The 71943-nt window shown below is 43.5% G+C and overlaps 2 protein-coding genes and 1 long non-coding RNA gene across 6 annotated transcripts; 1 reads left to right on the top strand and 2 right to left on the bottom strand.

The window, feature by feature from the left end:
* Positions 1–22518: 22518 nt before the first annotated feature.
* Positions 22519–28297, bottom strand: LOC307036876. The gene is made up of 3 exons (XR_013807506.1): positions 28089–28297; positions 25945–26013; positions 22519–24072 (listed from the first exon to the last, which is right to left on the bottom strand). It is a non-coding gene; the product is annotated as an uncharacterized lncRNA (long non-coding RNA).
* Positions 28298–35888: 7591 nt separating this feature from the next.
* LOC307037884 (C-type mannose receptor 2-like) lies at positions 35889–53364 on the bottom strand. Of its 2 annotated transcripts, XM_079679080.1 has the most exons (8): positions 53232–53364; positions 48197–48412; positions 39719–40749; positions 39238–39407; positions 38646–38862; positions 37725–38057; positions 37519–37619; positions 35889–37059 (listed from the first exon to the last, which is right to left on the bottom strand). In XM_079679080.1, the coding sequence occupies exons 3-8, from the start codon at positions 39753–39755 to the stop codon at positions 36943–36945; spliced, it is 975 nt and encodes a 324-aa protein (XP_079535206.1). In that variant the 5' UTR covers positions 39756–40749; positions 48197–48412; positions 53232–53364; the 3' UTR covers positions 35889–36942. The 2 variants fall into 2 exon arrangements, with proteins under 2 accessions (XP_079535206.1, XP_079535207.1); XM_079679081.1 differs by lacking the exon at positions 39719–40749.
* Positions 53365–53384: 20 nt separating this feature from the next.
* Positions 53385–71152, top strand: edem2 (ER degradation enhancer, mannosidase alpha-like 2). Of its 3 annotated transcripts, none has more exons than XM_079679079.1 (11): positions 53385–53514; positions 56508–56618; positions 58533–58572; positions 58732–58837; positions 59130–59255; positions 62491–62702; positions 64213–64354; positions 66330–66454; positions 66534–66678; positions 67451–67572; positions 69245–71152. In XM_079679079.1, exons 2-11 carry the CDS (start codon positions 56524–56526, stop codon positions 69719–69721), a joined length of 1590 nt encoding a protein of 529 aa, XP_079535205.1. In that variant the 5' UTR covers positions 53385–53514; positions 56508–56523; the 3' UTR covers positions 69722–71152. The 3 variants fall into 3 exon arrangements, with proteins under 3 accessions (XP_079535205.1, XP_079535203.1, XP_079535204.1); XM_079679077.1 differs by lacking the exon at positions 53385–53514 and adding an exon at positions 55343–55551; XM_079679078.1 differs by lacking the exon at positions 53385–53514 and adding an exon at positions 55466–55592.
* Positions 71153–71943: the final 791 nt, after the last annotated feature.

The following is a 71943-nucleotide window of genomic DNA, read 5'->3' as shown; positions in this document are numbered from 1 at the left end:
TAGAAGTGACGTTTCAGGAGGGATAGGGTCCGATTGATACCCGGGTGGAAGGCAAAGTCGGAAGAGTGGGCGAATACAGCGGTCAGGTACAACAGTTATCCGGACTGTTACCTGGATCTGGCTGGTCTCTCTATGTGTTCCTTACTGAGCTCTCAATCTCCCACATCACAGCGCCCACCACCCTGGCAGTGGGAATTATGGTGTCAGGAACTGTGGAGTCATGATCCACTGCAAACTGCCGGGACAGGGCGCCAGGTTTCTAGAATCGGAACGATAGGTAAAGGTAAAGTTGAATCTGCCAAAAATGAAAGCCCAGCAGTTTTGACAAGAGTTTAATCATTTGGCAGTTTTTATGTAGGCCAGGTTCCTATGGTGTGTGCACACAAGGAATGGATGGAATGGAATTTTATACCTAGGCCCTCTAATAATTTCACAACGATGTCATCACTATCACTGACATGAGCCATCACGAACTAACTTATGCTAATCATAAATCCATTGATCATTAATCTATCGATTAGATTTATGATTCGAAAATTATAAAAGTAGGGTAGACGTGTGGATATTATCCGGACTAATAGTCTATTATTTTGAAGAAAGAACCAAACGGACTTGGAGGAGATTGTCTCCTTTCTGCAGGAGGAAATGGCTGGTTCTGGCCGACTACAAGGCTATCGTTGGTTACATCTACGAGCTGTTCAAAGGGGATTTGTTGTTTCACAAGAAACGATGAGACTTGTAATCAAGGCTTTGGATCCAGAAGGAGTCGAACCATAGCCTTGTAGTGGAATCGAAATGAGCTCCCCATTGAAATCAGGACAGCAGAAAGCTTACACATCTTCCGGCGCAGACTGAAAATTCATCTCTTTCGACTCCACTTCGAGCGATAGAATTACTAACAAAGCACTTATATACTAATAAAGGACTGGCTTATCTAAAGCCAGTCCTTTTTTAGTATATAAGTGCTTTGTTAGTAATTCTTTGTTACTAATTCTTTGTTAGTAATTAACCTAATTAACATGACATGAATAATTTAGCAGACATGACGGGATGTTACAATTTCCTCCTGCAGAAAGGAGACAATCTCCTCCAAGTCCGCTTCTCAAGTCACTTATGAAACTACGACTTTATTCTCGTAACATTACGACTTTATTCTCGAAATCTCTCTGTTTTTTTTTTCTAAGTGTGGCCCTAATACTCCGTCGTAAAATACAATTAAATCAAGTTATTTTGGTAAAACTAATGAAAAATATAACTAAAAATATATTTAAAAAATATATATTTAAAAAGAAAAGTAAAAAAAAAAAAATTAAAATATAATTTTTTAGAATATCTCAGGCCCTCAGAGAGGGCCTAGAGGGCCCTGACGGCTCACCACTGCTCAAGTAAAAGTAGAAAAGTATTGGCATCAGAAAATACTTAAAGTACCAAAAGTAAAAGTACTCATTTGCAGATTGGCCCATTTCAGAAAAATATATATTATATGTTTTGATAATTTTTGATGCATTCAAGTGTTATCAAAGTTGATATTATATCTTACTGTAAGTACAGTACTTGAGCAAATATACTTAGTGACTTCCCACCTCTGTTTACACATTATAGTGTAAATATGGGAGTGACAGTGGTTAACAACTATCTTGTGTTGAGAAAAACAAACAAATATAATTGTAATTTGATCTCCAAATAGAGTTAAAAATTACAACAAATTGGGGTTAAAGTACCTACTCTGCAAAAAGAGTTAAATGTACTATGTGGTGTGGACCCATTGGCACAAAGTGTTGAAATCAAATCTGAGAGTGTTCATTTGGGTATGCTGATTTTGCTTTGATATAACATTCAAATTACTCTGTTTGCATAAAGTAAGAAAGGTCAAAGCAGCACAATGAAACAACCCAGAGGTTAAACCTGGAACAATACGTATGTTCTCTTTGGATGAGATCAACACTGTCAAAATACCACATTAAAAGTAAAATACCTGCATTATGTGATTATAATCAGGAACAGGTACTCAAAGTATCAAAATGAAAGGTAATCAATACTTGCTCCTTAAGTCTATATGTTATGATATAATTTGTATCACCCTGTAATAATTCATTTTGTATTCACAATTAACTGTTAACAGTTCTTTACTATAAAGATGTTTTACAGTAAAACAGCTTTACTTTTGGTTAGAGTTTAACACTGTAAGGATGGTATGATATGCATGCAAAACTAATCTCCATCACAAGACACAGCAGGGCAGGAAGGACACCAGAGCCGTTTCTCAGTCCTCCAATACAGAAATAAAAAGGGTTTTGTTTGAAGATCTGTTTAGCTCGCTAACGTCAGGAGCGTTGTGACTACTAGTGGAGCACGCGCGTGAACTGCGAGCGCTAGCCTCGCAGCGGCGAAACTGAGGCTCTGTGGTAAACTGTGATCAAATGACTCACTAAAAAGAGCCAGAATTCCCATCACTAACGTAAAGAGATAGTATCTATAAGGGATGGCTCAATTCAAAATTGAGTCACCCGAGACCCTAAATCATTAACAAGTTCCTCCCGCATGATTATCAAAACCCTAAGGGGCGAGATCTTGTGTGGAGCCCCAGACCGAGGGCCATTGATGCTCATTTTGTCTTTCTTCTATTCACGAATAATCGCACCAACAGTTGTCTCCTTCTCACCAAGCTGCTTTCTGATGGTCTTGTAGCCAATCCAAGCCTTGTGCAGGTCTACAATCTTGTCCCTGAGGTCCTTAGACAGCTCTTTGGTCTTGCCCATGGTGGAGAGGTTGGAATCTGATTGATTGATTCTGTGAACAGGTGTTTTTTGCACAGGTAACACGTTGATATTAGGAGTACATTCTTAAGGCTGGCGTCATACTGTCCCGAAATTGACACCAGATGGACACACAAATATGGAATTGTGAATTTCGCACGAAGATGGCCCCGAACTTGGTCAACAGCCAAGCAACAGCTAAAGCAAGTACGATGCCTACAGAAGGCCACACGATGACACCCGAACCACACACGAAAAGATGGTCGTAGACTTTACTGATGATTTAGAATGTATCCAGACTCAATGTAAGAGCTTGTGCCTCTTCAGGGGGTGCTAACATTTAAACATACACGTTATTCTTTACTTTCTCCGTCTTTATATTCGGAAGATATTACTTATCTTCGTCATGTTGTTTCCGTAGCAACAACAATTTCCTGTCAACAGCGTAAACTTGCCTTCAAAATAAAAGCATCTAAATAAAAAAGGAAGTTAAAGGTGGGGTATGTAATTTATTTCAGAAACACTTTTTGTTATATTCCATGGAATGCTCTTAACATCCCGATAGCAATGAATATATTAAATGCTTTGACAATAAATACATTTAAAAAATGCCATCTGTGGAAGCCGTCGCGCTGTAAAAAGCACGACCAGTCATTGTAGCCGGCCCGGCTAAAATAACTGGATGGCCTACCTGCCTATCAGCCTTCCATCTGTGCACAAACTTATCTTGTGTCCTCATTGGTCATGAGCGCATTCATGTGTGTTGGAGGAGGGGCTCTGTAAGGAAATTTGAAGGAAGAGGCAGATTTTTTCCTGTTGTGTACTTTCAAATTCTAGCACACTCGAGCTGGTTTCTCCAAAATTACATACCCCACCTTTAACATAAATTACATTTAAGATATACAACTGCAACGAAAGTAACAAAAACAATGTAATATCCTTTTCAGCTTTACAGAACACAAATTGGGTTATTTACATAATATGTTTACATGATTTGGTTGTGCAATAAAACAACCAGAGAAGCGATCTGCAAGGAAACGTAGCACATCTCATGCTCCTGTTTCACCTGCTTAATACAGGTATCATCACTGCTATTGACTTCGATAGAGCATTTGTGATTAATTGTGATTGAAGCTTTGGGAGTTACACACGCCTCTGCTCTTTAGAGTTGCTCACGACTGACTGAGGAAGATGCTCTGAGGCTGGCTTTTTATATGTCCACGTTACCATGACACATGGGAAACGCTTGAGCTACTCAAATTTGGCTGTTTTCGCCGATACCGTGGTCCCATCTCGATGTCATTGTACTTTAATACGATGACTACACGACGAGGGCTTCACGTAGTCGTGTTGCCTTCCTAAGACAATCGGGCAGCTTCTTGTTTCCTTCGTATTGTCTTCGTGAGGCGAAAAATGCCCGATGGCACGATGATCACACGAAGTAAACGACACGATTTGACAAGATGCCCTCATGATGGCCATACGAAAGGCAAAATGGACACACTAATTCAACACGAAAAGGAACCTTCGTAAGGTATTTTGGCAATTTTTTGGCATGCCAAAGATTTTGCCACCGCTCACGAAGTTGCTGCCGGAGCCTGAGAAACTCCACTGGCGGTCATACGATGGCTTAAGATGCCCTCACGAATGGCCCGATGTTGTTACGATCAGAGCCAAATTTGAACATTTCCTTTATCATGTGTCCAACTTATTTCCCACAACTTAATGCAAATTAATTGATATCTCTTATATGATGTACATTTCTGGATATCCTTTTTTATATTCTGTCTCTTGTTATTAAAATAAACGTACCATTAAAATGATAAACTCTTAATTTCTTTGTAAGTGGTTAAACTTACAAAATCGGCAAGGGATCAAATAATTATTTCCTCCGCTGTATTTGAGTCCGGACAATTGTCACAAACGAGCTGAGAACAAAAATGCAACACACGGGAAACCAGGGATAGTCGGTAACCAGCTTTATTGAAGGCAATAGGCTGGTAGGAGACAAAACGGCGGATAGTAGGCAAAGGGCTGGTCGGGGACAGGCGAGGGTTCCAGGAGAAAGCAAGACGGGAGTCGCAGGTATAAAACGGGTCAGGGAGCAGGCGAGGCAGGCTGGTCAGGGACAGGCGGGGTCGAAACAGGGAGAGCAATCTGGAGGGTAATGCGGGAAAGACTGGCATGCTGCCAAGTACGATCTGGCACTGTGGTGAAAGTGAAGTGGGCCTAAATACTAATGGGGCTGATGGATGTAACAGAGTGAGAGAGAGAGAGACAGGGTGTGACTACCAGGTGACTAAGGAATGTTAATGCAGAAAATAGGTGAGTGAGAAAGCAGACTGTGACAGAACCCCCCCCTTAATGGACGGCTACTTACGTCTAAGGAAATTCTAGCAGAAAAACAAAACAAAAAAAATTAAAGAAGAATCAACAAAAACTCTACAGACACAGGGTGGAAGGTGGGGGTATGGGAAAGATTAGTACTCATCTGAGAATGCTCTCTCGGCCTCTCCCTCCTGGAAATCCTCGTCCTCCTCGACTGATGACGCTTCCCCCTCCTCCTCGACAAAGCCTCTGGTCTGTAGCGGACGAGTGCCCCCTGGCTTAACGCCTGGTTGAGCGTGGGTCCTAGAAGGCTGCACCGGGTAACGCAGGTGGAACTCTCGGATGAGTTGAGGGTTGAGGATATGACGAGCAGGAATCCACTGCCTTTCCTCAGGACCATAGCCCTCCCAGTCCACCAAATATTGAAGCCCTCTTCCTCTGCGACGGGAACGGAGTAGACGACGAAGGGTGTAGGTAGGACCCCCATCGATCATTCTAGGGGGTGGTGGTGGAGGGGCGGCGGGAATCATAGGACTCTCCCGGACAGGTTTAATCCTAGAAATGTGGAAGGTGGGATGGATCTTCATGTTCCAGGACAAACTCAGTCGAACCGCTGCAGGGTTAATGACCTTGACAATCTCGAAGGGTCCAATAAACCTGGGCGCTAACTTCTTAGACTCCACCCGAAGGGGAAAGTTCTGAGTGGAAAGCCACACCCTCTGGCCTACCTGGTACACAGGTGCCTTGGTGCGTCGGCGGTTCGCTGATGTGGCGTACCGGTTAGCAGACTGAAGCAGAGTTGTTCGAGCCTGCCTCCAAGTCCTCCGACAACGTCTGATGAAAGCCTGGACAGACGGACAGGTAACTTCCTTCTCCAATGCAGAGAACAATGGGGGTTGAAAACCATATGCACACTGAAAAGGGGAAAGACCAGTAACGGAACTGATGAGGGTGTTGTGGGCATACTCCACCCACAGGAGTTGTTTTGACCAGGTCGTTGGATGATCGGAAGCCATGCAGCGGAGAGTGGTCTCCATCTCCTGATTCTTCCGTTCGGTCTGGCCATTGGCCTGTGGGTGGAAACCGGAGGTGAGACTGACCGTCGCCCCGAATAGTTCACAAAACTCCCTCCAAAACACAGAGGTGGACTGGGGCCCCAGGTCAGAAACCATATTAGTCGAAACCAAGGGCGACGTGGGACTGGTAATGGATGAAGGAGGCCAGCTGGCGCTTGGTGAGATGGTTTGTGCCGATTGCACACAGGACAGGCGTTCACAAACTCCCGGGTGTCAGCCTCCAGCGTGGCCCACCAGAACCGTTGCAGGACCATCCCTCTGGTACGCAAGCGAGGACGCCGATCACTCGAGGACGCCGATCACTCGAGGAGCAGGAAGAATAGTGTCCGGAATACCGCAGGTGTCTCCCTCCCTCCCGAACTTCCGGGACAGAGCGTCGGCCTTCACTTTGCGGGAGCCCGGGCGGTAGGAGAGGAAAAAATTAAACCGGGTGAAAAATAACGACCACCTGGCTTGCCGGGAATTCAGTCTTTGTACCGACCTGATGTATTACAGGTTCTTATGGTCGGTCCAAACCTGAAATGGTTGTTCTGTCCCCTCAAGCCATTGTCGCCACTCCTCCAACGTCAACTTGACTGCTAGAAGCTCCCGATTCCCCACGTCATAGTTTCTCTCCGCCGGACTCAATCTCCTCGAAAAGAAAGCACAGGGGTGGAGCTTCTGGTTCTCACCAGAACGTTGCGACAGGATGGCCCCCACCCCTACGTCAGAAGCATCCACCTCCACCACCAACTGACCAGCGGGGTCTGGTACTTGCAGGATAGGAGCCGACGTAAACCGGCCCTTGAGGTCCTGAAAAGGCTCCTCGGCTGCAGGGGACCATCGGAACGTGACCTTTGACGAGGCCAGGGCGGTGAGTGGGACGGCCACGGTGCTGTAGCCACGGATGAACCGTCTGTAAAAGTTGGCGAATCCCAGGAAACGCTGCAGCTCCTTCCGGGAATCAGGAACCCACCACGAGGTAACTGCTGAAACCTTAGAGGGATCCATCTCCACACTTCCTTGACCCACGATGTAGCCAAGAAAGGCAACCGAAGAAGTGTGAAACTCGCACTTCTCCGTCTTGACGAACAGCGAGTTCTCCAGAAGTCTCTGGAGGACTATCTGGACTTGGTGGGTGTGTTCTTTGAAAAAATCAAAATGTCGTCCAAATAAACAAAAACATAACGATCCAACATGTCCCGGAGTACGTCGTTCACCAACGCTTGGAAAACTGCAGGGGTGCTGGTAAGTCCAAATGGCATCACCAGGTACTCATAATGTCCCGAAGAGGGGTTGAAGGCGGTCTTCCATTCGTCCCCCTCACAGATTCGAACAAGGTGATAAGCGTTTCGTAGATCCGGCTTAGTGAAGATTGTAGCCCCCTGTAGTAATTTGAACGCTGAAGAGATGAGTGGCAGGGGATATCGATTCTTCACCATGACGTCGTTTAGACCCCGATAGTCAATGCAGGGTCTCAGGGTCTTGTCCTTCTTCGCCACAAAAAACCCCCTGCTCATGCGGGTGATGTGGAAGGACGAATAATTCCCGCAGCCAGAGAGTCATTGACGTAAGTCTCCATGGACTTCCTCTCCGGTGCAGAAAGCGAGTACAACCAGGCCTTGGGTGGGACTGCGCCTGGATGTAGCTCAATGGCGCAGTCATAGGGCCGATGTGACGGGAGAGATGTCGCCTTAGCCTTGCTAAAAAACCTCCTTAAAGTCCAAATATTCTGCCGGAACCCCTGTGACATCCGGAACCAGGTTCATATCCACAGATAGTTGAGGTGCGGCGGCCTGCTTGAGGCAAACCTGATGACAGGAGGAACTCCAACCTAGGATGGTCCCAGTTGCCCAGTCAATGTTCGGGTTGTGGCGGCGGAGCCACGGATAACCCAAAATCAGAGGAATTTGGGGGGACCGTAGCACATGAAACTGGATTGTCTCATGGTGGTTCCCCGACATGAGCATATGGACCGGTGTTGTCTGGTGTGTCACCATTCCCAGCAGGTGACCATCCAAAGCATTAGCCGGTACCGGCTGGAGCAGCCGAACCTGTTGGATGCCCAGCTGTAGTGCGAGCTCCTCGTCAATGATGATGACATCTGATCTGGAGTCGATAAAAACAGCCAGAGCCTGAGATTTGCCTGTCAGGAGGAGTCGAGCATGGCACAAGGGTCTTAGATTGGGGATCAACTCAGAGGTTTGGCCCACCAGTATACTCCCCATTACTGATGAGCTCTGCCTTTTACCGTTCAACGGGAAACCATATGTCCAGCCTGACCACAGTAAAGGCAAAGATTACCTCTTCGATGTAATTCCCCCTCCTCAGAGGTAAGACTGGTATGACCCACTTGCATGGGCTCGACCTCCACGTACCATGAGTCAGAGTAGGAATGGGAATTCTCCGCCGAAACCGGAAGTCGAAATCTCCCGGAAACCGGAAGTTGTTGGTTTCCGGGAGATTTCGTCTGTTGCTCTCCTCTCCGGGTCTGGATTCGTCTGTCAATCCGAGAGGTGAGCTCAATCAACCCATCCAAGGAAGCAGGGAGATCATAGGAAACCAGCTCATCTCTCATATAATCCGCTAATCCTCTCATAAATGCATCACACTGCGCCGGCTCGTTCCAGCTGCTGCGGCTGCTGCTGGTGCGGAAGTCAATAGCGTAATCCACCACCGTGCCGGAACCCCGGCTCAAACTCAGCAGACCTCCGGCAGCGTCGGGATCCAGACGAACGGAACCGAACACCTTCCGCATCTCCGCGGAAAATGCAGCAAAAGAGGCGCAGGCTGGAGTCTGCTGCTCCCACTCTGCAGTTCCCCATAAACGGGCTCTCCCCGTCAGATGATTAACGGTGAAATCTACACGAGCCGCCTCGGAGGCAAAGGTGTGTGGCTGCAGTGAAAACAATATGGAACAGTTTGTGAGAAAAGGACTGCATCCCTCAGGCTCACCAGCATAGCGTTCCGGCGTTCCCACACAAGGCTCCGGAGCGTATCCAGTCGGGCCAGGGGCTGGAGCGAACATCGGAGCTGCGGGCGGAAGGACGGTAGCAGCCATGGTAGCGGCTAGCTGTTGTACGGTGGCGGCCATCTGCTGCATCTGGGAGGTAAGGTAAGCCAGCGTTTGTCCCTGGGTTGAGGTTGCCTGGTGGGTCTCGGTAGCTAAGGTAGCTATCGTGACCTCCTGTCTTTGGATGGCATCCTCAACCCTCTCAAAGCGGTCTCTAGGAGACCCGGTGTTTGCTTGGTCCATTTCTGGCCAGATCGTTCTGTCACAAACGAGCTGAGAACCAAAATGCAATACACGGGAAACCGGGGATAGTCGGTAACCAGCTTTATTGAAGGCAATAGGCTGGTAGGAGACAAAACGGCAGATAGTAGGCAAAGGGCTAGTCGGGGACAGGCGAGGGTTCCAGGAGAAAGCAAGACGGGAGTCGCAGGTACAGAACGGGTCAGGGAGCAGGCGAGGCAGGCTGGTCAGGGACAGGCAGGGTCGAAACCGGGAGAGCAATCTGGAGGGTAATGTGAGAAAGACTGGCATGCTGCAAAGTACGATCTGGCACTGAGGTGAAAGTGAAGTGGGCCTAAATACTAATGGAGCTGGTGGGTGTAACAGAGTGAGAGAGAGAGACAGGGTGTGACTACCAGGTGACTAAGGAATGTTAATGCAGAAAATAGGTGAGTGAGAAAGCAGACTGTGACAACAAGAGAGGTGGAACAAAAGGCAGACTAACTTTTCCATCTCTAGATCCATGTCTCTGGCATGGCTTGATATTCAAGATTGAGAAATAGAAATTATGAGAAAAAAAAAAATTTGCTTCATTGTTCTTTATGTTTTTTTAGTCCAGGTCTAGTTTCATAAATAATGGCATGAGAATGAGCAGACAGCTTTCCACTATCATCCCGGTTCCCAAGAAAACAGGATCTCAGGATTAAACGACTATAGACCCGTCGCCCTGACCTCTGTGGTTATTAAGTCCTTTGAGCGCCTTGTCCTGTCCCACCTAAAATCCATCACAGACCCCCTCCTGGACCCCCTGCAGTTCACCTACAGAGCCAACAGGTCTGTGGACGACGCTGTCAACATGGCCCTTCACTTCCTCCTCCAGCACCTGGACACAGCAGGAACCTACGCCAGCATCCTGTTTGTGGACTTCAGCTCTGCCTTCAACACGATCATCCCGGCGCTGCTGCAGGACAAGCTCTCCCAGCTGCACGTGCCCTACTCCACCTGCAGGTGGATCACAGACTTCCTGTCTTCCTCCCTGATCAAAAAAGCCCAGCAGAGGATGTTGTTCCTGAGGCAGCTGAAGAAATTCAACCTGCCAAAGACAATGATGGTGAACTTCTACACCTCCATCATCAAGTCCATCCTCACCTCCTCCGTCACCATCTGGTACGCCGCAGCCACAGCCAAGGATAAGAGCAGGCTGCAGCGTGTCATCCGCTCTGCAGAGAAGGTGATCGGCTGTAATCTGCCATCCCTCCACGACCTGCCCGCCTCCAGAACCCTGAGACGGGCAGGGAAGATAGTGGCCGACCCAAACTGTTCACCCCCCTCCCCTCTGGCAGGAGGCTGCGCTCCATCAGGACCAAAACCTCTCGCCACCTGAACAGTTTCTTCCCCTCCGCTACCGGCCTCTTAAACAAGGCCCGGCCCCCCCACTGACACTTTACCTCAGTCATAATGCAGACTCTATACGCATTACATTAATGCACACAATGTTCAAATATTGTTCAAATATTGCTTACTGCACATATTTCGTATTTTATATTCTATGATTCACTGCATTCTATTTCGCTGTAAATTACTGCTTTATTTTATTGCTATCTATCCATATTGTTTTAAAGTGTTCTTAATATAGTTCTCTATCTGTGTAGTTTTAAAAAAGATTTTTTAAATATTTTATGACATCAAGTCAAATTCCTCGTACGTGTGACCCTGCAATAAACCCGTTTCTGATTCTGATGTTTGTTGCTTACAGATTTCAGATAAAACATTCAAATCAATCTGTGTTTGCATATAGTTAGTAAGGCTGAAGCAGCTCAACAATCGATCAACTCCGAGACTAAACGTGACAATACATCTGTTCTCCTTGGAGATCCACAATACTGTCAAAATACTGCATGAAATGAGTAAAACACCTCAATCAGGTGACAAAACAAACCTTAAACCGGTGCCATGGGGAGTCGGACAGCGACACCCTATGGCACACACAGTGAATAACACCCAATTGTGACAGCCCAAAACCCAAACATGAACTCTCATCTCCGGCCCCTAAGCGACAGGCTAAAGTAAAAGTTTATACAGTATGTTAATATGTTCACTTTTTGCTTTTTTTGTACTGTGTCTGTACCTATGTACCCCTGATGTGATGTCAAGGTTTTGTGTGTATATAATGTTTGATGTAAATATATATTTTCTTGAATAAAGGAGAACAAATATCTATATATCTACATTGAGAGTCAGTTGGCTAAAAAGTGTCTAAAATCAGGGAAACCAATAATCCAACATGTGAGAAATCATTGAATAAATCATTCAAAGAAATAACATCTCTTTATTGGATATAGTTTATTCTGCATCGTGATTATTTTTTAAAACAGAATATTAATTTCATGATGATACATGACAAAAAACAACATCAAATCTTATAATAGTTAAGAAACTGGAACCAGCGAATATTCAGCATTGTTGCCAGAAGGATGTTTGAGTAACGTAAAACGGTTCTAGATAATTTAAGGAAATTTGCTTCAAGTTTATATCCTTAATAAGGATGAAAATAATACAATTAATTATTTTCTATTTAAATTATTTGAAGATATTCTCACATTACATACATTACATTTTTTGTGGTCGCAATGCAACGAAAACTGATATTTAATTTGTTTGAACGTTAAAGGTAATCATTTTTATTTAATATCTTAATTTATAATCTAATATTATCTAATCTATCAAATGTCACACAAAAGAGTAAAATGCCTGTTATATATCCCACAGCCAGAGGGAATTAAAACCGAAGAGATTCAGTTTATGACCACGTAGCACAAAGAAAAGCATTACATCTAAATATTCTGGAAGCTGATTCACCAATTAGAGGAACATGTCTTAAAGTTTCATCCCTAAAGAAAAGGAGCAATAAACACAATGTTTAACTCATTTGAAGATATTAATAACAGTGAGTAATTGCAAACACATTTTTAGGATAAAATATAAGTTTCAAATGAATAATTAAGTTGTTGTATGAAAATGACTTTAAAGATGCATTAGAGGTCATCATGTTAATTGGTAATAAGATTTCCTGGAATTGCCCTCTATTAAATCTTATATTATTTTAAAATGTCTCATATTTTATCAGAAAAGAACATATAAAAAGTCACAAAATAGGAAAATAAATCCAGTTTTTCGCAGGTCAAGCAGATACATGAACAGTTAAAACCCCAAACATATTAACTTCAAAACCATATAGAACAAGAGTAAACATTAAAGCCCTTATCTTATCTCACTACTGATAGATTATTCAGATCATTGTTGCAGCTGTATTCTGTAACACGAGGACTTTGAGGAAAGAAACACACTTTTCTCTGATAAAAGCCGACACAGCAATTCAGCTTTAGAGCTCATCCCTCTCCTCCTCCTCCTCCTCCTCCTCCTCCAGGAAGACTTGTCCATCCGGCTGCTTCCTCCAGGCCAGTTGGACGTTGTCGTCCAATCCCTGGGCCCTCAGGTTCTTTTTCGCCTGAGACACAAAAACTCATGATTATTATCGTTCCAATAAAAACAGACGATGTATCTTTAGTTCACTCATCTGAAATGGTAGCTGTTCCCCTTATTTCTTCCAGTGTAAAGGCTTACCTCAGGTTATGGAATAGTATTTGTGCATGTTCCTAATGCATTTGGTGGCATGTGGCTAAGTTTCTGCTATTTACTTCTGCACATATTTACACGTCTTCTTTACTAAATGCTTGGGTCCTGTTATTTGTGGACAAAGTATTGAATGTATAATGGATATAGAATTTCATTCATGTTCCTCTTGGTCCATTTCATTCGTATTGAAATTCATTTACGTTCACTTTCGTTGAATTCATTATTCTTTAATAGATATTTATTTGTTTCCTTCCTCTTTCGTCTCTTGTTCTCATGTCATGTGAATTTCCTTTCTGGTGATGTTTTTGCATAAAAGTAGAAAACATGATTTACCTCCACCAACATCGCATCCAGAAAAGCTTTGTCGTTCAGATCCACACCGTTTGGTTTCTCCACCCTCACCTTTATTATCACTTGCATTGAAACAGGCACAACAGCTAGAAACACAAACAAACTTCATCAGTCACAACGTTTATGGTGTCTTCTTTTTCAACAGACTCAATATCATCACCTGCTTTGACGCAGCTGTGAATGTTACTCACTGTAGCAAATGAATGGTTTCTCCACTCCACAGTCCCAGTCCTCCCATTCTCCAGAGTTGTCGAAAGCTGCAGCAACACAAGCTTTGAGACCTACGTCGTTAGGTTCATTTACCTTCCAGTACTTGAAGGAGGAGTTGCTTCCATCTGACCACTTCCATGAGTCTCTGTGAAGGCCAATCCAAACCTTCCCTCCAGAAAACAGATCATCAATCTGCTGGTTGTCTGCCGGGTTTCTCACACTGGCCAGGTCTGTGTGGTGTTCTCTGCAGTAGCTCTGGGCATCAGTCCATGTCATTGAGATGTCAATCGGGACAAATGTTGCATTCGGCCCTGAAAATGGACCCCAGAGAAGCTGAGTAGAGGCACCACGACATACAGCCTGACATCAGTGCCACACCTCTGGTGGTATTGATGCCTTTATAATATAAAACATTACATTTAAATCCCACACATGTGTACTTTGTAATGTGTAGTTCTGTTTTTATTTTTTTTGTGGTGAATATTCAGATATTTTATTAAAAGCAGGAGTACGACAATGTGAAGACACTGTGTTACAGGTTAAAGCTTCATTCAAATTATATTGATTCTATATTGTTCTTATTGTCAAGGCTGGAGGGCAAGGTACACAAGACCCAAAAGCAGAATATCCAAATTCAAAAATACTTTTATTGCAAAAAACTAGCAACAAAGTAAAAATAAGGCAAGGCAAAAAACACAAACATCCCTCCGAACAAAGAACCTTCCAACAACATCAAATAATCCCACAAAGACCAACAGAAAAACCAGAACCTAAATACACACAAACTAATCAACTGAACAAGACACAGGTGAGAGGGGAGGAGACAACACCGGGCACCAGGTGCACACAATCAGCAGAAACAGACACGATGGGAGGGGAAACACAGAGATAGGAAACCAGACATGACAAAAACACAACACAGACAGATCGTAACACTTATTCTGTTTAGCACAGATCTATAAGATGTAAAACGTACCTAAAAAAAGTTTGCAAAAATCTGTATATACATAATTTCCTTTTACGATATCGTTTAAATTAAATCATGTGAGAATTTTAGTGAAAAGGGAAATGTTTTTAGTTGAACTGCTAACAAAAGAAAAAAAAGTCACAAAGAAAAAAGGTTGTGAACCGCTAGTCAGATAAAGACCAATGCATTGTATTTCAGAAGCTTAAAATATGATTTTAAATGTGTTATATTAATTTTAAGTTTATATTCTTACCTGTGACATCAAAGCACATCACCCAGAGGGGGTTATTACAATCATCATCAAACCATACTCCATTATAATCAAAAAATGTGCATTGTTCATTGTGCCCGTTGTTTGGTTGATTATTCCCCCATTGTCTGAACCCAGTCTCCCCCGGTCCGTAGAAGCTTGGGTCTGACATCGACCACTTCCAGGTGTCCCGGTCATCGTACAGCCCTATCCAGGCTAACTGAAAGCAAGAAATTATTATAATTATTACATCCTGTTGAAGCTTTTAAAGCTGCTGCTCAAGAAAATATGTATGTTTAATAAAGAGAAGGTTTGTTTTGCCTTCATGAGACCAGCCTTGGTACGTGGTGATCTAAAGGGAATCCCCTCAAGTCAACATTCATTTACAGCCTTGTTACTCTGAACCTCTTCCACTTTATTACAGGGTTTGATGCTATAGCTTTGGCTTAAAACATTTTCCACTCTGTTTTAATACTCAGGTTCCCATAGGACTTTAAAACAGGTTTAGCTTTCTGTAATAATCTCTCCTTTTTGAATTTGACTCTAAAATAAATGTAATTCATTTGAATCGAAAGACAGAGAAAAGTGACCTCACTTGGTTGTATTGGCCTGCCATGTTGTTCAGGAGCTCCACAACCTCCATGCTGTCTACAGTGGCCAGGTCTGTGTGTTTCTCTCTGCAGTATCTCTGGGCTTCAGGCATGGTCTTTGCTTCATAAACAAAATGGTACTGACGTTCAGCATGTGAGGAGACAGCGCTCAGCCCTGCAGAGACACAGACATTCATTTAGGCTATAACTTACATTTTACTGTAATATGGCGCGTCATTATAAATTTTGACTTCTACTTCAAACAATTCACAGTGAAATATGTAGCTTCCAGCTGAACTTCATTTAGTTGTTTTTAAGCAAGTACCTTTCAAACAATATAAAAGGTGTTAAGAATGCAAAACAAGTAATTGTCGAATAGAATCAGAAATGTCTTCTCTAGTTATTTATCTCCCCACCCCTCAGGTTCACATCAAATAATCAATAATGATATAAAAAGATATCCAAATAAATAAAACACTTGCCTGCAGCTGCCATGATCAGCAGCAGAACTACGTCCATCGTTTTTTGCTCTCTGATTGCAACTGTTGTTACAGCTGATAGTGTTTCACATGAATGTCTTTGAGTAAGCTATTGTCATCCGTCTTCATGCAAGGTCAGACGCAACAGATGTTTGCATAGGCAAATTGTTCCGGTTATATTAAATACAGGACCCTGTCGCAGAAAATGACTTGAGAATCAATAGTTTACACATATGAGGAATTTGCTTTGGTTTATGTGGTGCATACAAAGACGAAGAAAATATTTAAGTAAACTAAATAAAAATAGAAATGTTATAACAGCTATTTAAAAAAACGTTAAAAAAAAATAGAATTCTCTAAGAAACTGGGGACAGTCAAATGTAATAGAACATTAAAAATACTATTATATCCAAAGTGGAGAGCTGTGCTGATATAAAAGAGGTAGTGTGGAGATGTGTAGGATTCGCACGATTTGACTTAATGTAATACACAATGTTTTTCTGGGGTGGGTAGAAGTCAGTGTCCGAGGGGGTCCCGGGCCTTGTTGATCAGACCGGTAGCAGAGGGGAGGGAACTGTTCAGGTGGCGAGAGGTTTTGGTCCTGATGGAGCGCAGCCTCCTCCAGAGGGGAGAGGGGTAAACAGTTTGTGTCTGCAGAGCGGATGATACGCTGACACCTTCCTTTGTCCTTATCTGTAGCTGCAGCGTACCAGATGGTGATGGAGGAGGTGAGGATGGATTCGATGATGGTGGTGTAGAAACCATCATCGACTTTGGCAGGTAGAATTTCTTCAGCTGTAGCAGGAAAAACATCTGGTGCAGCTGGGAGAGCTTGTACCGAATGTCCCGCTGAGGGAATGAAGTAACAGATGTATTGTTTTATACTCAGGCAGATGATGAAGAAAGGGTAGTGGAAACCGGTGGCGGTTGGCGATGTGTCATGACCGATGGGAGCCTGGTGAAGACTTGCTACAGGCGCAGACAGAGCAGTTAAGCAAGAAAACTAGAGAGTCCGCCTCCATGGAAGTCCACTAGAAGTGACGTTAAAGGAAGGATAGGGTCCGATTGATACCCGGGTGGAAGGCAAAGTGGGAAGAATGGGCGAATAGGAGAACTTGTGAGCGGTCAGGTACAACAGTTATCCGGACTGTTACCTGGATCAGGCTGGTCTCTCTATGTGTTCCTCACTGAGCTCTCAATCTCCCACGTCACAGCGCCCACCACCCTGGCAGCGGGAATTATGGTGTCAGGAACTGTGGAGTCATGATCCACTGCAAACTGCCGGGACAGGGCGCCAGGTTTCTAGAATCGGAACGATAGGTAAAGGTAAAGTTGAATCTGCCAAAAATGAAAGCCCAGCAGTTTTGACAAGAGTTTAATCATTTGGCAGTTTTTATGTAGGCCAGGTTCCTATGGTGTGTGCACACAAGGAATGGATGTTTAGAGCCCTCCAGCCAGTGCCTCCATTCTTCCAGTGCAAGCTTCACAGCAAGCAGCTCCCTGTTGCCAACGTCATGGTTGCGCTCAGACGTCTTCAAGCATCTTCTCAACAATAAACTGTAGAGATGTGTCAGGCCTCAGGATGAGTAAGAATAGAGGCTGACAAGAAATGTCTCTTCAGCTCTGAGAAGGCAGGATCAGTCTGAGGAGTCCACAAGACATGGATTGCTGGGGAGGTGAGTTGGTTGAGAGGAATGGCCACATGACAGTCTCTGATAAATCGACAACAAAAATGTGTAAACCCCAAAAGATGCTGGAGCTGAATCCTGCTGGAAGGTTTGGGGCATTGTGCCACAGCTTGGTCCTTCTCTGGGTCTGCTTTCACCTGCTCTCGCTCGATGAGGTATCCTAGAAAAGACCACTGAATCCACAAGACATTTGCATTTTTCAGTTAACAGTTTGTTTTCCAGGAGCCTTTGTAGAACTTAACTAAAAGTAGAAGTACCAGAGTGTAGGAATACTCTGTTACAAGCAAAAGTCCTGGAATCAAAATGTTACTCAAGTACAGTGGCGAGCCGTGACTTTTATACCTAGGCCCTCTAATAATTTCACAGCGATGTCATCACTATCACTGACATGAGCCATCACGAACAAACTTATGCTAATCATAAATCCATTGATCATTAATCTATCGATTAGATTTATGATTCCAAAATTATAAAAGTAGGGTAGACATGAGGATATTATCCGGCTGAACAAAATGTGCATTTATCTAACAGGTTCATTCCACAGACCTTATTTCGAGCTATTTTCCAAAATCCTATGGAGAAATCCCAATTCTTTTGTGTCAAGGGAATCTGAGCGCGGGCGGAACTTGTCATAAAGTCTGCAAAAATAAAGCCAACCCATTTAAAGGGAAGATATGATTGGTCAATTGTACTCTCATTTGACATTACTCTCTTGTTGTGAGTTACTATAGCTGGCCCTCTGTGAATATACAGAGGGACCAACAAGCTCTCCCGTCTTCACATAACTCGCAGAGACGGCATTTAACCCGTCACATTCAACCAGAAACTGAACAGGCAGATTCGAAGGATTTATTTCTTTGGAAATGTTATTTGAAATACTACGACGGAGTATTAGGGCCACACTTAGAAAAAATAAACAGAGAGATTTTGAGAATAAAGTTGTAATATTACGCGAATAAAGTGGTAGTTTCATAAGTGACTTGAGAAGGAGACAACAGCAGCGTCCTGCAATAAAATGAGGAATGTGGAGCATCTTGTGAAGCAGTGCTTTAGTTTAGGTTACATGAGGTAAGGGGGAACAGGTGGAAACAATCAGCGGCGGGGCAGACGCTGACGATGGCGGGGAAACACACAAAGGGAGGAAGTAAGGGGACCTGAAATGAGAGACAAGAGGTAAGTACAAAAATAAAACAGGAAGTGCAATGACAGGACTAGACAGGTGAACAAAAAGACTTGACTAAACATAAATCTAACCTGGGCTATGAACTAAACGTGAAACAATAACATGAACCTGATTAACATGACATGAATAATTTAGCAGACTTGACGGGATGTTACAGTACCCCCCCCTCTAGGGACGGCTCCTGACGTCCCAGGAACTTCTGGGTGATCCCGATCAAAATCATTAATCATGGCCGGATCAACAATAAAACTCGCTGGGATCCATGCTCTCTCTTCTGGACCGTACCCATCCCAGTCCACAAGGAACTGTCTTCCTCGCCCTCGCTTACAAACTGCCAGCAGTCTCTTTACGGCGTAGACGGGGCCTCCTTCTACCATCTGGGGCGGTGGAGGGGGTTTAGAGGCGGTCACCAATGAGCTCTCCCTGACCGGCCTAATCTTGCCGACATGAAACGTTGGATGGACCTTTAATGACCTGGGTAGACGTAACTGCACAGACACTGGGTTTATCATCTCCGATATCGGGAATGGACCAACAAACCTTGGAGCTAGCTTTCTCGACATGACGTGGAGGGGTAAGTTCTTGGTAGCTAGCCAAACTCTTTGTCCAGGCCGATACGGTGGAGCAGGTCTCCGGCGTCGATCCACCACCTCCTTCATCCGGCTGGCACTGCGCAAGAGAGCCCGACGAGCACCGGCCCAGATCCGGCGGAACCGACGGACCATAGCGTGAGCTGATGGGACCGTGACCTCGGCCTCATTGGCAGGGAACAGAGGTGGTTGGTAGCCGTGCACACACTGGAACGGTGTGAGTCCTGTTGCGGAAGTGGGCAGCGTGTTGTGGGCGTACGCCACCCACATCAGGTGCTTGCTCCAGGATGCCTTGTTCTGGGAGACCAGGCAGCGCAAACAGGTCTCTAGTTCCTGGTTAATGCGCTCTGACTGGCCATTCCACTGGGGGTGATATCCTGAGGAAAGGCACATGGTGGCTCAAAGGAGATGGCAGAACTCCTTCCAGAAACAGGAAATGAACTGTGGGCCCCGGTCTGACACAATGTCCCTGGGAAAACCATGAATGCGAAAGACATGACATAACATGACCACTGCCGTTTCCTTGGCAGAGGGAAGCTTGGATAGTGCTATAAAATGTGCCATTTTACTAAATCTGTCCACCACCGTTACCTTCTGATATCGGTAGTCCGGTGACAAAGTCCATCGAGATGTGGGACCATGGCCGATGAGGAACAGGAAGTGGCTGCAGCAACCCCATCTGTGCTTCAGTGGAGGTCTTGTTCCTGGCACAGACAGTGCAGGCCGCAACATATTCTGCCACCTGCTTCCTCATAGCCGGCCACCAGAAATGTTGCTTGATCATGAAGGTTGTGCGTTTCACTCCAGGATGACAGGTAAGCATAGACGTGTGAGAGAACTTGCTGCATTTGAAGTGCCAGGTGATTTACTTGGTTGGTTACAGCTGATTGGAATTCAACCTGACTATCTGTGAGGCCAATCATTCCTTGGTTGATGGAAGACAGCTGTTCAGCATGGAGGGTTAGCTTAGCTTCCTGCGCTAACACATCGGCCTTGAAGGAACCGGAGTCGGCTGAGTCCATTTTTTGTGCAGTTCGTTCTGTTAGGAACCTTGACAGACACTTGGACTCAAACGCACGACTCAAAAGAAAGTTTGTTCATAAAAGTATTTACTTTGGAAAAGTATAAAGTTCAAACAAAAATCACTCCTGAGAGGCAAAACGTAGCAGAGCAAATTACAAACTAAATAAACTTGACTATGGTCACAAAGTACAATAATCTCTTGGCGAGACAAGCTGGCTCTCCAATGGCACAAGACGAACTGGCACAGGACAAAGGGAGACATGACTATTTATACATGAGGTAAGGGGGAACAGGTGGAAACAATCAGGGGCGGGGCAGATGCTGACGATGGCGGGAAAACACACAAAGGGAGGAAGTAAGGGGACCTGAAATGAGAGACAAGAGGTAAGTACAAAAATAAAACAGGAAGTGCAATGACAGGACTAGACAGGTGAACAAAAAGACTTGACTAAACATAAATCTAACCTGGGCTATGAACTAAACGTGAAACAATAACATGAACCTAATTAACATGACATGAACAATTTAGCAGACATGACTGGATGTTACAATTTCCTCCTGCAGAAAGGAGACAATCTCCTCCAAGTCCGTTTCTCAAGTCACTTATGAAATTGCGACTTTAATCTCGTAATTATTATTTTCAAGTGTTATCAAAGTTGGTATTATATCTTACTGTAAGTAGGAGTACTTGAGCAAATATACTTAGTGACTTCGCACCTCTGTTTACACATTATAGTGTAGATATGGGAGTGACAGTGGTTAACAATTATCTTGTGTTGAGAAAAAAATATATATATAATTTGTATTTGATCTCCAAATAGAGTTAAAAATTACAACAAATTGGGGTTAAAGTACCTACTCTGCAAAAAGAGTTAAATGTACACTATGTGGTGTGGACCCATTGACACAAAGTGTTGAAATCAAATCTGAGAGTGTTCATTTGGGTATGCTGATTTTGCTGTGATATAACATTCAAATCACTCTGTTTGCATAAAGTAAGAAAGGTCAAAGCAGCACAATGAAACAACCCAGAGGTTAAACCTGGAACAATACGTATGTTCTCTTTGGATGAGATCAACACTATCAAAATACCACATTAAAAGTAAAATACCTGCATTATGTGATTATAATCAGGAACAGGTACTCAAAGTATCAAAATGAAAGGTAATCAATACTTGCTCCTTAAGTCTATATGTTATGATATAATTTGTATCACCCTGTAATAATTCATTTTGTATTCACAATTAACTGTTAACAGTTCTTTACTATAAAGATGTTTTACAGTAAAACAGCTTTACTTTTGGTTAGAGTTTAACACTGTAAGGATGGTATGATATGCATGCAAAACTAATCTCCATCACAAGACACAGCAGGGCAGGAAGGACACCAGAGCCGTTTCTCAGTCCTCCAATACAGAAATAAAAAGGGTTTTGTTTGAAGATCTGTTTAGCTCGCTAACGTCAGGAGCGTTGTGACTACTAGTGGAGCAAGCGCGTGAACTCCGAGCGCCAGCCTCGAAACTGAGTCTCCGTGGTAAACTGTGATCAAATGACTCACTAAAAAGAGCCAGAATTCCCATCACTAACGTAAAGAGATAGTATCTATAAGAGACGGCTCGATTAAAAAATGAGCCGCCCGGAGACCCTAAATCATTAACAAGTTCCTCCCGCATGATTATCAAAACCCCAAGGGGCGAGATCTTGGAGCCCCAGACCGAGGGCCATTGATGCTCATTTTGTCTTTCTTCTATTCACGAATAATCGCACCAACAGTTGTCTCCTTTTCACCAAGCTGCTTTCTGATGGTCTTGTAGCCAATCCCAGCCTTGTGCAGGTCTACAATCTTGTCCCTGAGGTCCTTAGACAGCTCTTTGGTCTTGCCCATGGTGGAGAGGAGGTTGGAATCTGATTGATTGATTCTGTGAACAGGTGTCTTTTATTCAGGTAACAAGTTGATATTAGGAGTACATTCTTAAAGTAAGAGGACTTTTTTAACCGGTCTGTGATACGATGGCCTCGTAAGAACTCAGATGCTCAATTCCGTTGCTTGGTAATCTTCTTTATTGTTAAGAAAAGCAAAGCTATCAATAATGACTCCTAGGCTCTACTAGGATTCTCAATATAATCACTAGGTTCAACTAGGTAATGTAACATGAATCTCTGGTAAACAGGCATAGAGATAAAGACATCACAAGACGAACCGACACCAGACAAAGGGAGAGAAGGAATAAATGTACACATTAGGCAATGGGGCACAGGTGGACACAATCAGGGGTGGGAACAACAATCACTCTAGCAGGTGCCACACAGACAGGAAGTGCCGACACCTGGAGAGAGAGAGTAGAGTAATTAACATCAAAATACAGATATACAAAACACTAAAACACAACAGCTAACAGGATACTATCGCTAAAACCTTACAGTCTGTGGGAGCCAGAATTATTGTTGGTTGCAAATAAATACTTATTTCCCACAAATAAATGCACATTAATTGATATCTCTTATATGATGTACATTTCTGGATATCCTTTTTTATATTCTGCCTCTTATTAGTAAAATAACAGAACACATCACACACATTTCAAATAGAAATAAAAGCCAATGTAAAAAGATAGACATTCAGTAGTTTAGTTAGTAAAAGCTTCTACAGAGACTGCAGAGCGGATGTCTATAGGGAGAGAGCTCCACAGTGTTGGAGCTCCACCTGAAAGGCACGGTCACCTTTAGTTTTTAAACGAGACCGTGGGACAGCCAGTAGGCCCTGGTCTGAAGACCTGAGGGACCTATTGGCAATGTAAGGATGGAGAAGGTCACATATATACTCAGGTGCATTTCCACGCAGGGCTCTATATGTATAACCAGAACCTTAAAATCAATTCTCAAACGAGTGGGGGGGCCAATGTAAGGATTTTAAAATTTGTGTAATGTGTGTCATCCTGCTTGACCTGGTTAACTGGTCCGGCAGTGGCTCATTCAGTAGGGGCTTGGACTGGGAGCTGTAGGGTTGCCGGTTCAAGTCCCTGACCAGAACTAAAATATGCAGTTTGGACTGCTACTTGGAGAGGTCCCAGTTCACCTCCTGCCCTGCCCTGGTGCCCTTGAGCAAGGCACCAGACACCGCCCTTCCCCCCTCACTCCCATTGGTCCCCGGGCGTTGTACAATAGCTGCCCACTGCTCCTATTACTAGACTCCTGATACTAGGATGGGTTAAAAGCAGAGAACACATTTCACTGTGTGCTCTGCATGTTTGACCATTAAAAGAGGGTTTCATCCCTCCCAATTCTATTCGATTCTAACTGTCTTGCAGCAGCATTCTGGACCATTTGTAGGCGTTTTTTTCCGTCCAGGTCTAGTTTCATAAATAATGGCATGTGAATGAGCAGACTGCTGTCACGCATGTTTGGTGCCAACAGTTATCAGATAAAGTTCAAGTCATTATGTGTTTTTAGAATTTGGAAAATGCATATTCCAAGTTAACTGTTAACAGTCTCTTTACTCTAAATATGATGTTTTAAAGCCAAACAGCTCAGAAGAAGGAGCTATGTGGACACAGGGCCTTAAGTGGATTTAGCTTTTTCTGACTCCACATTCGTTGACCGGGCAGAGCAGCAGGGGATCGGTCGGGATACAGGAGTGAATACTGACGCTGGAAGTTGTCGGCGATGGCCAGCAGTCGGATCTGGTCGGGGGAGTTAACTCTGTAGGACTCTGGACACAGCTCGTCCACCTTCAGGCTGATGAAGGGCAGGTAATACATGACGTGTTTTACCCACCAGCACATACCTTGATGCAACAACATGCTTTCATTACATCTACCTATTACCTATCATCTTACTGGGTTTTATTTTCTAATACATTTTTTGTAAAGTAAGCTACATCTCTTGTCTGAAAAGTGCACTTTAAATAAAGTGTGTTACAATAACATACTTTCTCGTAAAAATGTAACCTAAAAACTACTTAAAATGCATAATCAAAAGCAAATTGTTTCAGCCATAAATATATAAATATATATAATATTGTTGAACTTTCCTGTCGGCTCCCAGACCGTAGTCGAGGAAACAGGGGGATGACTCTCTGTTGCCTCCCAGGGCAGAAGCAACAAGCTTCAGGTTCAATAACCCCCTTTACTGAAATGACTGGAGAGAGGCGAGCTCTTCTTGGGAGGCCGTTGCATTTATTTAGTTCTTCTTGGTACACACAACACTTGATAGGCCTATATCTTCTGCTGCCTCTTTTTCACTTCCAGAAAACACACGCTCACTCACTCTCGCTCTACCATACCCACATACACACATGCACGCGCCACACCCGTCTCTCTCTCTCTTAAAGGGATAGCGATCTCACTCTGCATGACCCTAATATCATAACAATAAGTAGGAGCTTTAGCCCGATACAAAAGCTTCCATGGTGGCTTAACTCCCGGGGATGAGTTGGCTGACGCGCTTTACTGTGTTTATAGATACCGGTTGTGTTGTTATTGTAATGGCTTGTAGGCTTGTTATCGGATGTGGAATAGACAAAGTACATTCCATTTATTGAGCAGGTTTTGAGCATCGTCAAAGTGAGGTCCATACAATTATCCATTCCATAACAAACATTCTTTATGGCACTCGTCGCGGTACAGCGGTCAAAAACCATTTGCCCTTCCAGGGTCAGACACACTCAATCAGATGACAAAACAAACCTTAAATACCTGTGCCACAGGGAATCGGACAGCGACACCTTATGGCACACACAGTGAATAACACCCAATTGTGACAGCCCGAAACCCAAACATGAGCTCTAATCTAAATGGCTCTTACACCGGCCCCTAATTGTAAGTGACAGGCTTTCAAGTTCCCCAAAAAAGAGAGCCATTAACATATCACTACTGTTTTATCATCCAGACATGGATCCAGTTTGTAGATATAGGATTTGTTTAATCCTTGGCAAGCAGAGTCCCTTTTGACTTGTGTGCCGTCCAATGGAATGCTGCTCTCCATGATGTTTGCTGACCAGTGGCTTCCTGGTTTCCAAAGAAAGTTGGAATAATCAATAAATATAGTACTTAAACATAGTACTTAAGTACAGTACTTGAGTGAATGTACTAAATGACTTTACACCGACATGTAATTGCAACACTTTTTGCTGCATGTATTAGTGTTTTATTTGTACATATACTCCAATATAATTCATGTGCTTTGACACAATGAGGTCCATCTTAACTTAAAAAAATTAGTTCATGAAGACATTAACACCAGCGGGAAAAATCAACGGTAACTTTAATACACCTTTGGAGTTTTGCAAATTGAATTAGGCTAACGTTAGCTTCAGTGGTGTAATGTAACTAAGTACATTGACTCAAGTATTGTCTAATTTTAAAGTAGTTTTATAGCAGCAGTATAGTATTTTCAAACTGTAGGATTTCTGCTTTTACTAAAGTAAATAATCTGATACGTCTTCCACCTCTGGCTGATGTTACAATAACAATTAGCTCTACTGTTAAGTTAACACAAGGGATAAATGAGTAACTTAAAGGTCCCATGTCATGGCCATTTCGACTGATCATAATTCCATTGCTGAGGTCTACTAGAATAGATTTACATTGTTTAATTTTCCAAACTCACATTGGTTTCTCATACAGCATCTCTGTCAGTGGCGACTGGTCATCAGGGGCAGGTGGGGCACAGCTCCACCTAGTGTCAGCAGAAAGTATAAAAATAATAATTACAAAAAAATGCAAAAAAAATACATCTTAAAATATATTTTAAGATCATGTTTAATCATCTGATTCATCCTTATGTTGCTGTTTTAGTCTGTGTCCTTCTAATTAGTGTCTACAGTCGGGCCCGGCGCCACGAGGGGGCAAAAGGGGGCATTGCCCCCTCAGTTGTATTTTTTGCCCCCTCACTTTGAGCATCATTCATCCATCAAAAAGTACAATACATGTCACAATTATTAAATAACTTTAAATGATTATTTTCCCCCAACACACGTTACTATGTTTGGATAAGATATGTGGGCAGGCAGGCAAGCAACGTGTAAAAAAGCCTCAACCCCAAGTGAGCTTGTAGTCTTAATGTTAGCCTGTGTGCTTAGCTGTAAACACAGTCGGATGGGTGACCAAAACGTCCCCGTTTTCCGGGTAGAGTCCCCGTTTTCGGTGGCTGGTACCCGGTTGAAACTCCCGAAAATGTTCCCGTTTTTGAACGTGTGTTAAAAAAAATAGAGCAAGGTGAAATCAAATGTTACATGTCAGTAAAAACAGAGTAACAGTGTTGTGCCTGTTTGTAGCGTTAGCGTATTTCTTCTTCTACTACTTCTTCTTCTTCTTTTGTCTTTAATGGCGAATCGCTTCCACTTGGAACTTACTGTTGATTTATTAAATGTTTATATTAAATCCTTGTCCTCAGACCAGTGTTTTTGAGGAACTTGAAGATCAGCTTGTTTACTTCATTTCTTGATTTAGTTTCGTATATTGACTTGAAATCCATGTTGTTTGACATCAACAAAAAATAAGACAGACAACTACAGATAGCACCACACATGATGGTTACTTGTTATCATTTAGGGCTGCCTGTATGGATCATACTGCCCCAAAGCGAGCCCTTTTACTAGAATAATAATGTGTTATGTATTATATAAACCGTATTGGTACAATGAGCGTCATCTAGTGACGGATTTTGGAACATTGATTTGATTTTTCTCATGGCAGTTAGACTCTAGAGACAAACCAGGGGACTTTTATTTTTTATTTTTAATCTGTGTCCATCCATTTGGTGTATTATTTGATCCAATATTACATTTGGTTTATATATTAGTCACTTTCTTTTGAGATGCCAGGTTTTAGGCCTTGATTTGAACATTCAATCCTGAAAATAAAAAATCAACCAGATTAATGTTTCTTTAATCCTGACCTGACTAGAGTAGATAGTAAGTAAGTAAAGCTGTATAGGAAGACGAGTTAAGGGATAGAGGAGAAAAGGTTATGGTGTAATTACAGAGCCTGTCCATTTATAAATTGAGGAAATCAATGTTAGTCTGTTAACCAAAGTGCAGGTATCTATCTATCAAATATCTACTATCTATTATTAAAGATCAGAGGAAAAGAACAGAATGAGAGGGGTAAATCCAGAATAAAAATAAAGAAGGAAAGAGATTGTAGAGCAGTGAGAAGGAAAAAAGTTTGGTGTGTCAATTCATTACATTGCCAGTATTTTTCTTTGTTGTGAAAAAAAATCCCCCCTCTGATTTTTTAACAGCCCCTTCAGTCATTTCATCCTGGAGCCGGGCCTGTCTACAGTGTGTGCCTATTGAGCCGTTTTGAGCCATGTGGGGCAAGCCCTGATCTAGCCCCTCCCTCTCACTGTCAGTGAACGTGTGAACGTGTCCTGTAAAAACTACACTGCGCATGCTCAGAGTCTTTTTCTATTTAATGTGTGCGGCAAAAAAAAAATCACCATAGGTGCACTGTGCTGGCAACCCCACCAAACGTCATCTCACATAATTCAGAGCTGATTGGCTGTAAGTAAGTGTGCCGCGAAAAGTGTAGTGTGTGAAGAGGAGACGAGAGAAAGCAGCGTATAGAGTGCTGCAGTGACGCGTCCTAAAACCCGGAAGTTAGCTAGCTAGCACCAGATGCTAACCACAACGATCTCCGGGAGAGACTCACCGGTGCTCGCGCACGCACACAAAATGGTTCGTGCCACACACGTACAGAGCAGAGCTTGAATGAAACACAGAGAGCCAGAAGTAAGCTACTTGTACTCACGAGGCCTATTATGTGCAGAATCCCTCTCGCTTTCAGGTGGTTTTGATTGAGTGTCCACACGTGGACGTTTAAGGACTAAAAAACGATCCATTTGTCACTTTGCTGTTAGCAAATAATTTGGCGCTCCAGCTAACAGGAAGTCACTAAAGTGTCACAAAGTAATTTAGCCTATGGGTAGGTCAAAAATCTAATGGGTGCTGGCCATTGGCCTAATCACCTGTGTTGGCTTTATGTTTTTGGTCAAACATTTATTTGTTTCACATTTGCATTGATGTAATCAATAATTTTTCTAATTTAATTAAATTAAAATCTTTTAAAAACAAGTGAAAAAATTAAAAAAAACATATATGTCTTGGGGGTGCTTAGGGGGTGCTTTGGCAATCCTGGGGGGTGCTTCAGCACCCCCTAGCTCCCCCCTGGCGCCGCCCCTGCTGCACGCCACTGCAGAGGCTTATATACTGTATAAAAATCTACGTTTTTTGTGCCTCACCGCTTTTGTACATATAAAAACGCCACTGATCTCTGTATAGTATATGTGTATTCACTCTCTGTCCTAAACGGCTTGTTGGAGCTCCTGCCCCCCCCCCCCCCCCCCAGTTTGCTCTGATCAGTGGCGAGCCGTGACTTGTATACCTAATACATACCTTTTTGCATACATTCACAGTAAATATGTATTCAGTATGATAGCTGTCTAACAGAAGTTAAATTAATTTCTCACTTACTTCCGGGTTTTAGGACGCGTCACTGCACCACTCTGTACGCTGCGCTCTCTTGTCTCCTCTTCACAGCCAATCAGCTCTGAATTATGTGAGATGACGTTTAGTGGGGTTGCCAGCACAGTGCCCCTATGGTGATTATTTTTTTCTGCTTTCCCATCACCACTGTGTCAAGTGTCCTATTTTAATTGCCGTATGTCAGGGGTGTCAAACTCAAGGCCCAGGGGCCAAATCCGGCCTGTGACTTCATTTTCTGTGGCCCCACAAGAGCTTGCAAAGAATATAGTTTATTATACGGTTATATGCCGCTTTACCGAAGCACTTTGATCATAAACTACATGTCCCACAATGCATCTCAAATATGCCTTTTTTTTGGTTCTTAGCCGTGATATACTGAGCGTATACCACGGGTAGAATTGTAAATTACTTTTCACAAAAAATCAGTATCCCTCCGCGTCTGAGAAAAACAGTATACCGTTGGACTGGTTTCATACTGGAACAAGAAAGCAGCGGAGAAGTAACGGGGCAGAAGTGCTCCTTTTTGACTTAGAGGTCCAGACATAGACATCAAACGGCAAAACATATTCAGTGTGCAGTTCCTTTGGCATTAGGACAGGGATTTCTAGATACTTTTGAATGTTTAACATAATGAATTGTGCTACTTTTAAAGCAAGCAACGATGTTTTCAAATCTGTAATCAAAGAGGTCCGCAAAAACGCTATCGACCAATCAGATTGCTTGATTTGACTTGTCAGTTTTATAAATATATTTAAATTTCTTCCGTTACGAAACAAACTTACAAAGCATAAAATGGAAACATTTAAGATTAACTTCGACCTTCGGCGGGGTCTTACTATAGTACTGTAACGTCCACCCGGACGTGTCGGAATGACGAGTGAAGCGTTCTCAAGTTAAACAGGTTTATTAACAACCAACGGCTCTCATCCGTCCTTTCTCACTCTCTCTCCTCTCGCGCCAACCTCTCACTCACCTCCACGCGCCCACCACAGACACACACACACCAAACCCTCTGCTCCCCAACCCCGCCCCTACCTGCTCTCCTCACAGAAGCCTGACACAAACAGTTAACAGAACACTTGAACAATAAATGCAGATCGCTACATTGCCCCCCCCTTACTAAGTCCCTCGCCCCGAGGGAATGCATAAAAAGTCTCTGAGGTGGCCCGGGGCTCTTCTTGGTCTCTGAGGCCGCCTTGGAGTGAACACAGGCGGCTGCGCTTGCCGGCTTGGAACATCCTGTCCCGGAACAGGGGGTGAGTTTGGGGGTGGGGGTGAATGTGGGGGGTCAGCAGGGGACACAGTCAGTGAATCGGGGGAAGTGACTGTCTGGTTTCTCCTAGACGATGCTGGGGGTCTAGGCCGCGGATGTGCATCGCCTCTGTATGGGGCCAGCCGGTCCCTGTGGAGGGCCACCCGTCTCCCTCTAGGCGGCAGCTGGACCCTATAGACCACCTCTCCCAGCTTTTCCAGCACCTCACAAGGGCCCACCCAGTGACAGTCCAACTTAGGGCACCGGCCCTTCTTTCTTCTTGGACTATACACCCACACCAGGTCCCCGGCCTTGAAGTCCCCCCCTCTAGCCCTCGTGTCATAGTTTCTTTTCTGTCTCATGCCCGCCTTCTGCAGCTGATCGCGGGCAAAGGCATGTGCTGACTCCATTCTATCCTGGAGCCTCCTGGCATATTCCGGTCCCGGAGGAACCGCTGGTGTGTCGGGGGGTCGGCCAAAAGCCATTTCTGCTGGTGTCCGCAGCTCTCGCCCCAGCATGAGCAGGGCCGGTGTGCATGAGGTGGACTCCTGCACAGCCGATCTGTAGGCCCAAAGAACAAGAGGGAAGTGCATGTCCCAATCACGCTGATGCTCCGCGGTGAGGATAGCGAGTTGTTTTCCCAGAGTCCTATTGAACCGTTCGACCAGTCCGTCACTCTGCGGGTGCAGAGGAGTAGTCCGCGTCTTTTGCATGCCCAGCCGGTCACACATAGCGGCGAACACCCTCGACTCAAAGTTTCTTCCTTGGTCGCTGTGAATGACCTCGGCCGCTCCAAATCTGGCAAACATGCCCTCCACCAGGGCACCTGCAACGGTCACCGCCTCCTGGTCTGGTATAGCATACGCCTCTGGCCATTTTGTAAAATAGTCCATGGCGGCCAGGACGTAACGGTTCCCCTTCTCTGTGCACGGGAATGGGCCCATTATGTCCACCGCCACCCTCTCCATCGGGGCCCCCACCGCTAGCTGCTGAAGCTGGGCACGTGACTGATCAGTGGGACCTTTGTACGCCGTACAAAGGTCGCAGCGGCGGCAGAAGTCCTCAACATCTCTCCTGAGCTGGCCCCAGTAACAGCTTTGGCGGAGTCGACGCAAGGTTTTGGAGACCCCAAAGTGTCCTGCCCCAGTAGTTCCATGGGAGGCCTTAAGCACTTCTTCCCTCAGCGCCCTGGGGACCACCACCTGCCACCTCTCCTCCCCCGTTGCAGGCTCTTTCCAGGCTCTCTGCAGCACTCCATCCTTCGTCCGGAGAGCCTCAAACTTTGCAACCAGTCCTTTGGTGGCAAGCGAGCACCCAGCAACTTCATTCCACAGTGGCTTTTGTCCTGACTCCACCCACCTCAGCACTGGCTGTAGGTCAGCATCCTCTTCCTGCCGCGCTCTCCATTCGGGTGAGTCGATGATCCGTGCACCTCTGCAGACCGGCTCGGCTGGTTTATGCCTTTGGTCTCGCTCCTCCTCTGCACAGAGCTCCTTTTCTTGGTCCTCTCTCTTTTCACAGTACCGACAGCCGCTGGGAGCACAGGGGCGCCGGGACAGGGCGTCAGCGTTGGTATGGCGAACCCCCGCCCTGTGCTCCACTGTGAAGACGTACGGCGCCAGTCCTTCTAGCCAGCGTGCAATCTGTCCCTCGGGCTCCTTGAAGGACATCAGCCACTGGAGGGCTGCGTGGTCAGTCCTCACTGTGAAGGACAGGCCACACAGGTAGTACCTGAAATGGCTGATTGCTCTCACAATTGCCAGCAACTCTCTGCATGTCACACAATAGCGCCGTTCAGCTTTGTTGAAGGTTTTGCTGAAATACGCCACCACTTTTTCCCCCCCAGGCCCCACCTGGCTCAACACCGCCCCCATCCCGACATCACTGGCGTCCGTATCCAGGACGAACGGTAGGCTGAGGTCTGGGGGAGTGAGGATGGGAGACTCCGTCAAGGCCTTCTTTAAAGAGCTGAAGGCCAGCTCACACTCTGGAGTCCAAGCAAAATCACAGTCTTTCTGTTGCAGGCGGAACAGGGGTGCAGCTATGCAAGAGAAGCCACGCACGAACCGCCTGTAGTACGACGCTAACCCAATGAAGCTCTTCAGCTCCCGCAGATTGATGGGGGCTGGCCAGTCCTTTACTGCCCGCACCTTCTCCTCCAGCGTGCTGATGCCCTCTCCTCCGACTCGGTGCCCCAGGAACTCCAACTCTCTCCTCAAGAAACAGCACTTGTCGGGGTGGAGCTTCAACCCCGCTGCTGCTATCCTCTGTAGAACCCGCCGCAGGGCTCCTAAAGCCGCCTGGAAGGAGCTACCATGGACCAGGATATCGTCCAGGTAGACCAGGCACTCCTGTCGGGGAACGTCAGCGAGCACCCTTTCCATCAGCCGCTCAAACGTGGCCGGAGCGTTGCACAGGCCGAAGGAGAGGACTCGAAACTGCCACAGTCCCCTCCCAGTGCAAAAAGCTGTCTTTGGTCTGGCTTCTGGGCTGAGGGGAACTTGCCAATACCTGCTGCGCAGGTCTAAAGAGGAGAACCAGGATGAGCCAGACACCAAGTCCAAACACTCATCTATGCGGGGCAGCGGGTATGAGTCTTTCTTGGTCACACTGTTCAGCGGTCTGTAGTCCACACAAAACCTCATCTTTGAACTCTTCTTCTTATTGACCATCACAACCCCCGAGGCCCAGGGGCTGTCAGAGGGCTCAATAATGCCAGCTGACAGCATCTCATCAATAGCGCTGTCTGCTGCTGTCTGATGGGCCAGGGGAAGGCGGCGGGGGCGTGTCTTGACGGGCCGTGCGTCGCCCGTGTCGATATCGTGCTGCACCAGGTGTGTCAGGCCCACTTCCTCTTCTGTCAGAGCAAAAATGTCCTTAAACTCCCACAGCACTTGCCACAGTTCCTCCCGCTGCTCGGGTTTTAAGTCATCACAGCTGCGTTTCCACACCTCCTTCACTGCCGCCCGTCTGTCCCCCTTTAGAGCTGCAGGTTGTTGTTCCGGGGCCGGGGGCCGTACATCAACTGGAGTACGGGGTGTGGGATTGGGGCTGGGGTTAGCATTGATGACAGGGGGCATGGCTGCAGGGGGGGGGGTTTGGGGTGGGGGAAGTGTTTCAGTCACTCTTGATGTAGGTGGGTGTGGTGTCGTGGCAAGTGTGGGGTGCACCATTTCAACTGTGGGACCCCCTGGAAAGGCCAGCGTGTTCCTCCCCAGGTCTAGCACACAGCGTGCAACCCGCAGAAAGTCAAGTCCTAATATGCAGGAGTCCTGTACTGCCGCAACCCACACCTTAACAGACACTGACAGCCCCCCCACCTGTATAACCACCACCCCTCTCCCAAGCATAGGGGCTAGCTCACCGGTTACTGTTCGCAGTTTCACCAGAGTGGGTGTCAACCGTGTCCCCGCTGGGACCACGTCCGGTCTCATCAGTGTCGCTGTGGAGCCGGTGTCAACAAGGGCCGTCCATGGGGCCCCTGCCAGGGTGACGGGGACATGGCAGAAATCCCCCGCGTGAGTCCAGCCCACCACCCTCACAGACTCTGCGATGTCGTTTGCTTCTGGGGGAAGCGGAGCCCCGCTCCCCCCTCCGTGCAGCTGGGCTCTGTCCACTGGAGACCAGGCAGGATGGGACCCAACGGCGGGGGTCTGTGACGTCCCATTTACACAGACCCGGGGGCGTTTCCCTGAATATCAGCATTCATGGGGCACCTTGTGCTAATATGGCCGACCTGGCCGCACCCCCAACACACCAGAGGACCCCGACGAGGACGGTTGCTGCCCTGCGGCGATTGCAGTGCCATAGCACGGATTAGCTCAGTCAACTCAGCCGCCCATGCTGGTTTCTCTTGTCCTGGCTCCTCCTGTCTCACCGTTCTCACAACCGGGCCGCCTCCCGTGTGCGTGCTCTCTGCCGCCCCTCCTACAACCTCTCTCTCCAACGCCAGCTCCAGTGCTTCCTGCAGAGAGCGGGGATGTGCCAGTTGTGTCTGGACGCGCAGCTCCCTGGGGGTTATGGCCCGGATAAACTGGTCCCTAGCCAGCTCGCTCTGCACCTCAGGGGACATGTGGCTGTATGCCCTTCTCGCCAGGGTTTCAATGTCATTAGCCAATATGCGGAGCGGCTCACCCGGCTGTCTCTGTCTGCTTGACAGCTCCGAACGCAGCACCCCAGGCTGGCTGCATTGTCCAAACCCCGCTTCAGAGCCCCAACCAAGGCCCCATAGTCAGTTCTTTCAGCCGGGCTGAGCAGTAGCAAACAGGATAAAGCTTCATCTGTAATACACAGGGCCAGCTGGAGCGCCTTATTGTCCTCAGACCAGCCCACAGCCCGTGATAACAGTTCAAATTGGGCATGGAAGGCTTCCCAGTCGGCTTTACCGTTGTATTTCGGTGTTTTAACTTGGAGCCGGGCGCCGCCATCATTGTTTACAACCGGCGCCGCGCCACTCCCGGGGGAGGTCCCTGCGCCGACGTGCCGCTTCCCGCCGGCCGAGTCGAAACCGGCAGCAGCATTTAATTCACGCCATAAATTGTCTTCTGAGTCACGCCATAAGCCATCCATCTCCTCCTTGACTTTCGGACGAGCTCCGGTCCGGTTCATCTGTGCTTCCATTATTTACCGGCCGATGAAGCAGAGCTAACGTTAGCCGAGTCAGTGCTAGCTGCGGCTACCGACGATTAGCGGATAAAACTCTGTTTTTTTTGTTGTTTTTTTTTACTTCTGACACCAATGTAACGTCCACCCGGACGTGTCGGAATGACGAGTGAAGCGTTCTCAAGTTAAACAGGTTTATTAACAACCAACGGCTCTCATCCGTCCTTTCTCACTCTCTCTCCTCTCGCGCCAACCTCTCACTCACCTCCACGCGCCCACCACAGACACACACACACCAAACCCTCTGCTCCCCAACCCCGCCCCTACCTGCTCTCCTCACAGAAGCCTGACACAAACAGTTAACAGAACACTTGAAAAATAAATGCAGATCGCTACAGTATGGAGGAGTGGATTGAGCAGTGCCTATCTCCAGAAAAAAAAGCACCTAAACTACGACATGCAGAGCTACGTGAAGAGCAGGTAGACCAACTGGAAAAGTACCACCATTCAAAAGCTTTCTGATGCGGGTCTTGAAACAAAGCAGAGAAATTATGACTGTTAGTGGCCACAGGTGCGAAAGCTCTCTCCAGAGCTACTGGAAGCCCAATCTCGGGGACCGGAGAAAGTGGAGTAATATTCTCGCCACGCCAAGCAACAGCCTCGAACAACCTCAACCTATACAAGTGACCACGTAAGCCATGCTACTGATGCTGAACAGTTTTTCAGTGGATGCACAATAAACAGCAACATACACATTAATGTAAATAAACAGCCAAATAATGGATCAACGCTCTCTGTCTAATATGTTCGCTTGCTGTTAGTGTTGTTGCATAGCAACCACCTTGCACTATGCGTCGGGCCGAACCACGCCCCTTAGCTGTGATATAATGAGCATATACCACGGCCTGTCGTGAGCTACTGCTTAAATATATATATATATATATATATATATATATTTGTTAACTTGTATAAGTGCTGTGTCTGTACCTATATACCGCTGATGTCAAGGCTTTCTGTGTATATAAGGTTTAATGTAAATATATATTTTTCTTGAATAAAGCAGAACAAATATCTATACATCTATATTGAGAATCAGGAGGCCATAAATTGTCTAGAATCAGGGAAATAACCATTCTGGCCAATAACCAATACCAGCCAATAATCCAACATGTGAGAAATAACTGAATAAATAATTCAAAGAAATAACATCTCTTTATTGGATATAGTTTATTCTTCATAGGGATTTTTTTTTTTAAACAACATATTCATTACACGAAGATACATGACAAAAAACAACATTAAATCTTATAATAATAGTTAAGAAGCTGGAACCAGCGAATATTCAGCATTGTTGCCAGAAGGATGTTTGAGTAACGTAAAACGGTTATAGATAATTTAAGGAAATTTGCCTCAAGTTTATATCCTTAATAAGGATGAAAATAATACAATTCATTATTTTGTATTTAAATTATTTGAAGATATTCTCACATTACATTCATTACATTTTTTGTGGTCGCAATGCAACGAAAACTGATATTTAATTTGTTTAAACGTTAAAGGTAATCATTTTTATTTAATATCTTAATTTATAATCTAATAATATCTAATCTATCAAATGTCACACAAAAGAGTAAAATGCCTGTTATATATCCCACAGCCAGAGGGAATTAAAACCGAAGAGATTCAGTTTATGACCACATAGCACAAAGAAAAGCATTACATCTTCATATTCTGGAAGCTGATTCACCAATTAGAGGAACATGTCTTAAAGTTTCATCCCTAAAGAAAAGGAGCAATAAGCACAATGTTTAACTCATTTGAAGATATTAATAACAGTGAGTAATTGCAAACACATTTTTAGGATAAAATATAAGTTTCAAATGAAGAATTAAGTTGTTGTATGAAAATGACTTTAAAGATGCATTAGAGGTCATCATGTTAATTGGTAATAAGATTTCCTGGAATTGCCCTTTATTAAATCTTATATTATTTTAAAATGTCTCATTATATTTTATCTGAAAAAAACATATAAAAAGTCACAAAATAGGAAAATAAATCCACTTTTTCGCAGGTCAAGCAGATACATGAACAGTTAAAACCCCAAACATATTAACTTCAAAACCATATAGAACAAGAGAAAACATTAAAGCCCTTATCTTATCTCACTACTGATAGATTATTCAGATCATTGTTGCAGCTGTATTCTGTAACACGAGGACTTTGAGGAAAGAAACACACTTTTCTCTGATAAAAGCAATTCAGCAATTCAGAGCTCATCCCTCTTCTTCTTCTCCTCCTTCTTGAAGACTTGTCCATCCGGCTGCTTCCTCCAGGCCAGTTGGACGTTGTCGTCCAATCCCTGGGCCCTCAGGTTCTTTTTCGCCTGAGACACAAAAACTCATGATCATTATCGTTCCAATAAAAACAGATGATGTATCTTTAGTTCACTCATCTGAAATGGTAGCTGTTCCCCTTATTTCTTCCAGTGTAAAGGCTTACCTCAGGTTATGGAATAGTATTTGTACATGTTCCTAATGCATTTGGTGGCATGTGGCTAAGTTTCTGCTATTTACTTCTGCACATATTTACACGTCTTCTTCCTAAATGCTTGGGTCCTGTTATTTGTGGCCAAAGTATTGAATGTATAATGGATATAGAATTTCATTCATGTTCCTCTTGGTCCATTTCATTCGTATTGAAATTCATTTACTACATTTTCCTTCGTTGAATTAATTATTCTTTAATAGTTATTTGTTTCCTTCCTCTTTCGTCTCTTGTTCTCATGTCATGTGAATTTCCTTTCTGGTGACGATTTTGCATAAAAGTAGAAAACATGATTTACCTCCACCAACATCGCATCCAGAAAAGCGGGGTCGTTCAGATCCACACCGTTTGGTTTCTCCACCCTCACCTTTATCACATGCACTGAAGCAGGCACATCCTCTAGAAACACAAACAAACTTCATCAGTCACAAAGTTTATGGTGTCTTCTTTTTCAACAGACTCAATATCATCACTTGCTTTGACGCAGCTTTGAATTTTACTCACGTTTGTAGCAGATGAAATGTTTCTCCACTCCACAGTCCAAGTCCTCCCATTTTCCAGAGTTGTTGAAAGCTGCAGCCACACAAACCTTTGAAACTCTGAGGTCAGGTTTATTTGCTGCCCAGTACTTGAAGGAGGAGCTACTTCCATCGGACCACTTCCAGGAGTCTCTGTAGAGGCCGATCCAAACAACCCTTCCAGAAAACAGATCATCAATCAGCTGGTTCTCTGCCGGGTTTCTCACACTGGCCAGGTCTGTGTGGTGTTCTCTGCAGTAGCTCTGGGCCTCAGTCCATGTCATTGCGCTCTCAATGAGGACAAATGTTGCACTCGGCCCTGAAAATGTACCCCAGAGAAGCTTAGTAGAGGCACCACGACATACAGCCTGACATCAATGCCACATCTCTGGTGGTATTGATGCCTTTATAATATAAAACATTACATTTAAATCCCACAAATGTGTACTTTGTAATTTGTAGTTCTGGGGTTTTTCAACACATAAATGTTGGCAAGAAACTTTAGTAGTATCAGTGGAAGAAGTATTCAGATATTTTAGTAAAAGCAGGAGTACAACGATGTGAATATACTGTGTTACAGGTTAAAGCTTCATTCAAATGATATTGATTCTATATTGTTCTTATTCTGTTTAGTTCAGATGTATAAGATGTAAAACTACAATTCTAAAACAAGTTTGCAAAAAATGTGTGTATACATAATTTCCTTTTACGTTATTATTTAAATGAAACCATGTGAGAATTTTAGTGAAAAGGGAAATGTCTTTAGTGGAACTGCTAACAAAAGAAAAAAAGTCACAAAGAAAAAAGGTTGGGAACCGCTAGTTAGATAAAGACCAATGCATTGTATTTCAGAAGCTTAAGATATGATTTTAAATGTGTAATATTAATTTCAAGTTTATTTTCTTACCTGTGACATCAAAGCAGACCGCCCAATAGCGGTATTTACAATACTGATCACCCCATATTCCACTAGAATTAAGCATTAAGCATTGTTCAATTGGCTTGTTGTCTGGTTGATTATCCGGCCATGGTCTGAACTCCGTCTCCCCCGGTCCGTAGAAGCTTGGGTCTGACATCGACCACCTCCACGTGTCCCGGTCCTCGTACAGCCCTATCCAGGCTGACTGAAAGCAAGACATTGTTATAATTATTACATCCTGTTGAAGCTTTTAAAGCTGCTGCTTGAGAAAATGTGTATGTTTAATAAAGAGAAGGTTTGTTTTGCCTTCATGAGACCAGCCTTGGTACGTGGTGATCTAAAGGGAATCCCCTCAAGTCAGCATTCATTTACAGCCTTGTTACTCTGAACCTCTTCCATTTTATTACAGGGTTTGATGCTATAGCTTTGGCTTAAAACATTTTCAACTCTGTTTTAATACTCAGGTTCCCATAGGACTTTAAAACAGGTTTAGCTTTCTGGAATAATCTCTCCTTTTTAAATTTGACTCTAAAATAAATGCAATTCATTTGAATCAAAAGACAGAGAAAAGTGACCTCACTTGGTTGTATTGGCCTGCCATGTCGTTCAGGAGCTTCACAACCTCAATGCTGTCTACAGTGGCCAGGTCTGTGTGTTTCTCTCTGCAGTATCTCTGTGCTTCAGACATGTTCTTTGTTTCATTAACAAAATGGTACTGACGTTCAGCATGTGAGGAGACAGCGCTCAGCCCTGCAGAGACACACACATTCATTTAGGCTATAACTTGACTTTTTGAATCACATTTTACTGTAATATGGCGCATCAATATACATACTTTCTACTTCAAACAATTCACAGTGAAATATGTAGCTTCCAGCTGCACTTCATTTAGTTGTTTTTAAGCAATTACCTTTCAAACAAAAGGTGTTAAGAATGCAAAACAATTAATTATCAAATAGAATCAGAAATGTCTTCTCTAGTTATTTATCTCCCCACCCCTCAGGTTTACATGAAATAATCAAAAACACATAAAAAGATATCCAAATAAATAAAACACTTGCCTGCAGCTGCCATGATCAGCAGCAGAACTACGTCCATCGTTATTTGCTCTCTGACTGAAACTGTTGTTACAGCTGATAGTGTTTCTCATGAATGTCTTTGAGCAAGCTATTGTCATCCGTCTTCATGCAAGGTCAGACGCAACAGATGTTTGCATAGGCAAATTGTTCGGGTTATGTTAAATACAGGACCCTGTCGCAGAAAATGACTTGAGAATCAAAATCAGAATTCTGAAGTAGGTTTACACATATGAGGAATTTGCTTTGGTTTATGTGGTGCATACAAAGACGAAGAAAATATGTAAGTAAACAAAATAAAAATAGAACTGTTATAACAGCTATTTAGAAAAACGTTTTAAGAAAATAGAATTCTCTAAGAAACTGGGGACAGTCAAATAAAACATGAACAATACTATGTACTCTATCCAAAGTGGAGAGCTGTGCTGATATAAAAGAGGTCATGTGGAGAAGAAATATGCACCACATTTGTAGGATTCGCACAATGTGCCTTAATGTAATACATAATGTTTTTCTGGGGTGGGTAGAAGTCAGTGTCCGAGGGGGTCCCGGGCCTTGTTGATCAGACCGGTAGCAGAGGGGAGGGAACTGTTCAGGTGGCGAGAGGTTTTGGTCCTGATGGAGCGCAGCCTCCTCCAGAGGGGAGAGGGGTAAACAGTTTGTCTGCAGAGCGGATGATACGCTGAAACCTTCCTTTGTCCTTATCTGTAGCTGCAGCGTACCAGATGGTGATGGAGGAGGAGAGGATGGACTCGATGATGGTGGTGTAGAAACCATCATCGACTTTGGCAGGTAGAATTTCTCCAGCTGCAGCAGGAAAAACATCTGGTGCAGCTGGGAGAGCTTGTACCGAATGTCCCGCAGAGGAAACCGGTGGTGGTTGGTGATGTGTCATGACCGATAGGAGCCTGGTTTGAAGACCTGCTACAGGCGCAGACAGAGCAGTTAAGCACGAAAACTAGAGAGTCCGCCTCCATGGAAGTCCACTAGAAGTTACGTTTCAGGAGGGATAGGGTCTGATTGATACCCGGGTGGAAGGCAAAGTGGGAAGAATGGGAGAATAGGAGAACTTGTGAGCGGTCAGGTATAACGGTTATCTGGACTGTTACCTGGATCTGGTTGGTCTTTCTATGTTCATTTCAAGCCTTTATTCATCCAGGTGTATCCCTTGAGATCATTGATCTGTTTTTCAAGGGAGACCTGCTCAAGTAGGTTCCACATGAAACATAAAAACATAAACCACAAAACAGCAAAAAGGACATCATACAGCATCATTACAGGGATTACAAGTTACATAACTATCCACACGATTGAGTAGCATCCAACCAAGCTTTAAAAACTTTTAGTGGCACCAGATTGCTCAGTTTCCATTTCATTTGCAGACTATTCCAAGACATCTGCACATCTAAAAGATATCTTCCCTAAGACAGTCCTGGTAGTTGGCACATTTAATAAAACCACAGCATTCGATCTCAGGCAGTAGCCACTTACAATTCACTGTGAGATCAGGGAGCAGATGTAGGATGGAAGTTTCCCTAACATGGCTTTGTATATAAAAATGCACCAGTGACTGAGCCTCCGTACAGTTAGCGAAGGCAAACCAGCCCTTGCATACAGGGTACAGTGATGGGTTAATACTTTACAGTTTGTCACAAATCTCAGTGCGCTGTGATATGCAGCATCTAACTTGCTCAGGTAATTGGCAGGTGCATTCATATAAAACAAATCACCATAGTCCAGCACAGGTAAAAAGGTCACAGAGGCTTTTCCTGGCCTCAAGAGAGAAACAGGACTTGTTTTTGAAAAAGAAACCTAGCCTAACCCTCCGTTTTTTAAGCAGATTGTTGACATGAAGTTTAAAAGTGAGACAATCATCAAGCTAGATATCAAGGCATTTGAAACAGGCAACCACTTCAAGTATTATTCCTTGCGCAGCAACAATATCCAAAACAGGCTCTGGTGTCTTTTTAGCTTTTGAAAAGAGCATTACCTTAGTTTTATCAACATTTAAAAGAAACTTTAGTTCAGAGAGCTGCGTCTGGATAATATTAAAAACAGCCTGTAATTCAACAACAGCCTCCTTAATGGAGGGACCTGCACAGTACATCACGGTATCGTCCGCATAAAAATGTAAGGTTGCTCCATCGATATTTTCACCTAAACTATTGATGTAGATAGAGAATAATAGCAGACCTAAAACAGAACCTTGTGGTACACCATTAGTAATGTTTAACCACTCAGAAGACAGCCCATCAAACTGAACACATTGGAACCTTTCAGAGAGGTAGTTCACAAACCACCCCACTGCATGGCTGGATATGATACTGACTAGCCTCTGCTTCAAGATGTGATGATCGACAGTATCAAACGCTTTGGACAGGTCAACAAATAGAGCTGCACAACTCTGCTTATTATCTAAAATACTCGCCATATCATTCATCACTTTCATTGTCGCAGTGATGGTGCTATGTTGCTTTCTGAAACCTGACTGATGTTTAGACAGGATGTCATTTGTACATAAAAACACCTTTTCCTGTTCACTCACTAGGCGTTCAAGAACCTTCGCCAGAACTGACAATTGAGAGATGGGCCTATAATTATTTAATAAAGTGGCCTCCCCTCCTTTTAGTAAAGGCAGGACATAAGCTGACTTCCATATTTTTGGAATTGTATTTGTGCTGAGGGAGAGGTTAAAAAGAGTAGTGAGAGGTGGAGCAAATAGGGTTGCAAAATTCCGGGAATTTTCAAAGATGGAAACTTTCCACGGGAATTAACGGGAATAAACGGGAATTTATGGGAATCTTCTAAATTGAAGGTTGGCTCTTCATGGGGAACTTAAACATAGTTGGGGAAAGTATATTTTAGCATAATCTTGACTAAAACAAATAGATGCCATTCAAGTACACTTGAATATCCATGCCATAGCACACTGCTAAGCCTTAGTGCATGGCTATTGAGACCACACAAAGGTTCGCAACAGGCTCACAAGTGTGAGAGTGGAAAAACTGGTTGGCATTCGGGCAAACCTATGGCTCTTTGAGCCTGACACAGAGCCATCCTCAACAAGGCTGGACAGTGACACTGAAGAGGAAGAATCAGAGTTGGATGTTGATGAGGCCCAGGAAGAGCCCATCGACTGAGAGGCTTTAGCAAAAATGCAGAGGATTGCTTGAAGGAAGATTTGCATGTTTAATGGGACTTTTTGGAGGGAGAAGGGCTCTTTTCATTTAACATTTTGAATTGGAATTTGTGGGGATCTTTGGATGGGGTGTGCATTTTTGTTCATTTTTTAATGAGTGGGTTTGGGGTGGATGAGTAACATTTAACTCAACATTCCTGTTTTCGTTCTTCAATGAAACAAATAATTGTTCAATCAAATAATTTAAAGTTGTTCTGTTCTACTTAAAAAAAAAAAAAGTTGAAATGTCATGTTTTTTTGTTTAATTTTGCATCGAATATTTCCAAAATTCCCCAGCTTAACTTCCCATGGACACTTTCCGGAAATTTACCGGAAACTTTCCGCCCCTTTGCAACCCTAGGAGCAATACAGTCTGCAGCTATCTTTGAAAAGAAAGGTTCTACGTTGTCCGGGCTTCACTAACAACATCAACAGTAAAAGGAGTAAAACTGAAAGGGTTTTCATGACCACATTGTTCAGAGTCACGGACTGTGGTGTTCACAGAAGCAGAGTTAGTGACAGAATCAAACAGCGAGCCACAGGACACAAAATGCTCATTAAAACTATTTAACATGGTGGCCCTGTCCGATATAGAGCCAGATGCTGTGGTAAGGCACGGAGGTAGCTCATTACGGATTTCACCGGTAGATATCGATTTTATGGCTTTCCAACATTTTGCAGGATTATTCAGGTTCTTTGTGGTAACTGATAGATAATACTTAGACTTAGCACTTTTGATTTGCGATTCGAAGCTATTTCTTAGCTACCTAAAGCGTAGCCATTCTACCTCTGAGCCTGTTTGCCTAGCCTTTGCCCAGGCCTTGTTTCTCTCATGAAGGAGACTAGACAATTCAGCAGAAAACCAAGGATTGTCTCGTCCTTTCACTCTAAATGTACGCAGGGGTGCATTTCTATCAATAATTTCCATAAAACGAAGATAAAAATAAGACCATGCAGTTTCAACATCATCACACAGATCATTTTTTTCCAATCAAAACCAAACAAATCATACAAAACCCTGCTCCACAACATTTTTTGTTTCTCTCTTATACCTCATTCACACCAACGCAACTCCGGTTCAAGCTCCGTGTGAGAGCTTTTCAGGTTCAGAACCGGTTCTTCGGTTTAGCTCCGGCTCTTTTCCCACCGCCCAGAGTCCGACTGGTGCTGCGTCATTGCGTCATCGTTTGCGTCATGACGTAACCGTTTGTGTGCCTGCTTCATAAAGCCAAATCCGCGCGGAAACCCCTCACAGCTCACACCGACAACAACAACAAGGACCGATTGTGTTGAAGCGTTACTCGTTTTGGCTTTGCTCTGTCGAAACGAAAACGTATACTGATAATGCGAGGTTTACCCCTTTGGACTTTTGTGTCCCTAATTGTGGCTGCAACACAGTGATCACTCAAATCATTAGCAAATACTCCCACATATGAGTGTTTATGGGGAACATTAGTTAAGATGAGATCAATTAAGGAGGGTTTATTTGTGAACTTAATGTTAGGGCGAGTAGGACTGTCTACAATCTGAGTAACATTCAATGAGATACAAAGGTTTTTAAAATCCTCTGATACTGCAGTTAACCAGTCCCGGTTAAAATCTCCAAGTAATGGATGTTTAGAGCCCTCCAGCCAGTGCCTCCATTCTTCCAGTGCAAGCTTCACAGCAAGCAGCTCCCTGTTGCCAACGTCATGGTTGCGCTCAGACGTCTTCAAGCATCTTCTCAACAATAAACTGTAGAGATGTGTCAGGCCTCAGGATGAGTAAGAATAGAGGCTGACAAGAAATGTCTCTTCAGCTCTGAGAAGGCAGGATCAGTCTGAGGAGTCCACAAGACATGGATTGCTGGGGAGGTGGGTTGGTTGAGAGGAATGGCCACACGACAGTCTCTGATATATCGACAACAAAAATGTGTAAACCCCAAAAGACGCTGGAGCTGAATCCTGCTGGAAGGTTTGGGGCATTGTGCCACAGCTTGGTCCTTCTCTGGGTCTGCTTTCACCTACTCCCGCTCGATGAGGTAGCCAAGAAAATCAACTGAATCCAAAATCAAAGCAGAAAAATTATAATTTATTTTGATAGTTCTACAAAATAATATTTAAAAACATTGAAACACATTTTTGTTACACAATATATATATTTTTTAATATTGTTTTAATTATATTTTTCATTAGTTTTACCAAAATAACTTGATTTAATTGTATTTAAAATAACATTTCCAAAGAAAATCCTTCAAATCTGCCCATTCAGTTTCTGCTTGAATGTGAAGGGTTCAATTAAAGAAACTCGTCTGGTCTCTGCGAAGTGAAGAGACGAGCTGATTGGTGGTCCTGCTGTAAATTCACAGAGGGCCAGCTAGGGTAACTCAACGAGAGAGTAATGTCAAATGACAGTACAATTGACCAATCATATCTTCCCTCTAAATGGGTGGGTTTTATTATCGCGGACTTTATGAAAAGTTCCGCCCGCTGTGAAGCTTTTCTTGTTTCCATAGCAACAACAACTTCCTATCAACAGCACATGTTGGCTGTGTTCCTCCATTGTACGTGAGAATATTAAGATGACAACAAGTTACACAAAAACTGAATGGTTCAGGATGTCACGGAGGACATCGTGCACCAGAGCCTGGAAGACAGCTGGGGCATTGGTCCGAATGGCATCTCTAGATACTCTAAATGGCGTCTTCCACTTGTCTGCTTGACGGACCAGCTGGTAGGCGTTCCTGAGGTTGGGCTTTGAGAAGATGGTGGCTTCCTGTAGTTGTTCGAAGTCTTAGTTGATGAGGGGCAGGGCATATTTGTTTTTGATGGTGATGTTGTTACAATGCAGGGGCGCAGAGAGTGGTCTTTCTTGGACACAAAGAAAAAAAGGTTCACGCTTCGGTCTGGACAAGTTAAACCAACAGCTGGATGGAAGAGAGGCCCAAGGAAGAAGATCTATGGCGCTTATTTACACCCAGAGGTGGAAAAGGTACTCAGATCTTGTACTTAAGTAAAAGTAGAAGTACCAGAGTGTAGAAATACTCTGTTACAAGTACAAGTCCTGGAATCAGAATGTTACTCAAGTAAAAGTAGAAAAGTATTGGCATCAGAATATAAAAGTAAAAGTACTCATTTGCAGATTGGCCCATTTCAGAAAAATATATATTAAATGTTTTGATTATAATTATTGGTGCATTCAAGTGTTATCAAAGTTGGTATTATATCTTACTGTAAGTACAGTACTTGAGCAAATGTACTTAGTGACTTCCCACCTCTGTTTACACATTATAGTGTAAATATGGGAGTGACAGTGGTTAACAACTATCTTGTGTTGAGAAAAACAAACAAATATAATTGTAATTTGATCTCCAAATAGAGTTAAAAATTACAACAAATTGTAGTTCAGGTTCCTACTCTGCAAACATAGTTAAATGTACTATGTGGTGTGGACCCATAGACACAAAGTGTTGAAATCAAATCTGAGAGTTTTAATTTGGGTATGCTGATTATGTTTTGATATAACATTCAAATCACACCATTTGCATAAAGTAAGAAAGGTCAAAGCAGCACAATGAAACAACCCAGAGGTTAAACCTGGAACAATACGTATGTTCTCTTTGGATGAGATCAACACTGTCAAAATACTACATTAAAAGTAAAATACCTGCATTTTGTGATTATAATCAGGAACAGGTACTCAAAGTATCAAAATGAAAGGTAATCAATACTTGCTCCTTAAGTCTATATGTTATGATATAATTTGTATCACCCTGTAATAATTCATTTTGTATTCACAATTAACTGTTAACAGTTCTTTACTATAAAGATGTTTTACAGTAAAACAGCTTTACTTTTGGTTAGAGTTTAACACTGTAAGGATGGTATGATATGCATGCAAAACTAATCTCAAACACAAGACACAGCAGGGCAGGAAGGACACCAGAGCCGTTTCTCAGTCCTCCAATACAGAAATAAAAAGGGTTTTGTTTGAAGATCTTTTTAGCTCGCTAGCGTCAGAGGCGTTGTGACTACTCCGTGTCCAGGGTAACAGACGCAATGACATCACGACACGTTGCCTTTACTTGATCAGAAAAAATTAAACATTAGAAACACAATACTAATAATATTTACTTTATTTATATGGAACCTTTCACGCAAGGTGCATCCCAAAGTGCTTTTCATCTTGCCTACGTCAGTTTCCGGTTTCACACATTCCTTCACATTTAGATTTTAATTTGCATTAAAGTATTTGGTGAGGCCTTCTAACATGTTTTTAAATATAACTGCGGTTGTAGTTGAAGAGTTTGTAAATTAACGAAGCTGTTGCCTGGCAACGCAATCGCACAACGTCACGTCCGTTAATTCCACATCCAAACGCATGGATTAACATTGATTTAATACATTAATGTAGCCTTTGTTTCTGCTAAAAGAGGTGTCGACCAGCTGGGGCAACAAGAAAATCGGCGTAATCGAGTGTGACTATTACAAAACAAATCATTATTATATTAATATTGACAATAACAACCGACCGTCGGGGTAGCATTTTCTTGGCATTTCCGGTTATCTCTCCACTGGTTAATATGGGTTAACAATAACTGTCACGTTTGAAGGGACAAAATCGTGACATCTTCACGTCTCCCAGCATGGTAAATCGTCACATGTTCACATCTTGTTGTGATACTGGGTTGACAAATGTTGCATTCGGCCCTGAAAATGGACCCTGGAGAAGTGCTGAGTAGTGGCACCACAACATACAGCCTGACATCAATGCCACATCTCTGGTGGAATTGATGCTTTTATAATATAAAATATTACATTTAAATCCCACAAATGTGCACTTTGTAATTTGTAGTTTTGGGGTTTTTCAACACATGAATGTTGGCAAGAAACTTTAGTAGTATCAGTGGAAGAAGAATTATTCAGATCTTTTAGTAAAAGCAGGAGTACAACGATGTGAATATACTGTGTTACAGGTTAAAGCTTCATTCAAATGATATTGATTCTATATTGTTCTTATTCTGTTTAGCAAAGATCTATAAGATTTAAAACGTACCTACAATTCTGAAACAAGTTTGCAAAGAATTATATATACATAATTTCCTTTATCGTTATCATTTAAATGAAACCATGTGAGAATTTTTGTGGAAAGGGAAATGTCTTTAGTGGAACTGCTAACAAAAGAAAAAAAGTCACAAAGAAAAAAGGTTGGGAACGGCTAGTTAGATAAAGATCAATGCATTGTATTTCAGAAGCTTAAAATATGATTTAAAATGTGTAATATTAATTTTAAGTTTATATTCTTACCTTTGACATTAAAGCAGACCGACCTTTGCGATTACAAGCATAACGACGACATTTTCCACCAGAATAAATGTCTATGCATTGTTCATGGTGCCAGTAGTCTGATTCATTATCCCCCCCCCATGGTCTGAACTCCGTCTCCCCCGGTCCGTAGAAGCTTGGGTCTGACATCGACCACTTCCAGGTGTCCCGGCCATCGTGCAGCCCTATCAAGGTTGACTGAAAGCACAAAATTGTTATAAATTATTACATCCTGTTGAAGCTTTTAAAGCTGCTGTTTAAGAAAATGTGTATTTTTAATAAAGAGAAGGTTTTGTTTTGCCTTCATGAGACCAGCCTTGGTACGTGGTGATCTAAAGGGAATCCCCTCAAGTCAACATTCATTTACAGCCTTGTTACTCTGAACCTCTTCCACTTTATTACAGGGTTTGATGCTATAGCTTTGGCTTAAAACATTTTCAACTCTGTTTTAATACTCATGTTCCCATAGGACTTTAAAACCGGTTTAGCTTCCTGTAATAATCTGTCCTTTTTAAATTTGAGATTCATTCAAGAAAAAAACCCATCAAATTATGTTCTTCATATAGCCTGAACTTACACTTACTGAGTGAAATGAACAGCATAAACTCTGATAGCCAATCCAAATTTAAATCCAATCCATCAAATATTTGTTGAGATATTTCAGTTTGGACCAAAGTAATGGACCAACTAACTTTTCCATCCCTAAAGTCATGTCTCTGGCATGGCTTAATATTAAAGATTGAGAAATAAAAAGTATAAGAAAAAATTATAAATGTGTTGCTCTGTTTATCTTTATGCTTTTCAATACAAGTGTGAATGAGCAAACTGCTGTCACTCATGTACGTTTTTAGGAATCAGATATAATATTAAAGTCCTTTCGAGTTTGCATAAAGTTAGAAAGGCACATTCAGGGTTTTGAGGGAGTATGCAGATGCTTCCTTCAGTAAAAATGAAGTAGAGGCAAAATCTGGCACAATACATCTCCTCTCTTTGGATAGGATGAGAACAAAATATGAAGGCCGGGCGGCACGACAGGTTGACCCCCACGACTCCTGAGCACGAGATCCGGGAAAACGACCTCTGCATACGCGGCCTCCGGAAGAGGCGAGACCGGAACAACGGGTCTCAAGTCAGTGATAGGGATCAAGGCCACGGGGGGCCCCCGTCGTGGAGGTCGTGCCGGCACCACCGGCTGCCCCAAATCCAAATGGGCCGCCTTCACCCGTTCCACAGAAACTCGCTACCACCCAGGTCGACCACAAGGTTTTTGTCCCCGTGCTCCAAAACACAGAAAGGTCTGTCGTAAGGAGGCCGCAGGGGACCCCTATGCGCATCATGCCGTATGAAAACGTGCTCGGCCAAGCGGAGATCCATGGGGACCCGGGACACTTGAGTACCATGTTGGGCAGTGGGAATCGGAGCAAAGGCCACGGCGGTCTCTTGCATGCAAACCCGCTCTGCTAACGCCGACCAGGGAACCAATGCGTTAGGGAGGAAATCCCCTGGAACTCTCAACGGCTGACCGTAAACCATCTCAGCCGTGGAACACTGCAGATCTTCCTTGGGCACGGTCCGCAGACCCAGCATCACCCAAGACAGCTCATTGACCCAATTTCCGTCCTTCAGGCCAGCTCTGAGCGCTGCCTTCATGGAGCGATGGAAACATTCACAGAGGCCGTTAGCCTGAGGGTGATAAGCGGTTGTCCTGTGAAGCTTAACCCCCAGACCACACGCCACAGCGTTCCAGAGCTCAACTGTGAACCCCGGTCAGAGGAAATGTCTGACGGGGTGCCAAACCGACACACCCACGTTCAATGAAAGCCCGGGCTGTGTCAGCCGCCGACGTCGACACGAGAGGAACTGCCTCCGGCAAACAGGTCGTCCTGTCCACCATGGTGAGGAGGTAGGACAAACCCTGAGAGGAGGGCGATGGACCCACGAGGTCGATGTTGACGTGGTCAAACCTCCTCTCCGGCACCATGAAACGTTCCAAAGGAGCTTTCGTGTGGCGATACACCTTAGCGCACTGACAAGCCACGCACTCACCAGCCCAAGTCCTCACGTCCTTTTTCAGTCCCCGCCAGACCAACTTCGCGGACACCAAGCGCACCAAAGGTTTACCGCCGGGGTGAGACAGGTCGTGCATCGCCTCGAAAACGGAGCGCCTCCAACTGGCGGGAACGACCGGCAACGGCAGGCCTGTGGAGACGTCGCACAGGAGAGTAACGCCTGCATCACCAAAAACCACGTCCTCCAAGCACAGCCCCAAGCTGTCCTCCTTCAGGGCCTGTACGCCGGGGTCCGTGACCTGGTCCTTTGCCATGCCGGTATAATCCAGGCCCAACTGGACGGCCCCGATGAAGACCCTGAAGAGGCAATCTGCGACCAGGTTCGATTTGCCAGCCACGCGTTTAATGTATGTGGTGAACTGAGATGTAAGACAGCTGCCGCTGCTGACGTGCAGAACAGGGCTCAGCCACTTTTGACATGGCGAACGTGAGCGGTTTGTGGTCGACAAACGCCGTAAACTCCCGACCTTCCAGCAAAAAATGGAAGTGCCGCATGGCCAGCCAGAGTCCAAGGAGCTCTCGGTCAAAAGCGCTGTACCTGCGTTTTCTGGTCGTCGGCTGACGGCTGAAAAAGGCGAGTGGCTGCCAAGCGCCCTCCACCCACTGCTCGTGCACCTCACCAACGGCGTAGTCCGACGCGTCTGTGGTAATGGAGATGGGATCCGTGGATGATGGGTGCGCCAACAGAGCCAACGCGGTCTTGACCTCCCTAAAAGCAGACTCAGCTTCCGCCGTCCAGTCGATCGCCTGGATGAGGGTTGTACCTTTCAAAGCCTCAAACAGCGGCCGCATAATGTGGGCGGCCCGGGCGATAAAACGGTGGTAGAAAGTCACCATCCCCAGGAACTCACGGAGCGACCGGGCTGTGAGTGGGCGAGGAAACGCCGCAACAGCCTCAAACTTCGCCGGCAGGGATGCTGCACCGCCTTTGGTGACGCGGTGTCCGAGGAAATCAATGTCAAAAACCCTTTTGCCACGTGTTGACTGAGCCTCGTAAAAAGCGCTCGGAGGTATGACAGGTGCTCTTCTACTGAAGCACTGGCGACGAGTATGTCGTCCAGGTAAACGAACACGAACGGCAGGTCCCGCAGCACCGAATCCATCAGGCTCTGGAACGTTTGGGCGGCGTTCTTGAGCCCAAAAAGGCATCTGCAGGAACTCCAAAAGTCCAAACGGCGTTATCACTGCTGTCTTAGGCACATCCAGGGGATGCATGGGAACCTGGTGGTAACCACGCACCAGGTCCACCTTCGAAAACACCAACGTGCCGTCACAGTCTTGAATGTGCGGCACCGGGTAGCGGTCAGGTGTTGTGGCGTCGTTGAGGCGCCGGTAATCCCCGCACGGGCGCCAACCGCCGTTCGGCTTGGGAACGACGTGCAGAGGAGAGGCCCAAAGACTGTCAGAATGGCGGACGATACCGCGCGTGGTAAAAACACTCTCCTGTGTCCCCACGCCGGCTTGTTACCGTCGCGTCCAGCCTCCCCAAACCTTACTCTTATGCCCCAAGCCTGTTTTTCAGGTTTCAGGCTCGAAAATGACATTCCCAGAACAAATGACCATATCTTCCCTTCTAAAAGGGTTAAATTAATAATCTTTTTTCTCAAAGTAATGATAAACCTGTGAGTTGGATGTAGAAAAAGTTAGAATCAATATAGATGTTTTTTATTTTAAAGAAAATTCCAATTGAACATGGTAAAAAACTGTAAATTATAGTGTCCATCCAAAAGATATTTTGTACTTATAGTGAAAACTAACCTTGGATGATGGGTTAGTAGACTAAAAGCTTTAGGAATCCAAAGTAAAACATATAATAAGTACCCTGTATCAAGATTGATGCAAAACAAGTGATATTTGACCTTTTTAGATAGATTTAGCAAAGAAAACCTCTTCTGGGGCCATTTGGGTGGATTTCCTTATCTCTGGCCCCCCCTCGATTTTGACATGTGACATCTCTTTCTGACCGTTAGAGCCAATAGAATCCAAGGGAAATTGTCCCGCACACACTCATGTTAAAAAAAAGGTTGCGTCTTAGCGCATTCAATCTTGCTACAGAGCGTAGGAATGGCCTGCTCTGATATTTGAAAACGGAATTGCAGTTTTATTGCTTATAGATTATCAGAACATTTCAAAGGGGACACAGCCCCATTGGATATTAACCTATGGATTGACTACAGCATCGTTTTTATCGTTTTAATGCCATTGAGGACCAGTTTTGACCAGACAAAACCAAGGTAAGCCATGTTAGCGTTTTAGGCTACCTAGCGCCACATGTTTTGATTTCCTTTTTTGTTGATAACGTCGCAAGTTTGTATCTTTCAGTGTTGAGGTGGGCACCGTTAGATTCTGTGTCTTTACGATTATAAACGATGGGTTGGATGTGCAGCTAGGATAAGTAATAAGGGAGCTAGGAGTGATTTTCGGTGCAGTAATAGGTTAGCATTTTTCACTCTGGGCTAATTCAGAGGGTCAGTGTTAGCATTGTGTAATTTTTTGAAAAGAATAATGAAGAAGATCAGTTAAATGAGTTTTTTCCCGTTATATGGATATAACATATTCAGTTTATTAAATATTAAGGTTCCTTAGACGTTGTTTCCTGCAAATGACGCGATTTCGGCCCCGGAACCGGGGAATAATATTTTTTTATTATAATTACTGTGAAATGTATTATGTTTTTGTCATTATTACAACAAATACACACTTGCAACTGATAATACTGGCAATGATTTTATATTTATTAGACTATTAAAAAAAAGATCATGCTCTAAATAAGTGGGGGTACGGCGTACCCCCGCATCCAACGCCCACTACACCACTGCCTATAGGCCTTGAATGTCAAGAATCTGGCGGGCCCTCTCGTGAGCAGATAAGCTAAATGTCTTAAGGAGAAGGGCCATAATCGCCTCATATTTGCCATGGTGCGGGGGTCCGCGATAAATCCCACCAACCTGGATGACATCGAGCTTCCCATCGCTGCTACCACATGGAAATATTTCAAATCCCTGTCACCGAGTTGTCGTCAGGCAAAGTGTGCATCCACGTGTGCGAACCACGCCGCGGCGGCATGCTCCCAAAACTCCGGCAGCTTTACAAAATCATTGCGATCAGCCATGTTCATTGAGTCTTCGGAAACTTTCGCGAAAACCTCAGGTTCACCAGTGTAGTGCCGATGAAAGGGAGTTGGAGGCGGTGAATTAAGTCCACACTTAATTATCCATTCATCTCTAAGAGGTTAGTTCATGAACTAGTGATGTGTCGGTCGCGGAGGGATCTAGATCGGCATGAAGGCACATTATGCAATGTGCAATGTGCACATTATCCCGCTTATTACATGGCCACATTCTCAACAAAGTAACGACATGACTCCCAATATTAATTGAAATGCTTTTATGGATTTAGAAAATGATTTTATTGATTTAAAAAATAGTTGTATGTATTGATTTAAATTGACATGCATCCGCTAAAGAAAAATAGTCCGTTGTTACTGTTTGAACTAACGTAGCAACGGCAGGAACTGCTTCGATAGTGTTTTTGAGGAGCTTTTTGATTACAGATTTGAAAACATAGTTGCTTGCTTTAAAAGTAGCACAATTCATTATGTCAAACCTTGGAAAGTATCTAGATATCCCTGCCTTAATGCCAAAGTAAATATCAACTGAGTATGTGTCGCCGTTTGATGTCTATGTCTGGACCGCATGCGTAAAAAGGAGGGTTTCTCCCACGTTACTTCTCTTCTTATTTCTAGAATAAAACACGGAGGAGGGAGATCTCTTTTTCTCCCCCTTTTCTGACAGCCCAGCAGCTGATCTCAGAGCACGCTCCCCTCTCCTGCAGGGGGGCGTGGTCAGCTGCAGCTCACAGAATATAATTTTAAAATGTCGATAGCCCCTTTTTTTAAATAGTTTTTATAGGTGTTGCTATCTGTTTGTGTAGCGTGGTTCTACAAGCAAGTTAGTGCATTCATGGAGTGGTATCAGAGAGTTACAAGGGTCTGTCAATGCAATGAAAACATTTGGCCACAGCAAATCATTTATATTAAACATGTAATTTTTACTTTGAATACTTCAGTGAAAAGGATGTATTGATTAATTTAAGTGATATTTGTACACAATACACATAGGCCTATACTTTATTCATTAGTCAAAACAGGGCTACATTTGATTTAATTATAAAAGGTATAATATGTGGTAAACTGAAGAGCCGTTTGAGAGCCAAAAGAGCCGGCTCTTCTTGGTGAGCCGAGCCAAATGATCCGACTCACCAAGAAGAGCCGGAATTCCCATCATCACTATCTTGAACTGCTCTGCATGACAAGCTAGCAGGAATTACATCAAACCCCGGTACCCTCACTAATGGGTCCGGGTTGCAACACAATAATATCAATGGTGAATTATGTATAATAAAGTGTCACCACAACTTCAAGTTTAATAAGTTAAAGTAATCATTGTGCAAAAAAATAGCCTTTATGTGGGTTTATAATTGTATTTATATTTGGGACATTTCTAGATAATATTGATGAATCAAGTAGCATTTTACTGTTGAAGAAAAACAAAGTTCTGATTGACTTTTTGTTAAATATTTTAATAATTTGACTCTTATGTGACCTAGAGAGTTTGTCCACTAGTACCATTTTCCAAGATGCATTTAGTCGAGGTAGCCTATAAAGTAGCGTTAAATGGAAATACTCAAGTAAAATAAACCAAAAGTGTACTTAAGTACAGTACTTGAGTACATGTACTCAGTTACTTCCCAACTCTGTAGATAGGCGATTAACTACTAGAGTCATGAATGTATTTTTTAATAAACAAGAATTGAACGTTGTTGTTTTGAACGCAGCTCCAACTACTAAAACGTATTAAAATGACTGTTGTTTTGGAGGCATTACCATCAAAACAGGAGTTAACTCGTGTTTTGTTATGCTATCAGTTATCTTCTAATATCCTATAAAAGTCTCCTCTGTTTATCGGTCGTATTTTAAAATCACCGACGTTGTGAAAAAATAAATGCTTTGTTCTTGAACGCAGCTCAGTTTCCTCGTCAGCGCAGCCGCACGGCGCATGCGCATATCATTCACTTCCTGACAGAAGAAAAACAACAGCAGAAACCCACCTGTGCTCGTGTGTTTCATTCGTTTTATTTGTGATATTTTGATTTTTCAAAAAGTGTCCACTCGTGTCTCTACATGCGCGCTCCCGTGTGCGTGACCGTGCTTGTGTGGCTGCTGAGCGATGCGCGTCAGTTCACTGAGGAGGAGATGTCTGCTGTCAGGTAGATAGCTACTTTGTTTATCCCAAACTGGGAAATGACAGGTAACACTACTGCAACACATCCTGAGAAATACAAAGTCTAAATGCTACATTACATGTACTGCATTCAAATCTTTACCTTGTAAAGTTACTCAAGTGAAAGTACAAAAGTATTACTAAAAGATGGCTGCTGTCAGGTAATACTACTGCAACACATCAGGAACAAAAGTACCAAAACCACAAAGCTATATTAAACTACATGTACTGCATTCAGATCCTTACCTAGTAAAGGTATGCATTATGTACTTAAAGGAATGCAAAGGTAAAGTATTCATTGTGCACAGAGGTACTCAGATCTTGTACTAAAGTAAAAGTAATATAATGTCTTAAAATACTCTGTTCCAAGTGAAATGTTACTTAAGTACATCAGTATTATCAGCTAAATGTACTCAAAGTATTTCAAGTAAAAGTACTGCTCATTGAACACTATACTATTATTAAATTATATTATCCAGTTTGTATGACTAATAAATATAAGTAGGAGCCTTACAAGTTTTAGTTTTTCAATGTGGGGCCAATTTACCATCCACTTTGTAAAATACCAGGTATATTTGATGTACAGTACTGCATTGTATCATATATGCAGTCAGGTAACACTGCAACACATCCTGAGAAATACACAAATAAAAGTACCAAACCACAAAGTGTTAAACTACATGTACTGCATTCAAATCCTTACATATACTAAAGGTATGCATTATGTACTTAAAAGAATGAAAATATACGTCTTTAAATGAGCATTAAAAAGATCCCTTTACTATTAAAATTATGATTTTAGATCAATATGCTTTGATTTTTTTTGTCCCCAGCCTCTCTGTCAATAGAGTTTTTTTCTGAATTAACTAAACAACCGATGAATATCAGGCTTAAAATAAAAAATCTTTGATTAACCAGTTTTCTCTCTGCTTCATTTTGCAGACAGCGCATCAAATCCATGTTCTATCATGCCTACAATAGTTACCTTGACAACGCTTTCCCTTACGACGAGCTCCGCCCCCTCACCTGTGATGGACAGGACACCTGGGGCAGGTGAGGTGGCATCATCGAGGAAAATTAAATGCACTCAAAATGTATAAAGCTGAAGACTGCAGTGTTTTGCTTTACGAACATTGCAGGTTATTTTATATTTGTAGCAGGCCCGGTTCTACGGGGGTGCATAAGGGTGCATTGCACCCTCAGTTGAGTCGTTATGCACCCTCATTTGAAAAATGAAAAGTAAAAAAATGAAATAAAATGGAAAGTCAAAAATATTACATATATTATAATAAGAATAATAAGAATTTTGTTGAAATAAAAAAAATTGTAATTGTGGTTAAATAACATGCATGTATTTGGTCAATTTAAACGGTAAGTAACGTTATTATGTCAGGTGTGCGTGACCTGTGCCGCTGCGCGTTCGTCATCTGCAAGGTGCTTACACAGCAGTCAGTGATAACTAACCCGGCTTTGCCCACCTCGCCCACGGAGGCGGAGCAGCCGCAGCTGTCTTCGTTGCCCCAAACACCGCCACCCCTCAGCGGCCCGCAAGTGCCAGAGGACCTCGACAAAACAGAGCCTGCCCAGGTATATTTAAAAAAGTACCCAACTCGCCTGCACAGTGGGGTAAGGCGCGCATTTTGCAGCTCATGGTTTCAAAACAGAGATTGGCTGGAATATTCATGTAAAACAGACGCCATCTTCTGCTATGCATGTAGACATTTCGGCTCAAGTAAGTCAGATGCCTTCACCACAAGTGGCTACAACAACTGGCGCCATGCTCTTATAGGCTACGTGATAAGGGACTGGGAAGGCATGAATCAAGCAAAGAGCACCAGTTTGATGCTTTTAACTTCAATATTTAAAAAGAAATCTTGCCCCCGGACCCCCCTAGAGGAGTTGAGGACCCTGCTAGAGGAGGTGAGGACCCCCCTAGAGGGTGTTAGGTCCACTCCCCACTTATAAAAATAGCACTTTACCAATGCACCCTCTCTAATCTCAGATGCACCCCGAGTCATTTTGTTCTGGAACCGGGCCTGATTTGTAGTTCAATGAAGGAGTCTTTGACCTCTGACGCAAAAAAAAGTGTTTATCTTTGTGTGGGAGAGAAACGCCCTACATGCACAAAATAATATATTACAAGGAGAGGGAAAATTCCCAAAAAGTAGGGATGCTCCGATCGCCAATTTTGGGGCCGATTGCCGAATCAGTATCGGCCGATACCGATCGCCGATCCGATCGAGTGGGTGGGGCCTATGGGGATCTTCCATTTAAAGTGATGTTTAAAACTCAGTTAATGGGGCTCATTCACTGGAGCTTCCACAAACAACAACCAACATAATTATTACATTCAAATGAAGTACATTATTCAAGTTTACATTTAAGTTTGGATAATAACACGGGAGAAATAACGGGAGCCTCTCTCTCCCTCTCTCTCTCTCCCTCTCTCTCTCCTGACAGCCTGCCAGTATCGTCTCATGCAGCTCACTGATCCAGTAATGAGTGACCCGACAGTGAAGAATAAATATGTAACTAGTATAGCTTGTTCCAGAGGTAGATAAAATAGCTAAGTGTGTTAGGTCTAACTCTTGTGTGTGTTTGGCTCCGCTCACCGGTCCGTCACAGCGGGTGGAGCTGCAGGTTTTCTGCTTCACACACGTTGCATACCGCTATTTTACTGTCTTTTTCGGACACCTTAAAATACTGCCAGGCTGGTGAAGCCATTTTGGCGAGCTTCTTTTTCCGCGCACAGAGAAAAGTGTCATGTATTTTACGAGCACCGATCGATCGGCAGAGTGAATATCGGCCGAAAACGATCGGCGGCCGATCGATCGGAGCATCCCTACTAAAAATACAAAAGTGCCCCTTTTTAAAGATTGAAATAGTATTTTGAAGACATGCTATTTAATATTGTTGATTGTAAATGAGTCAATAATGAAATATCTGCCATTCATCTTTTCTCAACAGTTTCTCGCTCACTCTCATTGATGCTCTGGACACTCTGCTGGTAAGGTCAAAAAAAAGGAAAGGATATAGAATTTGTAATTATTTCCCAGCACTTTTCACACTGTCTTAGATTATGTCTAATTTGAGCAGAAACAGACTTCCTGTTGTTTGTTAAAGTTTAGTTAGATTTCATGTGTAATTGCAAAGTGTTTCTCTGAAGGTTTTGGGGAACCAAACAGAGTTCCAGCGCGTGGCGTCGCTCCTCCAAGACACCGTGGACTTTGACATCGACGTCAACGCCTCCGTGTTCGAAACCAATATCAGAGGTACAAAGAGGGCGTAAATAAAAAATGTTTTTGCGTGGCAGAGGAATTGTATTGCTTTGTTCAGTAACGTGTGTGTGTGTGTGTGTGTGTGTGTGTGTGTGTGTGTGTGTGTGTGTGTGTGTGTGTGTGTGTGTGTGTGTGTGTGTGTGTGTGTGTGTGTGTGTGTGTGTGTGTGTGTGTGTGTGTGTGTGTGTGTGTGTGTGTGTGTGTGTGTGTGTGTGTGTGTGTGTGTGTGTGTGTGTGTGTGTGTGTGTGTGTGTGTGTGTGTGTGTGTGTGTGTGTGTGTGTTTAGTGGTGGGTGGTCTGCTGTCGGCTCACCTGTTGTCGGGTCGGGCTGGGATGCAGCTGGAGCCCGGTTGGCCGTGTTCAGGTCCGCTGCTGAGGATGGCCGACGACGCTGCACGGAAACTGTTACCTGGTATAAAACACAACACACACACACACACAGACACACACACCAGAAGGTAGGAGCTGGAATTCTGGGTGGACCATGTGGGTGGGATCAGACACAATTTGTTGTGCCTGTCTAATAATTGACCGCTCATATATGCTTTGGAGAGATGGATGTTTTTTTACCCCCATCATTTTCATAGCAGTCTGTACCAGGCGAGCGATCTTTGACTGACTTTGACCGCACTGTCAAGTAACCATACCAGGCAGTGATACCATACCTTATGATGCTCTCCAACACTGCATGACAAAACAGTAATAGAACTTCTGCTCGACTCCGTAAGCCCGGAGTCTACACACAAAATACAATCGCTGTTGAAGTCTAGAGCACAGACCTTCAACATGCACCTTCCAGCTGAGCGTATTATCTAGACCAGGGGTCGGCAACAGGCGGGCCGCGCTCCGGATCCGGACCCAGACGCCGACCTATACGGACCCGGACCTATAATCAATTCATTAATAGGGGATTTCAATTTTGACGGGGCGATTATATTTTAACCGCCGCCGACAGGTGGCGTGAGTGAACGATACAGGGAGAGAAGCACAGAAGAAGAGATGAGAGCGCAGCAGAGAGAAGCGGAGAGGAAAGTGAGTGAAGAGAAGAGTTAGCGATACAGGGAGAGGAGCGGAGAGGAGAGTGAACAGGCATGTTAGCGACAGACAGGAGAGACAAATATTTACACATGGCGATCTCCAAGAAGAGGAAAGTGGACAGTGAGAACAGAGCTTTTAACCCTGAGTGGACTCATTCATGTTCATCCTGCCCACTGGGAGCACAGAACCAGTGTGTCTAAATCAGAGACCGTTGAATTGTACTTTCTTTATTTGATTGGCAGTCAGTTCTTGATTACATGCAGACGTTGATAAAGCTACAGCTAATTCAATATATATATCACAGTAATTCATAAAGCAACTTAGACATTTTGAAGTTCCGGACCTTTGCATGGGGAGATTTTCTCTAACTGGACCACGTTGAATTTTAGTTGAATACCCCTGAGATAGATGGACACCAAGGTACTTATAGGAGCTGACCTGAGCTATGGGTTCGTTGTGGATCACACACACACACACACACACACACACACACACACACACACACACACACACACACACACACACACACACACACACACACACACACACACACACACACACACACACACACACACACACACACACACACACACACACACTCTATCTTTTCATCAGCCAACATAATGAAAGCACAGTCTGGTGCTGTCTAACCAAATTCAATACAAATTGTAGTTAAATGTGATCCTTACATCGGATGGTTTGATAGATTGTTTACACATCAGCTTCCTGTATGTGTCCTGTTTCATGTAAATTACCTTTTTTCCATGTTCCTGTTGAACATATCCCCTATAATGTTTCATTTGCGTGTCAGCTTGTCTTCTAAATGAGTATCCTTGGAAATGTTCTAATCATTTAGTGGCTTAATTAAATAAACAAAAGTAGTACTATTACAGCATAATCCCCTCTGTTTCAGCCCTGTTTCCAAATTGCTGATTCTCTGTCTGTTACTTACTCTGCCACTCCCCACGCCCCTCTGAGAGAGATTTGGTTAAAAAGAACACCATGGTGCTCTAGGAGGAGATTAAGGTGATAAGGTTAGGGGGGGGGGTTACCTTGGTTGCTGATTGGCTAATGGTTACACTAGACAAAACATCGTTATGACATCATAAAGTGGCCCAAATCTGATCAGCTCATTTTCAGACAGGTTTTTATAGAAATGGATCAAAAAGAGAGAGAATCTTTGTTCCTGAAACTTTCAGAGTCTCTTTCCACAGAGGGGACACATGTTGATGTAGAAGAGACATGAAGAAGAGGGGACACATGTTGATGAAGAAGAGGGGACACATGTTGATGAAGAAGAGGGGACACATGTTGATGGAGAAGAGGGGACACATGTTGATGTAGAAGAGACATGAAGAAGAGGGGACACATGTTGATGAAGAAGAGACATGGAAAAGAGGGGACACATGTTGATGTAGAAGAGACATGGAGAAGAGGGGACACATGTTGATGAAGAAGAGACATGAAGAAGAGGGGACACATGTTGATGTAGAAGAGACATGAAGAAGAGGGGACACATGTTGATGTAGAAGAGACATGAAGAAGAGGGGACACATGTTGATGTAGAAGAGACATGGAGAAGAGGGGACACATGTTGATGTAGAAGAGACATGGAGAAGAGGGGACACATGTTGATGAAGAAGAGGGGACACATGTTGATGTAGAAGAGACATGGAGAAGAGGGGACACATGTTGATGAAGAAGAGGGGTCACATGTTGATGTAGAAGAGACATGGAGAAGAGGGGACACATGTTGATGGAGAAGAGGGGACACATGTTGATGTAGAAGAGACATGGAGAAGAGGGGACACATGTTGATGAAGAAGAGGGTTCACATGTTGATGTAGAAGAGACATGGAGAAGAGGGGACACATGTTGATGAAGAAGAGGGGACACATGTTGATGGAGAAGAGGGGACACATGTTGATGTAGAAGAGACATGAAGAAGAGGGGACACATGTTGATGAAGAAGAGGGGACACATGTTGATGTAGAAGAGACATGGAGAAGAGGGGACACATGTTGATGTAGAAGAGACATGAGGAAGAGGGGACACATGTTGATGTAGAAGAGACATGAAGAAGAGGGGACACATGTTGATGTAGAAGAGACATGAAGAAGAGGGGACACATGTTGATGTAGAAGAGACATGAAGAAGAGGGGACACATGTTGATGTAGAAAAGACATGGAGAAGAGGGGACACATGTTGATGTAGAAGAGACATGAAGAAGAGGGGACACATGTTGATGTAGAAGAGACATGAAGAAGAGGGGACACATGTTGATGTAGAAGAGACATGAGGAAGAGGGGACACATGTTGATGTAGAATAGACATGAAGAAGAGGGGACACATGTTGATGTAGAAGAGACATGAAGAAGAGGGGACACATGTTGATGTAGAAGAGACATGAAGAAGAGGGGACACATGTTGATGTAGAAAAGACATGGAGAAGAGGGGACACATGTTGATGTAGAAGAGACATGAAGAAGAGGGGACACATGTTGATGTAGAAGAGACATGAAGAAGAGGGGACACATGTTGATGTAGAAGAGACAGGAGAAAGTGCATTTTGAATAATAGGGGACCTTTAATTTATGAATGATTTCAGCGTTCCAGACTCCCACGGGCATGCCGTACGGTACGGTGAACCTGCTGAAGGGCGTCAGTCCCACCGAGACGCCGGTCACCTGCACCGCCGGCGTGGGAACCTTCATCCTGGAGTTCGCCACGCTGAGCCGACTAACAGGAGACCCAACGTTTGAGAACGCAGCCCGACAAGCCCTGAGGGCCCTGTGGAAGACCAGATCTGACATCGGGCTGGTAACTGCATCTGTTTTTACTTCAGATGCAGAAATGCGTTTTTAAATTTAATATATTAAAGGTCTCCTATTATGCTATTTTTAGCCACATATTCTGGGTCTCAGATTTATAACAATATATAAAAAATATGTCTATGATGTGTTTTGCTCAAAATACCAAACAGATCATGCATTTTAGAAATCCCTCATATCCCTCTGTATCAGCCCTGTTAGAGAAACGCTGGTTCGGGGTCCTTAGCTTGAAAAAAAAAGAAGAAAATAGGAGGCGGAGCTAATGCCTGCTCAGAATTCTATGAGATACTCAGCTAAATGCTCCCGTGATTAAACCCAATATCATGTTCCAAAACACATCAAGGATTATTTCTCAAACAGTACGGAAAATGCTTTTTCTCTCCCAGGTTTAACACAAGGTGAGTTCCTTTTTTTATTTCCTGCTTCTTCACGCACATGCTTTCCAGTACGGGTTAGCTCTGAGTGCTAGCGATGGTTGCTAATGTAAACAAAGACCATATTACGTCCAAAACAGTCGGGCATTGTTTCTGAAAGCAACTTTTTGATAGTGCCGTGGGTCCACATTTCCGATATTACGTCATATCGGACGCAAACCTGGATCAGCTCCGTTCTTAGAGATTTGTGTACGGAGGAAAAGAGTGAGGATTTTGTTTTCTTACACTTTGTGAGTTCCCTGACACACCGGGCACACACATTTATGTATAAAAGACATCAACAAGTGCATTTTGCATGATAGGTCGTCCCCTTTAATGCATTCCTCTGCTCAGTATGTTTTGACTCACTTCCGCGAGGTTTAGCTCTGTATACATGTTTGACGTTTACATATATATTGCAATTATTGGTCTTCTGCTCAAATACTTTATTAGGGTCTTACCCTTGCATGGAAAGTACCAGAAACAGCATTGTTTGCGTTATCAGGACTTCTCTATGCTTGTCATCTCAAATAATAGAAACCAGAAATGGTAAAAGGGACATTTGTGTGTTGTGTATAGAAAATGTTGCAGAAGTAATGAAACTTGTTAAATGCTTTTAAACAAAAAAGAAATAAATTACGATACGATATACTTTATTGTCCCCGTAAGGAAATTTGTTCTGGACTCCGTAGAGAACTCCGTAGAGATTTTAAAAGGCAGACCCCTTCGATGATGATTATTTTAAAAGTTACTGGTAATCTGGTGAATGTGGTTTCCTCATGCTTGATTTTGTATTTGTAACTGTGGGTTTTTATTTAATCTGCAGCCTTTTTTGGTCAGGACTCACTTAAAAAAAGACATTTGAAATCTCTATGGAGTTCTCTCATTAACTTCAAGAGAGGTTAAACAAAGTATGGAAGCTAAATCTTGCATAAAAACAGCTTTTTAGCTTTCATTCTATACATTAACAGTACAGAAAAGCATATAAGAGTCATCAAAATACAAACCTGTGGAAGTAAAGGTTTCAATGGAGAAAAATAAAGTATTTGAGGACTTTTTCTTACACCTGTCTGTCTCTCTGTCCAGGTGGGGAACCACATTGACATCCTGTCTAAGAAGTGGGTGGCTCAGGACGCCGGTATCGGAGCGGGGGTGGACTCCTACTTTGAGTATCTGGTGAAAGGAGCCATCCTGCTGCAGGACGAGGAGCTGCTCAACATGTTCCTGGGTGAGACGGATGGAAAAATAATGGAAAACAAAGGCTAAACAAATTTAAATTAAAGGTCACCTATTATGCAAAATCCACTAGAGCACCATTGTGTTCTTTTTAACCAAATCTCTCTCACAGGGGTGTGGGGAATGGTTCCTTATTTTCATCTAAAGTAACAAACAGCAGGGTGTCCGCGGGGTTTTAAAAAGTATTAAAAGTTGATAAATCAATTTAGCGAAAATGAAGGCTATTAAAAAGTATTAAACGGCATTTTCCAAGGTATTAAGAAGGTTCACAGCAACGACAACATGAAACACCCTTTAATTTACTGAAACGACATGTCGGGAAACCCCCCAAGGCGACCCCATGCATAGCGCGCCGTAAAATGCTGCTTATTATTTTAAGTTTCGTTGCGTTGCTCCGCTCTGTGTAGGGGGGGGACTAAACGACTACGGTAACGGGTCCCAAGGTGGGTAGACCGGCATACGCAACGCTCTGGGGGTCCAACGGCTCCGTGTGTAAGCCCTATATGATCATTTTCTGATAACGATGAAATAGCCCGCCTCCCTCTCCCCACCCCTCCTGCTGCCGCTGGGCTGTCAGAAGAGGGGGAGGAAAAGAGAGGCAGTCACCGTTTATTAAATATTATTATATTATTATACAGAGAACAGAGTCGTTATCAATTTGTTTTAAAGCTCAATAAATAACAAAGAAGACCTCTGACCGGCACTTTTCTAATTTTGTACGGAAGATTTAAACTTTAACGGACTTGTTGACCGGCGGAACATTTTTTTACGGAAACTGCCGCACGGTCCCCTCGTTCCTTGGAAGAGGCGGAGAGGTGGGTGTTTTTCATCTGCTGGTGGACTACCTGAGAGATACAGCAGGAGAACACGCCGTCCACCGCGGAGAATTAACAGAAGGGCAACCATGGCAACCATGCTCCGGGGTCTTCTTCGCTGCTTTTGGTGTATTTCGGGCGGCAGCAGCGCCACTTACAGGCCTGACATATGTACTACATCGTTTCCAGCATTTCCAGCGGTCTAGTGTGAACGGACACGTTAATGAATCGAATGCGTGAGAACGGAAGCCTTTTTTGCGCTGAATATGCGTTTTACCGTATGTGTCCTTGTGGGGCCGGGGTCTAAGCCAAACTATATCCGGTCACAGAGATCTGCTATTTTAAAGTAAAGTCAACACATATAGACCCTAAATATAGTCTATATTAAGAACGAGAAAAGTCTTAACATATTTATCCTTTTTTGTAAACATATGACAAATGTTTTGAGGGTGATGACGTCAGAGCATCGTCCTATGTGCCAGGGCTTAGCCCTGGACAGCCCCAGCCCAATTTAACCCCTGGGTATTTGTGAGGGAGCTCCTATATGGCATTACCCCGCTGAAGCTCACCAAAGTTTAACATATTTCATAGTTCAAAGTTTTGTCAATTGTTTTGTTTATTGGTCAAATACTGGTTTCTAATGGTTTCTGAGGAGTTTTACTGGAATGAAAGAGCACAGTCTACAGAAGCAACAAAGCAGCATACTGCATTAAACCTGACCTTCACAGAGAGGTTGAAGTTCATGTGGAGAGGAGGCTTCAGTAGTCTGTCTGCACTCTGTTTAGTTTTGCTATCTTACAATCAATATAGTAAATGTGAGGTAAAGTGTGTTGCCAATGTAACCGGTTAGAACTCAAAGTTGCGATGAGGTCTTACAATGTATGGAAAGGGTCTTAAAAAAGGTCTTAAAAGGTATTCAATTTGACTTCAGGATTCCTGCATATACCCTGGACAGAGAATCAGCACTTTTGAAACGGGGCTGAAACAGAGGGGATTATGGGTAATGCTGCAATGATCTGTTTGGTGTTTGGAGCCAAACACTTCAGAGACATGTTTTGTATATATCTGAGACCTATAATATATTTATGAAAAACTGTATCATAGGGGACCTTTAACATCCATCTTTAACATCCATGTGATGTGTATTCTCAGAGTACGATCGAGCCATTCAGAACTACACCCGGTTTGACGACTGGTACCTGTGGGTCCAGATGCACAAAGGGACCGTCTCCATGCCCGTGTTTCAGTCTCTGGAGGCCTTCTGGCCCGGTCTTCAGGTACACACAGTTCACTTCTAACACATGCAATCCTTTCCTAACATAGGGTTAAACATAATAATATGCATATTGATTGCAGTCTCTCCTGGGGAACCTGGACAGCGCAGTGAGAACTTTCCAGAACTATTACTCCGTGTGGAGACAGTTTGGAGGTCTGCCAGAGTTTTACAGCATCCCTCAGGGTTACACTGTGGACAAGAGAGAGGGATACCCACTGAGACCAGGTCAGACCACCCACCTATTACCTGCAATCACCTGCAAATAAAGAGTGTAAAATATCAGCACACAGAGACATCATTAGACATGTTAACACTTCCCTTTAAAACTGTTACTGCCATTGCCAAACAACAGCCACAAATGTATATAATGATATTATTGAGTTACTTTAAAACCAACATCAGTCCTGATAAAATTCAATCAAACAATTAAAATCCTTAGTTTGTTAACATAATGTCCCCACAACACTTAATTATTTTATGTTTTATTAAGTCTTCAATGATTTGCAACAACATTGATTTTGATGCATCGAATCAAACACATTATACAGCAGCGATGCCCCTAGTGGAAACTAAGAAAATAGCATGTATTGGCACCTTTGGGCAAACATAAGAAATGTCTCAGTCTGGTGGAGAGTAGTGGAAACTACAGTGTTGAAGCTATGGCTCTACATTAAAGCCTGATATATTATAACTTATAAATGATGCTGTTATGGCTATAGGATAAACAATGTTGGTTTTAATGGGTTTGTGAGACTTCCAGGGTTTGAGCGTCTCTATTTTGGTTACATTTTATTAAGACTTATTAAAAAAATAACCTAGATATAACTTCAAGCTGAATGATTCAAAAGTATAAAATAAACATTTTCAGGTGTGTAATTCTTCTTAAACCTTAAAGTATGGCAGACTCTGCTCTCTGCAGCAGCCGACCACTTCCCTGCTTGTTAAAACACATATACACTACAGTAAGATTTTCTGTGTGGTGTTTCATTTGTTTCAGAGTTGATAGAGAGCGCCATGTACCTGTTCAGGGCGACAGGCGACCACACCTACCTCCAGCTGGGCCTCGACGCCCTGGAGTCCATCGAGAAGATCACCAGGACGCCCTGCGGATACGCCAGCGTAAGATCTGTTAGAGGTTATAAGAACTGAACTACAACATAGCATGCTTGTATGGCAATGCAAACATGCAGATGTTTGTATCAGGTATAATGTTTAGCACTGTGGCTGGGAGGGCGTGTGGTCGTCTTTCAACTAGAAGGTTATGGGTTCAATCCCAGCCGTGCAGTCAACATGTCGATGTTTCCTTGGGCAAGATACTGAACCCTGAGTTGCTCCTGGTGTGTGTGTGTGTGTGTGTGTGTGTGTGTGTGTGTGTGTGTGTGTGTGTGTGTGTGTGTGTGTGTGTGTGTGTGTGTGTGTGTGTGTGTGTGTGTGTGTGTGTGTGTGTGTGTGTGTGTGTGTGTGTGTGTGTGTGTGTGTGTGTGTGTGTGTGTGTGTGTGTGTGTGTGTGTGTGTGTGTGTGTGTGTGTGTGTGTGTGTGTGTGTGTGTGTGTGTGTGTGTGTGTGTGTGTGTGTGTGTGTGGCACTGCTCTGTATGAATGAGGTGTGAAAGGGTGAATGACATGTAGTGTGTAAAGCGCTTCAAGGGGTCGTAAAGAATGGATAAAGTGTTATAAGTAAAGTCTATTTACTATCCACTTACAATGTCCTCCATGCTAGCATGCTAACGTTAGCAGTAAACACAAAGCACAGCTAAGGCTGAGGGGAAAGCCATTAGTTCTGCAGCTACAGTATATGATCATAAATTAAAGTCCAAATGTCATGTTGAAATAATTGTTCAGATAATGTACCTTTTTAAATCGTTAACAAAACGTGATTATTCTATCATTTATCTTAGTTAAATAACTTAAGTCTACATAAAAGGTGCTTTATAAGCCAATTCTTACTTACCTACTACTTTAGAAGCAAACAAGCAATGAAACTCATATTTTCACAGTTTTATCACAGTTTTACATGCATTTTTCGGCAAAAAGGTCATGTGAATAGAATGTTGTCTGAGCTGCTGTTGAACCAAAGCAGGATCCGTGGAAGGGGAACCACTCCCAATGTAGATATGAAGGGATCATTTAAGGAGCAAAAAAATGTTCTTCATTTCAGGTGATTTTACACAAATGAACATAACAATACAATTATACATTTTAATACATGTTATGCTAGAAGACCCTCCTAAATACTACACAATGGCCCTTAGGTGTACTTTTTGTGTTAAACAGGTGTGTCCAAACTTTTCTATACAGAAAAATATACGAAGGGCTGGGCCACTCACTGGAGGTTTATTGCCTTATAAGTTCAATCAATCAAATATAAATATTGAAAGAACTGCTCAAATCACAGCTCTCCATACGGTTTAATGTATTTGTTTGGTAGTTCATTCCTTAAAACAGAAGCCTCAGATTGCTTATAATAAGAAGAAATAGGAAGGGTCTATTCCAAGCTTGTTATGTAAATACGTTATTGTGCTTTTTCTCATCAACTTAGATTTGTTAGAAAGTGGTTTTTTTTTAATTAACACACAAATACTGTGTAATATATTTTGATATGTATATTTAAGAAGTACAATATAAAACAAGCACAAGGCTCAATTGTGGGCCATATTTCATTATACTTTCTGAATTAGCTGAGGGCCGATTCAAAATGACCCCTCTGTTAAAATATGTGTACACACGTCAAAACAAGAGCATAAATGAAAATACATGTTTTAAAGTGTTCAAATGAGGAATTCTCCGTGCAGGTGAAAGACCTGCGGGACCACCAGCTGGACAACAGGATGGAGTCCTTCTTTCTCGCTGAAACCATCAAGTACCTGTACCTGCTCTTTGACCCCGCCCACTTCCTGCACGGCGGGGCAGCGGAGGGGGACGGTTCCTGGGAGGAGGGGGGCGAGGACGGGGAGTGTGTTTTAGGGGCGGGGGGGTTCATCTTCAACACCGAAGCCCACCCTCTGGACCCGGCGGCGCTGTACTGCTGCAGCCGGCACGCCCAGGACCGCCAGGAGCTCAGAGACATCCTGCTGAGCCTGCCCAAAGAGAAGAAGAAGACCAGATCAAAGCCCGCCGCCAAACACACTGAAGACCCTCCCCACGGACCATCAGAGAGCATAGCTTTAAAACCAGGCGAGAAGAAGACCCCCCCTCTGCTGTCCTGTCCCGTTCAGCCGTTCAGCGCCCGGTTCTCCATACTGGGACAAGTCTTCACTGACAACACCTGACACTCGCCTGGATCACATGACCTCCTGTAACACTTGATCAGCGTGCCTCTTGCTTTTGTTGTTAATGTGAAAATGTGTTTGTACAACATGTGAGCTTCAAGGGGAACAGAGACAGCAACATTCCCGTGGTGTTTGAGTACTGGAGTTTTCAAGATTCAAGGCTTTTATTGTCATTTTGACATAGTTACAGTGTAGATCTTAGGTCACAGTAAAACAGATACAATAGTTCAATAATACAAAGAAGTTGGAAAGCCAGTAGAGTGGTGCAGGAATGAGTCCTTAAACCAGGAGATGAGTCAGCGTTTTAGCTCTTCTGGTTCCCGTGCCTCAAAGTCAATCCACTGAAAAAAACTGAACCGTGGACTTTAATTAAATGTATTATTTCACATAACTGTATTAGGTTAGTTGAAAGCAATAATATTACGTTTGATTGAAACAAATTATGTTCAACTTGATATTATTGCTTTAAACATAATACACTTATGTGAAATCTGTTGACACAATACACTTAAAGTCAACGTGTCAGTTTTTCAGTTTGGGTTTTCGAATGTGTTTTTGATTGGATGCCTGAAATGTTGTTCTACGACATAAAATATCCCATGGGATGTCTGAAGCTCAAACGTATCTTAAAAATCAGCGGTTGCTAACGAGTGTCGATGCAACTAAATGTCAACATGGCAACCATTAGCTGCCTTTAGCTTAGCGTCGGTGACATGAAGCCAACTGATTGTGATGTAGTTGCTTCTGGGGATTGCATATACGCTTAAATAATGATGATTCTGCTGAACGAAAAGTGGAAGTATCATAACCGTGTGTTTACCACAGATCTTATTTCTGCATACATCTCAAATGTAGAGATGCTAACTTCAGGCTCGGCTTACAAAAGCACTTAATTTTATTTCCAAACCAGCTTATGTCCAAAAAAAGTAGAGGTCATTAGTGCTGGTGAGTTTAAATTAAGTTTAAGTACCAGATTGGGCAGAAAACAAATCATTCCTAAACAGTTTTGTTGTTGTGATGAAGGTTCTCCAGGAAATCTGATATTTAAACTGAAGGGGAAATATAGTTTTTTATTTATTAGAAAGGTTGTGGTTGGTTGTTCGGTTTGTTATGTTCTTATTTGTTTATTACGACTCTGTATCTGCTGTTTTCATACTTAAAAAATGTGTGAAAATAAGAGTTTTCACGAAGTTTGAATTAGAAAAAATCTACAATTTCCTGCCTCAGCGCACACACAGGGGGTTTTATATGTCCTAAGTGTGCAGATGTGTGAATGTGTGCCGCTGCCAGGTGGAGGCCGCATGTTAACACCATTAGAAGGTATGAAATATTAAGGAAAACATTATTTCAAATTCATTGCACAAAGTCATTTCTGTAAAACATTTCTATTTTTGATAGCTTCTCATGTGAAAAATTAAACTATTGTCAGCATCCTTCTCGTTTTATTTCACCTTAATAGTCTCAAAGAAACCGTCATATTAATATAAGATCATATTTACCTTGGTTCCTGATCTATTTTCCTTCCTCTTTTTGTTCCTAGGCTCCTTCAGTTATACTTCCCTTGACTTCTCAAGGCCCTTTTCACATTCTTTCCTTCCTTGCTTGGCTCTTTCCTTCCTTCCTTCCTTCTTTCCTCCTACATGTCTATTTTGCTTTCCTACTTTATTCCAAAGCTCCCTCATTCCTACCCCCCCCCCCCCCACACACACACACACACACACACACACACAGGGTGTGTCTCTGGATCTGTTTTGGTGACTGCATGATGACTAACTACATGTTTACTTGAGTTAAGACCAAACTTTAAAACATATTGAACTGCCCTCCCTATTCTCTATCCCTCTGTTTAACATGCAACCTTTTCATCCATTTCTATTATAGCCTTAGTTAAACTAAACTCTACTTTCAAGCTGTTTCCCAGGACAAGTTATATTTCTGCTGCTTTCCATTTCCGTTCTGGGTTGATATTTCCATCGCAGATTCCTTTGAACACTTCAATTTTAACTGCAACCTCCACACAATCTTCTATAGCAAAATATCCACATGTAAAGTTCAGTGTTTACACCTGCAAGTTCAGCATGTTAACATTTCTAGTGCTACCTGTTCACCTTGTATGCATTGGCAGATTTTGCGGGGGGGCAGGGGGGGCATTGCCCCCACCTAGTGGCTGAAATATGTTACAGCATTACTATGTCGAAAACTGTTCCAATACAAATATTTCT

Source organism: Notothenia rossii, assembly GCF_949606895.1.
Source record: "Notothenia rossii genome assembly, chromosome: 4".
NCBI lineage: Eukaryota > Metazoa > Chordata > Actinopteri > Perciformes > Nototheniidae > Notothenia > Notothenia rossii.
Note: the sequence above shows the minus strand (reverse complement) of the source record. Positions and strands in the feature narration are given on the sequence as shown.

Coding starts and splice junctions, on each gene's coding strand:
- LOC307037884 (XM_079679080.1), bottom strand. CDS start 39,755: ATGGACGTAGTTCTGCTGCTGATCATGGCAGCTGCAG. Junction 39,408..39,718: donor GCTGATCATGGCAGCTGCAG/GCAAGTGTTTTA, acceptor GTGTCTCTGCAG/GGCTGAGCGCTGTCTCCTCA. Junction 38,863..39,237: donor TGGCAGGCCAATACAACCAA/GTGAGGTCACTT, acceptor TCTTGCTTTCAG/TCAGCCTGGATAGGGCTGTA.
- edem2 (XM_079679077.1), top strand. CDS start 55,466: ATGCGCGCTCCCGTGTGCGTGACCGTGCTTGTGTGGCTGCTGAGCGAT. Junction 58,573..58,731: donor ATGCTCTGGACACTCTGCTG/GTAAGGTCAAAA, acceptor GTTTCTCTGAAG/GTTTTGGGGAACCAAACAGA. Junction 62,703..64,212: donor CCAGATCTGACATCGGGCTG/GTAACTGCATCT, acceptor CTCTCTGTCCAG/GTGGGGAACCACATTGACAT.